Genomic DNA, 72,089 nt, shown 5'->3' on the forward strand with positions numbered 1-72,089 from the left:
GGGGATTGAAGATTGTGGACTGGGGATAGAGGATTGAATATTGAGGATTAAGGATAGAGTATTGGGGATTGAGGATCTAGGATAGGAGATTGATTATTGAGGATTGAAGATTGAGTATTGAGGATTGAGGACTGAGTATTGAGAACTGAGGATGAGGATTGAGGGTTGAGGATTGAGGTTTGAGGAATGAGGATTGAGGATTGAGGATTGAGGATTGAGGATTGAGTATTGAAGATTGAGGATTGATGACTGAGGATTGAGGATTGATGATTGAGGATTGAGTATTGAATACTGAGAATCCAGGATATTCTATTGAGTATTGGGAATTGAGGATTGATGGTTGAGTATTGAGGATTGAGTATTGAGGATTGAGGATTGAGTATTGAAGATTGAGGATTGATGATTGAGGATTGAGGATTGAGGATCGAGGATTGAGGATTGAGGATTGAAGATTGAGGATTGAGGGTTGATGATTGAGTGTTGAAGATTGAGGATTGATGATTGAGGATTGAGGATTGAGGATTGAGGATTGAGGATTGAGGATTGCAGATTGAGGATTGGGGATTGAGGATTGAGGATTGAGAATCGAAGATTCAGTATTGAGGATTGAAGATTGAGGATTGAGGACTGAGGATTGAGGTTTGAGGATTGAGGACTGAGGATTGAGGATCGAATGTCGAGTATTGAGGATTGAAGATTGAGGATTGAGGATTGAGGATTGAGGATTGAAGATTGAGTATTGGGGATTGAGGATTGAGGATTGACGATTGAGTATTGAAGATTGAGGATTGATGATTGAGGATTGAGGATTGAGGATTGAGGACTGGGGATTGGGTATTGAAGATTGTGGATTGATGATTGATGATTGACGATTGAGGACTGAGGATTGAGGATTGATTATTGAGCTTTGGGGATTGAAGATTGTGGACTGGGGATAGAGGATTGAATATTGAGGATTAAGGATAGAGTATTGGGGATTGAGGATCTAGGATAGGAGATTGATTATTGAGGATTGAAGATTGAGGATTGAGGATTGAGGATTGAGGATTGAGTATTGAGAATTGAGGATGAGGATTGAGGGTTGAGGATTGAGGTTTGAGGAATGAGGATTGAGGATTGAGGATTGAGGATTGAGGATTGAGTATTGAAGGTTGAGGATTGATGACTGAGGATTGAGGATTGATGATTGAGGATTGAGTATTGAATACTGAGAATCCAGGATATTCTATTGAGTATTGGGAATTGAGTATTGATGGTTGAGTATTGAGGATTGAGGATTGAGGATTGAGGATTGAGGATCGAAGATTGAGTATTGATGATTGAATATTGAGGATTGAGGATTGGTAGTTGAGGATTGAGGACGAGGACTGACGGTTGAGGATTGAAGTACGAGGATTGAGGATTGAGGATTGAGGACTGAGGATTGAGGATTGAGGATTGAGCATTGAGGATTGAAGATTGAGGACTGGGGATTGAGGATTGAAGATTGGTTATTGAGGATTGAAGATTGAGAATTGAGGATTGAGGATTGAGAATTGGGAATTGAGGATGAGGACTGAGGGTTGAGGTTTGAGGTTTAGGAATGAGGATTGAGGATTGAGGTTTGAGGATTGAGGATTGAGGTTTGAGGATTGAGGATTGAGGATAGTGTATTGAGTATTGAAGATGGAGTATTCCTGACTGAGGATTGAGGATTGGGGATTGAGGACCTAGGATTGGAGATTGACTATTGAGGATTGAGGATTGAGGATTGAGGATTGAGGATGAGGGCTGAGGGTTGAGGATTGAGGTTTGAGGACTGAGGACTGAGGATTGAGGATTGATGATTGATGATTGATGATTGAGGATTGAGGATTGAGGATTGAGGATTGAGGATTGATGATTGAAGACCGAGTATTGAGGATTGAAGATTGAGGATTGATGGTTGAGTATTGAGGATTGAGAATTGAGGATTGAGGATTGAGTTTTGAAGACTGAGGATTGAGGACTGAACATTGAGGACTGAGTGTTGAGGGTTGAGTGATGAGAATTGATGTTTGTGGATAGATGTTGGAAGATTGCAGATTGAGTATTGAGTATTGAAATCTGTGAATTGAGGATATTCTACTGAGGATTGAGGATTGACAACTGATTGTTGATGACTGAGAGCAGAAGATTGAGGATTCAGGATTGAGGATTCAGAATTGAGGTTTGAGGTCTGAGGATTGTGGATTGACGATTGAGTATTGAGGATTGAAGATTGAGGATTGAGGATTGAGTATTGAGGATTGAGTATTCAGGATTGAGGATGAGGGCTGAGGGTTGAGGATTGAGGTTTGAGGACTGAGGACTGAGGATTGAGGATTGAGAATTGAGGATTGAGGATTGAGGATTGAAGACTGAGTATTCAGGATTGAAGATTGAGGATTGAGGATTGAGGCTTGAGGATTTAGGATTGAGGATTGAAGATTGAGGATTGGGGATTGAGGATTGAGGATTGAGGATTGAGTATTGATGTTTGAGAATTGAGGATTGAGGATTGAAGATTGTGGATTAAGGATTGAGGATTGGGGATTGAGGATCTAGGATTGGAGATTGACTACTGAGGATTGAGGATTGAGGATTGAGGATTGAGGATTGAGGATTGAGGATTGAAGATTGAGTATTGATGATTGAATATTGAGGATTGAGGATTGATAGTTGAGGATTGAGGACGAGGACTGACGGTTGAGGATTGAGGTACGAGGATCGAGGATTGAGGATTGAGGACTGAGGATTGAGGATTGAGGATTGAGCATTGAGGATTGAAGATTGAGGACTGGGGATTGCGGATTGAAGATTGGTTATTGAGGATTGAAGATTGAGAATTGAGGATTGAGGATTGAGAATTGGGAATTGAGGATGAGGACTGAGGGTTGAGGTTTGAGGTTTGAGGAATGAGGATTGAGGATTGAGGTTTGAGGTTTGAGGATTGAGGATTGTGTATTGAGTATTGAAGATGGAGTATTCCTGACTGAGGATTGAGGATTGGGGATTGAGGACCTAGGATTGCAGATTGACTATTGAGGATTGAGGATTGAGGATTGAGGATTGAGGATGAGGGCTGCGGGTTGAGGATTGAGGTTTGAGGACTGAGGACTGAGGATTGAGGATTGATGATTGATGATTGATGATTGAGGATTGAGGATTGAGGATTGAGGATTGAGGATTGATGATTGAAGACCGAGTATTGAGGATTGAAGATTGAGGATTGATGGTTGAGTATTGAGGATTGAGAATTGAGGATTGAGGATTGAGTTTTGAAGACTGAGGATTGAGGACTGAACATTGAGGACTGAGTGTTGAGGGTTGAGTGATGAGAATTGATGTTTGTGGATAGATGTTGGAAGATTGCAGATTGAGTATTGAGTATTGAAATCTGTGAATTGAGGATATTCTACTGAGGATTGAGGATTGACAACTGATTGTTGATGACTGAGAGCAGAAGATTGAGGATTCAGGATTGAGGATTCAGAATTGAGGTTTGAGGTCTGAGGATTGTGGATTGACGATTGAGTATTGAGGATTGAAGATTGAGGATTGAGGATTGAGGATTGAGGATTGAGTATTCAGGATTGAGGATGAGGGCTGAGGGTTGAGGATTGAGGTTTGAGGACTGAGGACTGAGGATTGAGGATTGAGAATTGAGGATTGAGGATTGAGGATTGAAGACTGAGTATTCAGGATTGAAGATTGAGGATTGAGGATTGAGGCTTGAGGATTTAGGATTGAGGATTGAAGATTGAGGATTGGGGATTGAGGATTGAGGATTGAGGATTGAGTATTGATGTTTGAGAATTGAGGATTGAGGATTGAAGATTGTGGATTAAGGATTGAGGATTGGGGATTGAGGATCTAGGATTGGAGATTGACTACTGAGGATTGAGGATTGAGGATTGAGGATTGAGGATTGAGGATTGAGGGTTGAAGATTGAGTATTGATGATTGAATATTGAGGATTGAGGATTGATAGTTGAGGATTGAGGACGAGGACTGACGGTTGAGGATTGAGGTACGAGGATCGAGGATTGAGGATTGAGGACTGAGGATTGAGGATTGAGGATTGAGCATTGAGGATTGAAGATTGAGGACTGGGGATTGCGGATTGAAGATTGGTTATTGAGGATTGAAGATTGAGAATTGAGGATTGAGGATTGAGAATTGGGAATTGAGGATGAGGACTGAGGGTTGAGGTTTGAGGTTTGAGGAATGAGGATTGAGGATTGAGGTTTGAGGTTTGAGGATTGAGGATTGTGTATTGAGTATTGAAGATGGAGTATTCCTGACTGAGGATAGAGGTTTGAGGTTTGAGCACTGAGGATTGAGGATCGAACGTTGAGTATTGAGGACTGAGGATTGAGGGTTGAGGATTGAGGATTGAGGATTGACGCTTCAGGATAGAGGATTGAGGATGGAGGATTGAAGGGAGAGGACCGAGTGTTGTGGATTGAGTGTTGAGAATTGATGTTTGAGGATCGAGATTTGATTAATGAGTATTGTGGATTGAGTATTGAACCATGAGAATTTGGGATATTCTATTGAGTATTGAGAATTGAGGATTGATGGTTGAATATTGAGAATTGGTGGTTGATGGTTGTGTGTTGAATATTGAGGATTGAGTATTGAGGATTGAAGATTGAGTATTGAGGATTGAAGGTTGATGATTGAGGATTGAGGATTGATGATTGAGGATTGAGGATTGAGGATTGAGGATTGAGTATTGAGGATTGATGATTGAAGACTGAGTATTGAGGATTGAAGATTGAGGATTGAGGATTCAGGATTGAGGATCGAGGATCAGGGCTGAGGGTTGAGGATTGAGGATTGAGGATTGAGGATTGAAGATTGAGTATTGGGGATTGAGGATTGAGGATTGACGATTGAGTATTGAAGATTGAAAATTGATGATTGAGAATTGAGGATTGAGGATTGAGGACTGGGGATTGGGTATTGAAGATTGTGGATTGATGATTGATGATTGACGATTGAGGACTGAGGATTGAGGATTGATTATTGAGCTTTGGGGATTGAAGATTGTGGACTGGGGATAGAGGATTGAATATTGAGGATTAAGGATAGAGTATTGGGGATTGAGGATCTAGGATAGGAGATTGATTATTGAGGATTGAAGATTGAGGATTGAGGATTGAGGATTGAGTATTGAGAATTGAGGATGAGGACTGAGGGTTGAGGATTGAGGTTTGAGGAATGAGGATTGAGGATTGAGGATTGAGGATTGAGGATTGAGTATTGAAGATTGAGGATTGATGACCGAGGATTGAGGATTGATGATTGAGCATTGAGTATTGAATACTGAGAATCCAGGATATTCTATTGAGTATTGGGAATTGAGGATTGATGGTTGAGTATTGAGGATTGAGTATTGAGGATTGAGGATTGAGTATTGAAGATTGAGGATTGATGATTCAGGATTGAGGATTGAGGATTGAGGATTGAGTGTTGAAGATTGAGGATTGATGATTGAGGATTGAGGATTGAGGATCGAAGATTGAGGATTGAGGATTGAAGATTGAGGATTGTGGGTTGATGATTGAGTGTTGAAGATTGAGTATTGATGATTGAGGATTGAGGGTTGATGAATGAGTGTTGAAGATTGAGGATTGATGATTGAGGATTGAGGATTGAGGATCGAAGATTGAGGATTGAGGATTGAAGATTGAGGATTGTGGGTTGATGATTGAGTGTTGAAGATTGAGTATTGATGATTGAGGATTGAGGGTTGATGAATGAGTGTTGAAGATTGAGGATTGATGATTCAGGATTGAGGATTGAGGATTGAGGATTGAGTGTTGAAGATTGAGGATTGAGTATTGAGGATTGAAGATTGAGTATTGAGGATTGAAGGTTGAGGATTGAGGATTGAGGATTGAGGATTGAGGATTGACGATTGAGTATTGAAGATTGAGGATTGATGATTGAGGATTGAGGATTGAGGACTGAGGACTGGGGATTGAGTATTGAAGATTGTGGATTGATGATTGACGATTGAGGACTGAGGATTGAGGATTGATTATTGAGCTTTGGGGATTGAAGATTGTGGACTGGGGATAGAGGATTGTATATTGAGGATTAAGGATAGAGTATTGGGGATTGAGGATCTAGGATAGGAGATTGATTATTGAGGATTGGAGATTGAGGATTGAGGATTGAGGATTGAGAATTGAGAATTGAGGATGACGACTGAGGGCTGAGGATTGAGGCTTGAGGAATGAGGATTGCGGATTGAGGATTGAGGATTGAGGATTGAGTATTGGAGATTGAGGATTGATGACTGAGGACTGAGGATTGAGGTTTGAGGAACGAGGATTGAGGACTGAGTACTGAGGGTTGAGGATTGAGGTTTGAGGATAGACGCTTGGGGATAGAGGATTGAGGATGGAGGATTGAAGAGAGAGGACCGAGTGTTGAGGATTGAGTGTTGAGAATTGATGTTTGAGGATCGAGATTTGATTATTGAATATTGTGGATTGAGTATTGAATCATGAGAATTCGGGATATTCTATTGAGTATTGAGAATTGAGGATTGATGGTTGAGTATTGAGAATTGATGGTTGACGGTTGTGTGTTGAATATTGAGGATTGAGTATTGAGGATTGAAGATTGAGTATTGAGGATTGAAGGTTGATGATTGAGGATTGAGTACTGATGATTGAGGATTGAGGATTCAGGATTGAGGATTGAGGAAGAGGGCTGAGGGTTGAGGATTGAGGATTGAGGATTGAGGATTGAAGATTTAGTATTGGGGATTGAGGATTGAGGATTAACGATTGAGTATTGAAGATTGAGGATTGATGATTGAGAATTGAGGATTGAGGATTGAGGACTGAGGATTGAGTATTGAAGATTGTTGATTGATGATTGACGATTGTGGACTGAGGATTGAGGATTGATTATTGAGCTTTGGGAATTGAAGATTGTGGACTGGGTATAGAGGATTGAATATTGAGGATTATGTATAGAGTATTGGGGATTGAGGATCTAGGATAGGAGATTGATTATTGAGGATTGAAGATTGAGGATTGAGGATTGAGGATTGAGAATTGAGAATTGAGGATGACGACTGAGGGCTGAGGATTGAGGTTTGAGGAATGAGGATTGCGGATTGAGGATTGAGGATTGAGGATTGAGTATTGGAGATTGAGGATTGATGACTGAGGACTGAGGATTGAGGTTTGAGGAACGAGGATTGAGGATTGAGGATTGAGGATTGGGGATTGAGGACGAGGACTGACGGTTGAGGATTGAAGATTGAGGATTGAGGATTGAGGATTGAGGATTGAGGATTGAGGATAGAGGATTGAATATTGAGGATTAAGGATAGAGTATTGGGGATTGAGGATCTAGGATAGGAGATTGATTATTGAGGATTGAAGATTGAGGATTGAGGATTGAGGATTGAGAATTGAGAATTGAGGATGACGACTGAGGGTTGAGGATTGAGGTTTGAGGAATGATGATTGCGGATTGAGGATTAAGGATTGAGGATTGAGTATTGGAGATTGAGGATTGATGACTGAGGACTGAGGATTGAGGTTTGAGGAACGAGGATTGAGGATTGAGGATTGAGGATTGAGGATTGAGGACGAGGACTGACGGTTGAGGGTTGAAGATTGAGGATTGAGGATTGAGGATTGAGGATTGAGGATTGAGGATTGAGGATTGATGACTGAGGACTGAGGATTGAGGTTTGAGGAACGAGGATTGAGGACTGAGGACTGAGGGTTGAGGATTGAGGTTTGAGGATAGACGCTTGGGGATAGAGGATTGAGGATGGAGGATTGAAGAGAGAGGACCGAGTGTTGAGGATTGAGTGTTGAGAATTGATGTTTGAGGATCGAGATTTGATTATTGAATATTGTGGATTGAGTATTGAATCATGAGAATTCGGGATATTCTATTGAGTATTGAGAATTGAGGATTGATGGTTGAGTATTGAGAATTGATGGTTGACGGTTGTGTGTTGAATATTGAGGATTGAGTATTGAGGATTGAAGATTGAGTATTGAGGATTGAAGGTTGATGATTGAGGATTGAGTACTGATGATTGAGGATTGAGGATTCGGGATTGAGGATTGAGGAAGAGGGCTGAGGGTTGAGGATTGAGGATTGAGGATTGAGGATTGAAGATTTAGTATTGGGGATTGAGGATTGAGGATTAACGATTGAGTATTGAAGATTGAGGATTGATGATTGAGAATTGAGGATTGAGGATTGAGGACTGAGGATTGAGTATTGAAGATTGTTGATTGATGATTGACGATTGTGGACTGCGGATTGAGGATTGATTATTGAGCTTTGGGAATTGAAGATTGTGGACTGGGTATAGAGGATTGAATATTGAGGATTAAGTATAGAGTATTGGGGATTGAGGATCTAGGATAGGAGATTGATTATTGAGCATTGAAGATTGAGGATTGAGGATTGAGGATTGAGAATTGAGAATTGAGGATGACGACTGAGGGCTGAGGATTGAGGTTTGAGGAATGAGGATTGCGGATTGAGGATTGAGGATTGAGGATTGAGTATTGGAGATTGAGGATTGATGACTGAGGACTGAGGATTGAGGTTTGAGGAACGAGGATTGAGGATTGAGGATTGAGGATTGGGGATTGAGGACGAGGACTGACGGTTGAGGATTGAAGATTGAGGATTGAGGATTGAGGATTGAGGATTGAGGATTGAGGATAGAGAATTGAATATTGAGGATTAAGGATAGAGTATTGGGGATTGAGGATCTAGGATAGGAGATTGATTATTGAGGATTGAAGATTGAGGATTGAGGATTGAGGATTGAGAATTGAGAATTGAGGATGACGACTGAGGGTTGAGGATTGAGGTTTGAGGAATGATGATTGCGGATTGAGGATTAAGGATTGAGGATTGAGTATTGGAGATTGAGGATTGATGACTGAGGACTGAGGATTGAGGTTTGAGGAACGAGGATTGAGGATTGAGGATTGAGGATTGAGGATTGAGGACGAGGACTGACGGTTGAGGGTTGAAGATTGAGGATTGAGGATTGAGGATTGAGGATTGAGGATTGAGGATTGAGGATTGAAGATTGAGTATTGAGGATTGAAGATTGAGGATTGAGGATTGAGGGTTGAGGATTGAGGATTGAAGATTCAGGATTGGGGATTGAGGATTGACGATTAAGGATTGACGATTGAGGATTGAGTATTGAGGATTGAGAATTGAGGATTGAGGATTGAAGATTGAGTATTGAGGATTGAGGACTGGGGATTGAGGATTGAAGATTGAGGATTGAGGATTGAGAATTGAGAATTGAGGATGAGGACAGAGGGTTGAGGATTGAGGTTTGAGGAATGAGGATTGAGGATTGAGGATTGAGGATTGAGGATTGAGGATTGAGGATTGAGGATTGAGGATTGAGTATTGAAGACTGAGTATTCATGACTGAGGATTGAGGATTGATAACTGAGTGTTGAGGATTGAGGATCGAAGATTGAGTATTGAGGATTGAAGAATGAGGTTTGAGGATTGAGGATTGAGGATGGAGGATGAGGGCTGATGCTTGAGGATTGAGGTTTGAGTAGTGAATACTGAGAATCCAGGATACTCTATTGAGTATTGGGAATTGAGGATCGAAGGTTGAGTATTGAGGATTGAGGATTGAGGATTGAGTATTGAAGATTGAGGATTGATGATTCAGGATTGAGGATTGAGGATTGAGGATTGAGTGTTGAAGATTGAGGATTGATGATTGAGGGTTGAGGATTGAGGATCGAAGATTGAGGATTGAGGATTGAAAATTGAGGATTGTGGGTTGATGAATGAGTGTTGAAGATTGAGTATTGATGATTGAGGATTGAGGGTTGATGAATGAGTGTTGAAGATTGAGTATTGATGATTGAGGATTGAGGATTGAGGATTGAGGATTGAGTATTGAAGATTGAGGATTGGGGATTGAGGATTGAGGAGTGGGAATCGAAGATTGAGTATTGAGGTTTGAGGACTGAGGATTGAGGGTTGAGGATTGAGGATTGAGGATTGACGCTTCAGGACAGAGGATTGAGGATGGAGGATTGAAGGGAGAGGACCGAGTGTTGAGGATTGAGTGTTGAGAATTGATGTTTGAGGATCGAGATTTGATTAATGAATATTGTGGATTGAGTATTGAATCATGAGAATATGGGATATTCTCTTGAGTATTGAGAATTGAGGATTGATGGTTGAATATTGAGAATTGATGGTTGATGGTTGTGTGTTGAATATTGAGGATTGAGTATTGAGGATTGAAGATTGAGTATTGAGGATTGAAGGTTGATAATTGAGGATTGAGGATTGATGATTGAGGATTGAGGATTGAGTATTGAGGATTGATGATTGAAGACTGAGTATTGAGGATTGAAGATTGAGGATTGAGGATTCAGGATTGAGGATAGAGGATCAGGGCTGAGGGTTGAGGATTGAGGATTGAGGATTGAGGATTGAAGATTGAGTATTGGGGATTGAGGATCTAGGATAGGAGATTGATTATTGAGGATTGAAGATTGAGGATTGAGGATTGAGGATTGAGGATTGAGTATTGAGAATTGAGGATGAGGATTGAGGGTTGAGGATTGAGGTTTGAGGAATGAGGATTGAGGATTGAGGATTGAGGATTGAGGATTGAGTATTGAAGATTGAGGATTGATGACTGAGGATTGAGGATTGAGTATTGATGATTGAGGATTGAGGATTGAATATTGAGTATGGAGAATTGAAGATTGAGGATTGAGGATTGAGGATTGAAGATTGAGGACTGAGTGTTGAGGGTTGAGTGATGAGAATTGATGTCTGTGGATTGAGATTTGAAGATTGAAGATTGGGGATTGAATATTGAAAACTGTGAATTGAGGATATTCTATTGGAGATTGAGGATTGATGACTGAGGACTAAGGATTGAGGTTTGAGGAACGAGGATTGAGGATTGAGGATTGAGGATTGAGAATTGAGAATTGAGGATGAGGACTGAGGGTTGAGGATTGAGGTTTGAGGAATGAGGATTGAGGATTGAGGATTGAGGGTTGAAGATTGAGGATTGAGGATTGAGTATTGAAGATTGAGTATTCATGACTGAGGACTGAGGATTGAGGATTGAGTGTTGAGGATTGAGGATCGAAGATTGAGTATTGAGGATTGAAGGTTGAGGTTTGGGGATTGAGGATTGAGGATGGAGGATGAGGGCTGATGGTTGAGGATTGAGGATTGAGTATTGAATACTGAGAATCCAGGATATTCTATTGAGTATTGAGAATTGAGGATCGATGGTTGAGTATTGAGGATTGAGGATTGAGGATTGAGGATTGAGCATTGAAGATTGAGGATTGAGGATTGATGATTCAGGATTGAGGATTCAGGATTGAGTGTTGAAGATTGAGGATTGATGATTGAGGATTGAGGATTGAGGATTGAGGATCGAAGATTGAGGACTGAGGATTGAAGATTGAGGATTGAGGGTTGATGAATGAGTGTTGAAGATTGAGGATTGATGATTGAGGATTGAGGATTGAGGATTGAGGATTGAGGATTGAGGATTGAAGATTGAGGATTGGGGATTCAGGATTGAGGAGTGGGAATCGAAGATTGAGTATTGAGGTTTGAGGACTGAGGATTGAGGGTTGAGGATTGAGAATTGAGGATTGACGCTTCAGGATAGAGGATTGAGGATGGAGGATTGAAGGGAGAGGACCGAGTGTTGAGGATTGAGTGTTGAGAATTGATGTTTGAGGATCGAGATTTGATTATTGAATATTGTGGATTGAGTATTGAATCATGAGAATTCGGGATATTCTATTGAGTATTGAGAATTGAGGATTGATGGTTGAGTATTGAGAATTGATGGTTGATGGTTGTGTGTTGAATATTGAGGATTAAGTATTGAGGATTGAAGATTGAGTATTGAGGATTGAAGGTTGATGATTGAGGATTGAGTATTGATGATTGAGGATTGAGGATTCAGGATTGAGGATTGAGGATGAGGGCTGAGGGTTGAGGATTGAGGATTGAGGATTGAGGATTGAAGATTGAGTATTGGGGATTGAGGATTGAGGATTAACGATTGAGTATTGAAGATTGAGGATTGATGATTGAGAATTGAGGATTGAGGATTGAGGACTGAGGATTGAGTATTGAAGATTGTTGATTGATGATTGGCGATTGTGGACTGAGGATTGAGGATTGATTATTGAGCTTTGGGAATTGATGATTGTGGACTGGGGATAGAGGATTGAATATTGAGGATTAAGGATAGAGTATTGGGGATTGAGGATCTAGGATAGGAGATTGATTATTGAGGATTGAAGATTGAGGATTGAGGATTGAGGATTGAGAATTGAGAATTGAGGATGACGACTGAGGGCTGAGGATTGAGGTTTGAGGAATGAGGATTGCGGATTGAGGATTGAGGATTGAGGATTGAGTATTGGAGATTGAGGATTGATGACTGAGGACTGAGGATTGAGGTTTGAGGAACGAGGATTGAGGATTGAGGATTGAGGAGTGGGAATCGAAGATTGAGTATTGAGGTTTGAGGACTGAGGATTGAGGGTTGAGGATTGAGGATTGAGGATTGACGCTTCAGGACAGAGGATTGAGGATGGAGGATTGAAGGGAGAGGACCGAGTGTTGAGGATTGAGTGTTGAGAATTGATGTTTGAGGATCGAGATTTGATTAATGAATATTGTGGATTGAGTATTGAATCATGAGAATATGGGATATTCTATTGAGTATTGAGAATTGATGATTGATGGTTGAATATTGAGAATTGATGGTTGATGGTTGTGTGTTGAATATTGAGGATTGAGTATTGAGGATTGAAGATTGAGTATTGAGGATTGAAGGTTGATAATTGAGGATTGAGGATTGATGATTGAGGATTGAGGATTGAGGATTGAGTATTGAGGATTGATGATTGAAGACTGAGTATTGAGGATTGAAGATTGAGGATTGAGGATTCAGGATTGAGGATCGAGGATCAGGGCTGAGGGTTGAGGATTGAGGATTGAGGATTGAGGATTGAAGATTGAGTATTGGGGATTGAGGATGTAGGATAGGAGATTGATTGTTGAGGATTGAAGATTGAGGATTGAGGATTGAGGATTGAGTATTGAGAATTGAGGATGAGGATTGAGGGTCGAGGATTGAGGTTTGAGGAATGAGGATTGAGGATTGAGGATTGAGGATTGAGGATTGAGTATTGAAGATTGAGGATTGATGACTGAGGATTGAGGATTGAGTATTGATGATTGAGGATTGAGGATTGAAGATTGAGTATGGAGGATTGAAGATTGAGGATTGAGGATTGAGGATTGAAGATTGAGGACTGAGTGTTGAGGGTTGAGTGATGAGAATTGATGTCTGTGGATTGAGATTTGAAGATTGAAGATTGGGGATTGAGTATTGAAAACTGTGAATTGAGGATATTCTATTGGAGATTGAGGATTGATGACTGAGGACTAAGGATTGAGGTTTGAGGAACGAAGATTGAGGATTGAGGATTGAGGATTGAGAATTGAGAATTGAGGATGAGGACTGAGGGTTGAGGATTGAGGTTTGAGGAATGAGGATTGAGGATTGAGGATTGAGGATTGAAGATTGAGGATTGAGGATTGAGTATTGAAGATTGAGTATTCATGACCGAGGACTGAGGATTGAGGATTGAGGATTGAGTGTTGAGGATTGAGGATCGAAGATTGAGTATTGAGGATTGAAGGTTGAGGTTTGGGGATTGAGGATTGAGGATGGAGGATGAGGGCTGATGGTTGAGGATTGAGGATTGAGTATTGAATACTGAGAATCCAGGATATTCTATTGAGTATTGGGAATTGAGGATCGATGTTTGAGTATTGAGGATTGAGGATTGAGGATTGAGGATTGAGCATTGAAGATTGAGGATTGAGGATTGATGATTCAGGATTGAGGATTCAGGATTGAGTGTTGAAGATTGAGGATTGATGATTGAGGATTGAGGATTGAGGATCGAAGATTGAGGATTGAGGATTGAAGATTGAGGATTGAGGGTTGATGAATGAGTGTTGAAGATTGAGGATTGATGATTGAGAATTGAGGATTGAGGATTGAGGATTGAGGATTGAGGATTGAAGATTGAGGAATGGGGATTCAGGATTGAGGAGTGGGAATCGAAGATTGAGTATTGAGGTTTGAGGACTGAGGATTGAGGGTTGAGGATTGAGGATTGAGGATTGACGCTTCAGGATAGAGTATTGAGGATGGAGGATTGAAGGGAGAGGACCGAGTGTTGAGGATTGAGTGTTGAGAATTGATGTTTGAGGATCGAGATTTGATTAATGAGTTTTGTGGATTGAGTATTGAATCATGAGAATTTGGGATATTCTATTGTGTATTGAGAATTGAGTATTGATGGTTGAATATTGAGAATTGATGGTTGATGGTTGTGTGTTGAATATTGAGGATTGAGTATTGAGGATTGAAGATTGAGTATTGAGGATTGAAGGTTGATGATTGAGGATAGAGTATTGATGATTGACGATTGAGGATTCAGGATTGAGGATTGAGGATGAGGGCTGAGGGTTGAGGATTGAGGATTGAGGATTGAGGATTGAAGATTGAGTATTGGGGATTGAGGATTGAGGATTAACGATTGAGTATTGAAGATTGAGGATTGATGATTGCGAATTGAGGATTGAGGATTGAGGACTGAGGATTGAGTATTGAAGATTGTTGATTGATGATTGACGATTGTGGACTGAGGATTGAGGATTGATTATTGAGCTTTGGGAATTGAAGATTGTGGACTGGGGATAGAGGATTGAATATTGAGGATTAAGGATAGAGTATTGGGGATTGAGGATCTAGGATAGGAGATTGATTATTGAGGATTGAAGATTGAGGATTGAGGATTGAGGATTGTGGATTGAGAATTGAGGATGACGACTGAGGGCTGAGGATTGAGGTTTGAGGAATGAGGATTGCGGATTGAGGATTGAGGGTTGAGGATTGAGTATTGGAGATTGAGGATTGATGACTGAGGACTGAGGATTGAGGTTTGAGGAACGAGGATTGAGGATTGAGGATTGAGGATTGGGGATTGAGGACGAGGACTGACGGTTGAGGATTGAAGATTGAGGATTGAGGATTGAGGATTGAGGGTTGAGGATTGAGGATAGAGGATTGAATATTGAGGATTAAGGATAGAGTATTGGGGATTGAGGATCTAGGATAGGAGATTGATTATTGAGGATTGAAGATTGAGGATTGAGGATTGAGGATTGAGAATTGAGAATTGAGGATGACGACTGAGGGTTGAGGATTGAGGTTTGAGGAATGAGGATTGCGGATTGAGGAATAAGGATTGAGGATTGAGTATTGGAGATTGAGGATTGATGACTGAGGACTGAGGATTGAGGTTTGAGGAACGAGGATTGAGGATTGAGGATTGAGGATTGAGGATTGAGGACGAGGACTGACGGTTGAGGATTGAAGATTGAGGATTGAGGATTGAGGATTGAGGATTGAGGATTGAGGATTGAGGATTGAAGATTGAGTATTGAGGATTGAAGATTGAGGATTGAGGATTGAGGGTTGAGGATTGAGGATTGAAGATTCAGGATTGGGGATTGAGGATTGACGATTAAGGATTGACGATTGAGGATTGAGTATTGAGGATTGAGAATTGAGGATTGAGGATTGAAGATTGAGTATTGAGGATTGAGGACTGGGGATTGAGGATTGAAGATTGAGGATTGAGGATTGAGAATTGAGAATTGAGGATGAGGACAGAGGGTTGAGGATTGAGGTTTGAGGAATGAGGATTGAGGATTGAGGATTGAGGATTGAGGATTGAGGATTGAGGATTGAGGATTGAGGATTGAGTATTGAAGACTGAGTATTCATGACTGAGGATTGAGGATTGAGGACTGAGTGTTGAGGATTGAGGATCGAAGATTGAGTATTGAGGATTGAAGAATGAGGTTTGAGGATTGAGGATTGAGGATGGAGGATGAGGGCTGATGCTTGAGGATTGAGGTTTGAGTAGTGAATACTGAGAATCCAGGATATTCTATTGAGTATTGGGAATTGAGGATCGAAGGTTGAGTATTGAGGATTGAGGATTGAGGATTGAGTATTGAAGATTGAGGATTGATGATTCAGGATTGAGGATTGAGGATTGAGGATTGAGTGTTGAAGATTGAGGATTGAGGATTGATGATTGAGGGTTGAGGATTGAGGATCGAAGATTGAGGATTGAGGATTGAAGATTGAGGATTGTGGGCTGATGAATGAGTGTTGAAGATTGAGTATTGATGATTGAGGATTGAGGGTTGATGAATGAGTGTTGAAGATTGAGTATTGATGATTGAGGATTGAGGATTGAGGATTGAGGATTGAGGATTGAGTATTGAAGATTGAGGATTGGGGATTGAGTATTGAGGGGTGGGAATCGAAGATTGAGTATTGAGGTTTGAGGACTGAGGATTGAGGGTTGAGGATTGAGGATTGAGGATTGACGCTTCAGGACAGAGGATTGAGGATGGAGGATTGAAGGGAGAGGACCGAGTGTTGAGGATTGAGTGTTGAGACTTGATGTTTGAGGATCGAGATTTGATTAATGAATATTGTGGATTGAGTATTGAATCATGAGAATATGGGATATTCTATTGAGTATTGAGAATTGAGGATTGATGGTTGAATATTGAGAATTGATGGTTGATGGTTGTGTGTTGAATATTGAGGATTGAGTATTGAGGATTGAAGATTGAGTATTGAGGATTGAAGGTTGATAATTGAGGATTGAGGATTGATGATTGAGGATTGAGGATTGAGGATTGAGTATTGAGGATTGATGATTGAAGACTGAGTATTGAGGATTGAAGATTGAGGATTGAGGATTCAGGATTGAGGATCGAGGATCAGGGCTGAGGGTTGAGGATTGAGGATTGAGGATTGAGGATTGAAGATTGAGTATTGGGGATTGAGGATCTAGGATAGGAGATTGATTATTGAGTATTGAGAATTGAGGATGAGGATTGAGGGTCGAGGATTGAGGTTTGAGGAATGAGGATTGAGGATTGAGGATTGAGGATTGAGGATTGAGTATTGAAGATTGAGGATTGATGACTGAGGATTGAGGATTGAGTATTGATGATTGAGGATTGAGGATTGAAGATTGAGTATGGAGGATTGAAGATTGAGGATTGAGGATTGAGGATTGAAGATTGAGAACTGAGTGTTGAGGGTTGAGTGATGAGAATTGATGTCTGTGGATTGAGATTTGAAGATTGAAGATTGGGGATTGAGTATTGAAAACTGTGAATTGAGGATATTCTATTGGAGATTGAGGATTGATGACTGAGGACTAAGGATTGAGGTTTGAGGAACGAGGATTGAGGATTGAGGATTGAGGATTGAGAATTGAGAATTGAGGATGAGGACTGAGGGTTGAGGATTGAGGTATGAGGAATGAGGATTGAGGATTGAGGATTGAGGATTGAAGATTGAGGATTGAGGATTGAGTATTGAAGATTGAGTATTCATGACTGAGGACTGAGGATTGAGGATTGAGTGTTGAGGATTGAGGATCGAAGATTGAGTATTGAGGATTGGAGGTTGAGGTTTGGGGATTGAGGATTGAGGATGGAGGATGAGGGCTGATGGTTGAGGATTGAGGATTGAGTATTGAATACTGAGAATCCAGGATATTCTATTGAGTATTGGGAATTGAGGATCGATGGTTGAGTATTGAGGATTGAGGATTGAGGATTGAGGATTGAGCATTGAAGATTGAGGATTGAGGATTGATGATTCAGGATTGAGGATTCAGGATTGAGTGTTGAAGATTGAGGATTGATGATTGAGGATTGAGGATTGAGGATCGAAGATTGAGGATTGAGGATTGAAGATTGAGGATTGAGGGTTGATGAATGAGTGTTGAAGATTGAGGATTGATGATTGAGGATTGAGTGTTGAGAATTGATGTTTGAGGATCGAGATTTGATTAATGAGTTTTGTGGATTGAGTATTGAATCATGAGAATTTGGGATATTCTATTGTGTATTGAGAATTGAGGATTGATGGTTGAATATTGAGAATTGATGGTTGATGGTTGTGTGTTGAATATTGAGGATTGAGTATTGAGGATTGAAGATTGAGTATTGAGGATTGAAGGTTGATGATTGAGGGTTGAGGAATGAGGATTGCGGATTGAGGATTGAGGATTGAGGATTGAGTATTGGAGATTGAGGATTGATGACTGAGGACTGAGGATTGAGGTTTGAGGAACGAGGATTGAGGACTGAGGATTGAGGGTTGAGGATTGAGGTTTGAGGATTGACGCTTGAGGATAGAGGATTGAGGATGGAGGATTGAAGAGAGAGGACCGAGTGTTGAGGATTGAGTGTTGAGAATTGATGTTTGAGGATCGAGATTTGATTATTGAATATTGTGGATTGAGTATTGAATCATGAGAATTCGGGATATTCTATTGAGTATTGAGAATTGAGGATTGATGGTTGAGTATTGTGAATTGATGGTTGATGGTTGTGTGTTGAATATTGAGGATTGAGTATTGAGGATTGAAGATTGAGCATTGAGGATTGAAGGTTGATGATTGAGGATAGAGTATTGATGATTGACGATTGAGGATTCAGGATTGAGGATTGAGGATGAGGGCTGAGGGTTGAGGATTGAGGATTGAGGATTGAGGATTGAAGATTGAGTATTGGGGATTGAGGATTGAGGATTGAGGATTGAGGATTGAGAATTGAGGATTGAGGATTGAGGATTGAAGATTGAGTATTGAGGATTGAAGATTGAGGATTGAGGATTGAGGGTTGAGGATTGAGGATTGAAGATTCAGGATTGGGGATTGAGGATTGACGATTAAGGATTGACGATTGAGGATTGAGTATTGAGGATTGAGAATTGAGGATTGAGGATTGAAGATTGAGTATTGAGGATTGAGGACTGGGGATTGAGGATTGAAGATTGAGGATTAACGATTGAGGATTGGGGATTGAGGATCTAGGATTGGAGATTGATTATTGAGGATTGAAGATTGAGAATTGAGGATTGAGGATTGAGAATTGAGAATTGAGGATGAGGACAGAGGGTTGAGGATTGAGGTTTGAGGAATGAGGATTGAGGATTGAGGATTGAGGATTGAGGATTGCGGATTGAGTATTGAGGATTGAGGATTGAGTATTGAAGACTGAGTATTCATGACTGAGGATTGAGGATTGAGGACTGAGTGTTGAGGATTGAGGATCGAAGATTGAGTATTGAGGATTGAAGAATGAGGTTTGAGGATTGAGGATTGAGGATGGAGGATGAGGGCTGATGCTTGAGGATTGAGGTTTGAGTAGTGAATACTGAGAGTCCAGGATATTCTATTGAGTATTGGGAATTGAGGATCGAAGGTTGAGTATTGAGGATTGAGGATTGAGGATTGAGTATTGAAGATTGAGGATTGATGATTCAGGATTGAGGATTGAGGATTGAGGATTGAGTGTTGAAGATTGAGGATTGATGATTGAGGATTGAGGATTCAGGATCGAAGATTGAGGATTGAGGATTGAAGATTGAGGATTGTGGGTTGATGAATGAGTGTTGAAGATTGAGTATTGATGATTGAGGATTGAGGGTTGATGAATGAGTGTTGAAGATTGAGTATTGATGATTGAGGATTGAGGATTGAGGATTGAGGATTGAGGATTGAGTATTGAAGATTGAGGATTGGGGATTGAGGATTGAGGAGTGGGAATCGAAGATTGAGTATTGAGGTTTGAGGACTGAGGATTGAGGGTTGAGGATTGAGGATTGAGGATTGACGCTTCAGGACAGAGGATTGAGGATGGAGGATTGAAGGGAGAGGACCGTGTGTTGAGGATTGAGTGTTGAGAATTGATGTTTGAGGATCGAGATTTGATTAATGAGTATTGCGGATTGAGTATTGAATCATGAGAATTTGGGATATTCTATTGAGTATTGAGAATTGAGTATTGATGGTTGAATATTGAGAATTGATGGTTGATGGTTGTGTGTTGAATATTGTGGATTGAGTATTGAGGATTGAAGATTGAGTATTGAGGTTTGAAGGTTGATGATTGAGGATTGAGGATTGATGATTGAGGATTGAGGATTGAGGATTGAGGATTGAGTATTGAGGATTGATGATTGAAGACTGAGTATTGAGGATTGAAGATTGAGGATTGAGGATTCAGGATTGAGGATCGAGGATCAGGGCTGAGGGTTGAGGATTGAGGATTGAGGATTGAGGATTGAAGATTGAGTATTGGGGATTGAGGATTGAGGATTGACGATTGAGTATTGAAGATTGAGCATTGATGATTGAGGATTGAGGATTGAGGATTGAGGACTGGGGATTGGGTATTGAAGATTGTGGATTGATGATTGACGATTGAGGACTGAGGATTGAGGATTGATTATTGAGCTTTGGGGATTGAAGATTGTGGACTGGGGATAGAGGATTGAATATTGAGGATTAAGGATAGAGTATTGGGGATTGAGGATCTAGGATAGGAGATTGATTATTGAGGATTGAAGATTGAGGACTGAGGATTGACGATTGAGTATTGAGAATTGAGGATGAGGACTGAGGGTTGAGGATTGAGGTTTGAGGAATGAGGATTGAGGATTGAGGATTGAGGATTGAGGATTGGGTATTGAAGATTGAGGATTGATGACTGAGGATTGAAGATTGATGATTGAGGATTGAGTATTGAATACTGAGAATCCAGGATATTCTATTGAGTATTGGGAATTGAGGACTGATGGTTGAGTATTGAGGATTGAGTATTGAGGATTGAGGATTGAGTATTGAAGATTGAGGATTGATGATTCAGGATTGAGGATTGAGGATTGAGGATTGAGTGTTGAAGATTGGGGATTGATGATTGAGGATTGAGGACTGAGGATCGAGGATTGAGGATTGAGGATTGAAGATTGAGGTTTGAGGGTTGATGATTGAGTGTTGAAGATTGAGGATTGATGATTGAGGATTGAGGATTGAGGATTGAGGATTGAGGATTGAGGATTGCAGATTGAGGATTGGGGATTGAGGATTGAGGATTGAGAATCGAAGATTCAGTATTGAGGATTGAAGATTGAGGATTGAGGACTGAGGATTGAGGTTTGAGGATTGAGGACTGAGGATTGAGGATCGAATGTCGAGTATTGAGGATTGAAGATTGAGGATTGATGATTGAGGATTGAGGATTGAAGATTGAGTATTGGGGATTGAGGATTGAGGATTGACGATTGAGTATTGAAGATTGTGGATTGATGATTGACGATTGAGGACTGAGGATTGAGGATTGAGGATGAGGATTGAGGGTCGAGGATTGAGGTTTGATGAATGAGGATTTAGGATTGAGGATTGAGGATTGAGGATTGAGTATTGAAGATTGAGGATTGATGACTGAGGATTGAGGATTGAGGATTGATGATTGAGGATTGAGCATTGAGGATTGAAGATTGAGGATTGATGGTTGAGTATTGAGGATTGAGAATTGAGGATTGAGGATTGAGTTTTGAAGACTGAGGATTGAGGACTGAACATTGAGGACTGAGTGTTGAGGGTTGAGTGATGAGAATTGATGTTTGTGGATAGATGTTGGAAGATTGCAGATTGAGTATTGAGTATTGAAATCTGTGAATTGAGGATATTCTTTTGAGGATTAAGGATTGACAACTGATTGTTGATGACTGAGAGCAGAAGATTGAGGATTCAGGATTGAGGATTCAGAATTGAGGTTTGAGGTCTGAGGATTGTGGATTGACGATTGAGTATTGAGGATTGAAGATTGAGGATTGAGGATTGAGGATTGAGGATTGAGGATTCAGGATTGAGGATGAGGGCTGAGGGTTGAGGATTGAGGTTTGAGGACTGAGGACTGAGGATTGAGGATTGAGGATTGAGTATTGAAGATTGAGGATTGGGGATTGAGGATTGAGGAGTGGGAATCGAAGATTGAGTATTGAGGTATGAGGACTGAGGATTGAGGGTTGAGGATTGAGGATTGAGGATTGACGCTTCAGGACAGAGGATTGAGGATGGAGGATTGAAGGGAGAGGACCGAGTGTTGAGGATTGAGTGTTGAGAATTGATGTTTGAGGATCGAGATTTGATTAATGAATATTGTGGATTGAGTACTGAATCATGAGAATATGGGATATTCTATTGAGTATTGAGAATTGAGGATTGATGGTTGAATATTGAGAATTGATGGTTGATGGTTGTGTGTTGAATATTGAGGATTGAGTATTGAGGATTGAAGATTGAGTATTGAGGATTGAAGGTTGATAATTGAGGATTGAGGATTGATGATTGAGGATTGAGGATTGAGGATTGAGTATTGAGGATTGATGATTGAAGACTGAGTATTGAGGATTGAAGATTGAGGATTGAGGATTCAGGATTGAGGATCGAGGATCAGGGCTGAGGGTTGAGGATTGAGGATTGAGGATTGAGGATTGAAGATTGAGTATAGGGGATTGAGGATCTAGGATAGGAGATTGATTATTGAGGATTGAAGATTGAGGATTGAGGATTGAGGATTGAGTATTGAGAATTGAGGATGAGGATTGAGGGTCGAGGATTGAGGTTTGATGAATGAGGATTTAGGATTGAGGATTGAGGATTGAGGATTGAGTATTGAAGATTGAGGATTGATGACTGAGGATTGAGGATTGAGTATTGATGATTGAGGATTGAGGATTGAAGATTGAGTATGGAGGATTGAAGATTGAGGATTGAGGATTGAGGATTGAAGATTGAGGACTGAGTGTTGAGGGTTGAGTGATGAGAATTGATGTCTGTGGATTGAGATTTGAAGATTGAAGATTGGGGATTGAGTATTGAAAACTGTGAATTGAGGATATTCTATTGGAGATTGAGGATTGATGACTGAGGACTAAGGATTGAGGTTTGAGGAACGAGGATTGAGGATTGAGGATTGAGGATTGAGAATTGAGAATTGAGGGTGAGGACTGAGGGTTGAGGATTGAGGTTTGAGGAATGAGGATTGAGGATTGAGGATTGAGGATTGAGGATTGAGGATTGAGGATTGAGTATTGAAGATTGAGTATTCATGACTGAGGATTGAGGATTGAGGATTGAGTGTTGAGGATTGAGGATCGAAGATTGAGTATTGAGGATTGAAGGTTGAGGTTTGGGGATTGAGGATTGAGGATGGAGGATGAGGGCTGATGGTTGAGGATTGAGGATTGAGTATTGAATACTGAGAATCCAGGATATTCTATTGAGTATTGGGAATTGAGGATCGATGGTTGAGTATTGAGGATTGAAGATTGAGGATTGAGGATTGAGCATTGAAGATTGAGGATTGAGGATTGATGATTCAGGGTTGAGGATTCAGGATTGAGTGTTGAAGATTGAGGATTGATGATTGAGGATTGAGGATTGAGGATCGAAGATTGAGGATTGAGGATTGAAGATTGAGGATTGAGGGTTGATGAATGAGTGTTGAAGATTGAGGATTGATGATTGAGGATTGAGGATTGAGGATTGAGGATTGAGGATTGAGGATTGAAGATTGAGGATTGGGGATTCAGGATTGAGGAGTGGGAATCGAAGATTGAGTATTGAGGTTTGAGGACTGAGGATTGAGGGTTGAGGATTGAGGATTGAGGATTGACGCTTCAGGATAGAGGATTGAGGATGGAGGATTGAAGGGAGAGGACCGAGTGTTGAGGATTGAGTGTTGAGAATTGATGTTTGAGGATCGAGATTTGATTAATGAGTATTGTGGATTGAGTATTGAATCATGAGAATTTGGGATATTCTATTGAGTATTGAGAATTGAGGATTGATGTTTGAATATTGAGAATTGATGATTGATGGTTGTGTGTCGAATATTGAGGATTGAGTATTGAGGATTGAAGATTGAGTATTGAGGATTGAAGGTTGGTGATTGAGGTTTGAGGAATGAGGATTGCGGATTGAGGATTGTGGATTGAGGATTGAGTATTGGAGATTGAGGATTGATGACTGAGGACTGAGGATTGAGATTTGAGGAACGAGGATTGAGGACTGAGGATTGAGGGTTGAGGATTGAGGTTTGAGGATTGACGCTTGAGGATAGAGGATTGAGGATGGAGGATTGAAGAGAGAGGACCGAGTGTTGAGGATTGAGTTTTGAGAATTGATGTTTGAGGATCGAGATGTGATTATTGAATATTGTGGATTGAGTATTGAATCATGAGAATTCGGGATATTCTATTGAGTATTGAGAATTGAGGATTGATGGTTGAGTATTGAGAATTGATGGTTGATGGTTGTGTGTTGAATATTGAGGATTGAGTATTGAGGATTGAAGATTGAGTATTGAGGATTGAAGGTTGATGATTGAGGATTGAGTATTGATGATTGAGGATTGAGGATTCAGGTTTGAGGATTGAGGATGAGGGCTGAGGGTTGAGGATTGAGGATTGAGGATTGAGGATTGAAGATTGAGTATTGGGGATTGAGGATTGAGCATTAACGATTGAGTATTGAAGATTGAGGATTGATGATTGAGAATTGAGGATTGAGGATTGAGGACTGAGGATTGAGTATTGAAGATTGTTGATTGATGATTGGCGATTGTGGACTGAGGATTGAGGATTGATTATTGAGCTTTGGGAATTGAAGATTGTGGACTGGGGATAGAGGATTGAATATTGAGGATTAAGGATAGAGTATTGGGGATTGAGGATCTAGGATAGGAGATTGATTATTGAGGATTGAAGATTGAGGATTGAGGATTGAGGATTGAGAATTCAGAATTGAGGATGACGACTGAGGGCTGAGGATTGAGGTTTGAGGAATGAGGATTGCGGATTGAGGATTGAGGATTGAGGATTGAGTATTGGAGATTGAGGATTGATGACTGAGGACTGAGGATTGAGGTTTGAGGAACGAGGATTGAGGATTGAGGATTGAGGATTGGGGATTGAGGACGAGGACTGACGGTTGAGGATTGAAGATTGAGGATTGAGGATTGAGGATTGAGGATTGAGGATTGAGGATAGAGGATTGAATATTGAGGATTAAGGATAGAGTATTGGGGATTGAGGATCTAGGATAGGAGATTGATTATTGAGGATTGAAGATTGAGGATTGAGGATTGAGGATTGAGAATTGAGAATTGAGGATGACGACTGAGGGTTGAGGATTGAGGTTTGAGGAATGAGGATTGCGGATTGAGGATTAAGGATTGAGGATTGAGTATTGGAGATTGAGGATTGATGACTGAGGACTGAGGATTGAGGTTTGAGGAACGAGGATTGAGGATTGAGGATTGAGGATTGAGGATTGAGGACGAGGACTGACGGTTGAGGATTGAAGATTGAGGATTGAGGATTGAGAATTGAGGATTGAGGATTGAGGATTGAAGATTGAGTATTGAGGATTGAAGATTGAGGATTGAGGATTGAGGGTTGAGGATTGAGGATTGAAGATTCAGGATTGGGGATTGAGGATTGACGATTAAGGATTGACGATTGAGGATTGAGTATTGAGGATTGAGAATTGAGGATTGAGGATTGAAGATTGAGTATTGAGGATTGAGGACTGGGGATTGAGGATTGAAGATTGAGGATTAACGATTGAGGATTGGGGATTGAGGATCTAGGATTGGAGATTGATTATTGAGGATTGAAGATTGAGAATTGAGGATTGAGGATTGAGAATTGAGAATTGAGGATGAGGACAGAGGGTTGAGGATTGAGGTTTGAGGAATGAGGATTGAGGATTGAGGATTGAGGATTGAGGATTGCGGATTGAGGATTGAGGATTGAGGATTGAGTATTGAAGACTGAGTATTCATGACTGAGGATTGAGGATTGAGGACTGAGTGTTGAGGATTGAGGATCGAAGATTGAGTATTGAGGATTGAAGAATGAGGTTTGAGGATTGAGGATTGAGGATGGAGGATGAGGGCTGATGCTTGAGGATTGAGGTTTGAGTAGTGAATACTGAGAGTCCAGGATATTCTATTGAGTATTGGGAATTGAGGATCGAAGGTTGAGTATTGAGGATTGAGGATTGAGGATTGAGTATTGAAGATTGAGGATTGATGATTCAGGATTGAGGATTGAGGATTGAGGATTGAGTGTTGAAGATTGAGGATTGATGATTGAGGATTGAGGATTGAGGATCGAAGATTGAGGATTGAGGATTGAAGATTGAGGATTGTGGGTTGATGAATGAGTGTTGAAGATTGAGTATTGATGATTGAGGATTGAGGGTTGATGAATGAGTGTTGAAGATTGAGTATTGATGATTGAGGATTGAGGATTGAGGATTGAGGATTGAGGATTGAGTATTGAAGATTGAGGATTGGGGATTGAGGATTGAGGAGTGGGAATCGAAGATTGAGTATTGAGGTTTGAGGACTGAGGATTGAGGGTTGAGGATTGAGGATTGAGGATTGACGCTTCAGGACAGAGGATTGAGGATGGAGGATTGAAGGGAGAGGACCGAGTGTTGAGGATTGAGTGTTGAGAATTGATGTTTGAGGATCGAGATTTGATTAATGAGTATTGCGGATTGAGTATTGAATCATGAGAATTTGGGATATTCTATTGAGTATTGAGAATTGAGGATTGATGGTTGAATATTGAGAATTGATGGTTGATGGTTGTGTGTTGAATATTGAGGATTGAGTATTGAGGATTGAAGATTGAGTATTGAGGATTGAAGGTTGATGATTGAGGATTGAGGATTGATGATTGAGGATTGAGGATTGAGGATTGAGGATTGAGTATTGAGGATTGATGATTGAAGACTGAGTATTGAGGATTGAAGATTGAGGATTGAGGATTCAGGATTGAGGATCGAGGATCAGGGCTGAGGGTTGAGGATTGAGGATTGAGGATTGAGGATTGAAGATTGAGTATTGGGGATTGAGGATTGAGGATTGACGATTGAGTATTGAAGATTGAGCATTGATGATTGAGGATTGAGGATTGAGGATTGAGGACTGGGGATTGGGTATTGAAGATTGTGGATTGATGATTGACGATTGAGGACTGAGGATTGAGGATTGATTATTGAGCTTTGGGGATTGAAGATTGTGGACTGGGGATAGAGGATTGAATATTGAGGATTAAGGATAGAGTATTGGGGATTGAGGATCTAGGATAGGAGATTGATTATTGAGGATTGAAGATTGAGGATTGAGGATTGACGATTGAGTATTGAGAATTGAGGATGAGGACTGAGGGTTGAGGATTGAGGTTTGAGGAATGAGGATTGAGGATTGAGGATTGAGGATTGAGGATTGAGTATTGAAGATTGAGGATTGATGACTGAGGATTGAGGATTGATGATTGAGGATTGAGTATTGAATACTGAGAATCCAGGATATTCTATTGAGTATTGGGAATTGAGGATTGATGGTTGAGTATTGAGGATTGAGTATTGAGGATTGAGGATTGAGTATTGAAGATTGAGGATTGATGATTCAGGATTGAGGATTGAGGATTGAGGATTGAGTGTTGAAGATTGAGGATTGATGATTGAGGATTGAGGATTGAGGATCGAGGATTGAGGATTGAGGATTGAAGATTGAGGTTTGAGGGTTGATGATTGAGTGTTGAAGATTGAGGATTGATGATTGAGGATTGAGGATTGAGGATTGAGGATTGAGGATTGAGGATTGCAGATTGAGGATTGGGGATTGAGGATTGAGGATTGAGAATCGAAGATTCAGTATTGAGGATTGAAGATTGAGGATTGAGGACTGAGGATTGAGGTTTGAGGATTGAGGACTGAGGATTGAGGATCGAATGTCGAGTATTGAGGATTGAAGATTGAGGATTGAGGATTGAGGATTGAGGATTGAAGATTGAGTATTGGGGATTGAGGATTGAGGATTGACGATTGAGTATTGAAGATTGTGGATTGATGATTGACGATTGAGGACTGAGGATTGAGGATTGATTATTGAGCTTTGGGGATTGAAGATTGTGGACTGGGGATAGAGGATTGAATATTGAGGATTAAGGATAGAGTATTGGGGATTGAGGATCTAGGATAGGAGATTGATTATTGAGGATTGAACATTGAGGATTGAGGATTGAGGATTGAGTATTGAGAATTGAGGATGAGGACTGAGGGTTGAGGATTGAGGTTTGAGGAATGAGGATTGAGGATTGAGGATTGAGGATTGAGGATTGAGTATTGAAGATTGAGGATTGATGACTGAGGATTGAGGATTGAGGATTGATGATTGAGGATGGAGGATTGAAGGGAGGGGACCGAGTGTTGAGGATTGAGTGTTGAGAATTGATGTTTGAGGATCGAGATTTGATTAATGAATATTGTGGATTGAGTACTGAATCATGAGAATATGGGATATTCTATTGAGTATTGAGAATTGAGGATTGATGGTTGAATATTGAGAATTGATGGTTGATGGTTGTGTGTTGAATATTGAGGATTGAGTATTGAGGATTGAAGATTGAGTATTGAGGATTGAAGGTTGATAATTGAGGATTGAGGATTGATGATTGAGGATTGAGGATTGAGGATTGAGTATTGAGGATTGATGATTGAAGACTGAGTATTGAGGATTGAAGATTGAGGATTGAGGATTCAGGATTGAGGATCGAGGATCAGGGCTGAGGGTTGAGGATTGAGGATTGAGGATTGAGGATTGAAGATTGAGTATAGGGGATTGAGGATCTAGGATAGGAGATTGATTATTGAGGATTGAAGATTGAGGATTGAGGATTGAGGATTGAGTATTGAGAATTGAGGATGACGATTGAGGGTCGAGGATTGAGGTTTGAGGAATGAGGATTTAGGATTGAGGATTAAGGATTGAGGATTGAGTATTGAAGATTGAGGACTGATGACTGAGGATTGAGGATTGAGTATTGATGATTGAGGATTGAGGATTGAAGATTGAGTATGGAGGATTGAAGATTGAGGATTGAGGATTGAGGATTGAAGATTGAGGACTGAGTGTTGAGGGTTGAGTGATGAGAATTGATGTCTGTGGATTGAGATTTGAAGATTGAAGATTGGGGATTGAGTATTGAAAACTGTGAATTGAGGATATTCTATTGGAGATTGAGGATTGATGACTGAGGACTAAGGATTGAGGTTTGAGGAACGAGGATTGAGGATTGAGGATTGAGGATTGAGAATTGAGAATTGAGGGTGAGGACTGAGGGTTGAGGATTGAGGTTTGAGGAATGAGGATTGAGGATTGAGGATTGAGGATTGAGGATTGAGGATTGAGGATTGAGTATTGAAGATTGAGTATTCATGACTGAGGATTGAGGATTGAGGATTGAGTGTTGAGGATTGAGGATCGAAGATTGAGTATTGAGGATTGAAGGTTGAGGTTTGGGGATTGAGGATTGAGGATGGAGGATGAGTGCTGATGGTTGAGGATTGAGGATTGAGTATTGAATACTGAGAATCCAGGATATTCTATTGAGTATTGGGAATTGAGGATCGATGGTTGAGTATTGAGGATTGAGGATTGAGGATTGAGGATTGAGCATTGAAGATTGAGGATTGAGGATTGATGATTCAGGGTTGAGGATTCAGGATTGAGTGTTGAAGATTGAGGATTGATGATTGAGGATTGAGGATTGAGGATCGAAGATTGAGGATTGAGGATTGAAGATTGAGGATTGAGGGTTGATGAATGAGTGTTGAAGATTGAGGATTGATGATTGAGGATTGAGGATTGAGGATTGAGGATTGAGGATTGAGGATTGAAGATTGAGGATTGGGGATTCAGGATTGAGGAGTGGGAATCGAAGATTGAGTATTGAGGTTTGAGGACTGAGGATTGAGGGTTGAGGATTGAGGATTGAGGATTGACGCTTCAGGATAGAGGATTGAGGATGGAGGATTGAAGGGAGAGGACCGAGTGTTGAGGATTGAGTGTTGAGAATTGATGTTTGAGGATCGAGATTTGATTAATGAGTATTGTGGATTGAGTATTGAATCATGAGAATTTGGGATATTCTATTGAGTATTGAGAATTGAGGATTGATGTTTGAATATTGAGAATTGATGGTTGATGGTTGTGTGTCGAATATTGAGGATTGAGTATTGAGGATTGAAGATTGAGTATTGAGGATTGAAGGTTGTTGATTGAGGTTTGAGGAATGAGGATTGCGGATTGAGGATTGTGGATTGAGGATTGAGTATTGGAGATTGAGGATTGATGACTGAGGACTGAGGATTGAGATTTGAGGAACGAGGATTGAGGACTGAGGATTGAGGGTTGAGGATTGAGGTTTGAGGATTGACGCTTGAGGATAGAGGATTGAGGATGGAGGATTGAAGAGAGAGGACCGAGTGTTGAGGATTGAGTGTTGAGAATTGATGTTTGAGGATCGAGATTTGATTAATGAATATTGTGGATTGAGTACTGAATCATGAGAATATGGGATATTCTATTGAGTATTGAGAATTGAGGATTGATGGTTGAATATTGAGAATTGATGGTTGATGGTTGTGTGTTGAATATTGAGGATTGAGTATTGAGGATTGAAGATTGAGTATTGAGGATTGAAGGTTGATAATTGAGGATTGAGGATTGATGATTGAGGATTGAGGATTCAGGATTGAGGATTGAGGATGAGGGCTGAGGGTTGAGGATTGAGGATTGAGGATTGAGGATTGAAGATTGAGTATTGGGGATTGAGGATTGAGGATTAACGATTGAGTATTGAAGATTGAGGATTGATGATTGAGAATTGAGGATTGAGGATTGAGGATTGAGGACTGAGGATTGAGTATTGAAGATTGTTGATTGATGATTGGCGATTGTGGACTGAGGATAGAGGATTGATTATTGAGCTTTGGGAATTGAAGATTGTGGACTGGGGATAGAGGATTGAATATTGAGGATTAAGGATAGAGTATTGGGGATTGAGGATCTAGGATAGGAGATTGATTATTGAGGATTGAAGATTGAGGATTGAGGATTGAGGATTGAGAATTGAGAATTGAGGATGACGACTGAGGGCTGAGGATTGAGGTTTGAGGAATGAGGATTGCGGATTGAGGATTGAGGATTGAGGATTGAGTATTGGAGATTGAGGATTGATGACTGAGGACTGAGGATTGAGGTTTGAGGAACGAGGATTGAGGATTGAGGATTGAGGATTGGGGATTGAGGACGAGGACTGACGGTTGAGGATTGAAGATTGAGGATTGAGGATTGAGGATTGAGGATTGAGGATTGAGGATAGAGGATTGAATATTGAGGATTAAGGATAGAGTATTGGGGATTGAGGATCTAGGATAGGAGATTGATTATTGAGGATTGAAGATTGAGGATTGAGGATTGAGGATTGAGAATTGAGAATTGAGGATGACGACTGAGGGTTGAGGATTGAGGTTTGAGGAATGAGGATTGCGGATTGAGGATTAAGGATTGAGGATTGAGTATTGGAGATTGAGGATTGATGACTGAGGACTGAGGATTGAGGTTTGAGGAACGAGGATTGAGGATTGAGGATTGAGGATTGAGGATTGAGGATTGAGGACGAGGACTGACGGTTGAGGATTGAAGATTGAGGATTGAGGATTGAGGATTGAGGATTGAGGATTGAGGATTGAGGATTGAAGATTCAGGATTGGGGATTGAGGATTGACGATTAAGGATTGACGATTGAGGATTGAGTATTGAGGATTGAGAATTGAGGATTGAAGATTGAGTATTGAGGATTGAGGACTGGGGATTGAGGATTGAATATTGAGGATTAACGATTGAGGATTGGGGATTGAGGATCTAGGATTGGAGATTGATTATTGAGGATTGAAGATTGAGTATTGATGATTGAGGATTGAGGATTGAGGATTGAGGATTGAGGATTGAGTATTGAAGATTGAGGATTGGGGATTGAGGATTGAGGAGTGGGAATCGAAGATTGAGTATTGAGGATTGTGGATTGACGATTGGGTATTGAGGATTGAGGATTGAGGATTGAGGATTGAGGATTTAGTATTGAAGATTGAGGATTGATGACTGAGGATTGAGGATTGAGTATTGATGATTGAGGATTGAGGATTGAAGATTGAGTATGGAGGATTGAAGATTGAGGATTGAGGATTGAGGATTGAAGATTGAGAATTGAGAATTGAGGATGAGGACTGAGTACTGAGTGTTGAGGGTTGAGTGATGAGAATTGATGTCTGTGGATTGAGATTTGAAGATTGAAGATTGGGGATTGAGTATTGAAAACTGTGAATTGAGGATATTCTATTGGAGATTGAGGATTGATGACTGAGGACTGAGGATTGAGGTTTGAGGAACGAGGATTGAGGATTGAGGACTGAGGATTGAGGATTGAGGATTGAGCATTGAGGATTGAAGATTGAGTACTGGGGATTGAGGATTGAAGATTGGTTATTGAGGATTGAAGATTGAGAATTGAGGATTGAGGATTGAGAATTGGGAATTGAGGATGAGGACTGAGGGTTGAGGTTTGAGGTTTAGGAATGAGGATTGAGGATTGAGGTTTGAGGATTGAGGATTGAGGATTGTGTATTGAGTATTGAAGATGGAGTATTCCTGACTGAGGATTGAGGATTGGGGATTGAGGACCTAGGATTGGAGATTGACTATTGAGGATTGAGGATTGAGGATTGAGGATTGAGGATGAGGGCTGAGGGTTGAGGATTGAGGTTTGAGGACTGAGAACTGAGGATTGAGGATTGATGATTGATGATTGAGGATTGAGGATTGAGGATTGAGGATTGAGGATTGATGATTGAAGACCGAGTACTGAGGATTGAAGATTGAGGATTGATGGTTGAGTATTGAGGATTGAGAATTGAGGATTGAGGATTGAGTTTTGAAGACTGAGGATTGAGGACTGAACATTGAGGACTGAGTGTTGAGGGTTGAGTGATGAGAATTGATGTTTGTGGATAGATGTTGGAAGATTGCAGATTGAGTATTGAGTATTGAAATCTGTGAATTGAGGATATTCTATTGAGGATTGAGGATTGACAACTGATTGTTGATGACTGAGAGCAGAAGATTGAGGATTCAGGACTGAGGATTGAGGATTGAGGATTCAGGATTGAGGATGAGGGCTGAGGGTTGAGGATTGAGGTTTGAGGACTGAGGACTGAGGATTGAGGATTGAGAATTGAGGATTGAGGATTGAGGATTGAAGACTGAGTATTCAGGATTGAAGATTGAGGATTGAGGATTGAGGCTTGAGGATTTATGATTGAGGATTGAAGATTGAGGATTGGGGATTGAGGATTGAGGATTGAGGATTGAGTATTGATGTTTGAGAATTGAGGATTGAGGATTGAAGATTGTGGATTAAGGATTGAGGATTGGGGATTGAGGATCTAGGATTGGAGATTGACTATTGAGGATTGAGGATTGAGGATTGAGGATTGAGGATTGAGGATTGAGGATTGAAGATTGAGTATTGATGATTGAATATTGAGGATTGAGGATTGATAGTTGAGGATTGAGGACGAGGACTGACGGTTGAGGATTGAGGTACGAGGATCGAGGATTGAGGATTGAGGACTGAGGATTGAGGATTGAGGATTGAGCATTGAGGATTGAAGATTGAGGACTGGGGATTGCGGATTGAAGATTGGTTATTGAGGATTGAAGATTGAGAATTGAGGATTGAGGATTGAGAATTGGGAATTGAGGATGAGGACTGAGGGTTGAGGTTTGAGGTTTGAGGAATGAGGATTGAGGATTGAGGTTTGAGGATTGAGGATTGAGGATTGTGTATTGAGTATTGAAGATGGAGTATTCCTGACTGAGGATTGAGGTTTGAGGTTTGAGGACTGAGGATTGAGGATCGAACGTTTAGTATTGAGGATTGAAGATTGAGGATTGAGGATTGAGGATTGATGATGGAGGATGAGGACTGAGGGTTGAGGATTGGGGTTTGAGGAATGAGGATTGAGGATTGAGGATTGAGGATTGAAGATTGAGGATTGAGGATTGAGGATTGAGGATTGAGGATTGATGATTGAAGATTGAAGATTGAGTATTGTGGACTGACGTTTGAGGATTGAGGATTGAGGATTGAAGGTTGAGGACTGAGTGTTGAGGGTTGAGTGATGAGGATTGATGTTTGTGGATAGAGGTTGGAAGATTGCAGATTGAGTATTGAGTATTGAAAACTGTGAATTGAGGATATTCTATTGAGAATTGAGGATTGACAACTGATTGTTGATGACTGAGAGCTGAAGATTTGGGATTCAGGATTCAGGATTCAGAATTGAGGTTTGAGGACTGAGGATTGTGGATTGACGATTGGGTATTGAGGATTGAGGATTGAGGATTGAGGACTGAGGATTTAGTATTGAAGATTGAGGATTGATGACTGAGGATTGAGGATTGAGTATTGATGATTGAGGATTGAGGATTGAAGATTGAGTATGGAGGATTGAAGATTGAGGATTGAGGATTGAGGATTGAAGATTGAGAATTGAGAATTGAGGATGAGGACTGAGTACTGAGTGTTGAGGGTTGAGTGATGAGAATTGATGTCTGTGGATTGAGATTTGAAGATTGAAGATTGGGGATTGAGTATTGAAAACTGTGAATTGAGGATATTCTATTGGAGATTGAGGATTGATGACTGAGGACTGAGGATTGAGGTTTGAGGAACGAGGATTGAGGATTGAGGATTGAGGATTGAGAATTGAGAATTGAGAATTGAGGATGAGGACTGAGGGTTGAGGATTGAGGTTTGAGGAATGAGGATTGAGGATTGAGGATTGAGGATTGAGGATTGAGGATTGAGGATTGAGGATTGCGTATTGAAGATTGAGTATTCATGACTGAGGATTGAGGATTGAGGATTGAGTGTTGAGGATTGAGGATCGAAGATTGAGTATTGAGGATTGAAGGTTGAGGTTTGGGGATTGAGGATTGAGGATGGAGGATGAGGGCTGATGGTTGAGGATTGAGGATTGAGTATTGAATACTGAGAATCCAGGATATTCTATTGAGTATTGGGAATTGAGGATCGATGGTTGAGTATTGAGGATTGAGGATTGAGGATTGAGGATTGAGCATTGAAGATTGAGGATTGAGGATTGATGATTCAGGATTGAGGATTCAGGATTGAGTGTTGAAGATTGAGGATTGATGATTGAGGATTGAGGATTGAGGATCGAAGATTGAGGATTGAGGATTGAAGATTGAGGTTTGAGGGTTGATGAATGAGTGTTGAAGATTGAGGATTGATGATTGAGGATTGAGGATTGAGGATTGAGGATTGAGGATTGAGGATTTACGATTGAAGATTGAGGATTGGGGATTCAGGATTGAGGAGTGGGAATCGAAGATTGAGTATTGAGGTTTGAGGACTGAGGATTGAGGGTTGAGGATTGAGGATTGTGGATTGAAGATTGAGTATTGATGATTGAAGGTTGATGATTGAGGATTGAGGATTGATGATTGAGGATTGAGGATTGGGGATTGAGCATTGAGGATTGATGATTGAAGACTGAGTATTGAGGATTGAAGATTGAGGATTGAGGATTCAGGATCGAGGATCGAGGATCAGGGCTAAGGGTTGAGGATTGAGGATTGAGGATTGAGGATTGAAGATTGAGTATTGGGGATTGAGGATTGAGGATTGACGATTGAGTATTGAAGATTGAGGATTGATGATTGAGGATTGAGTATTGAGGATTGAGGGTTGAGGACTGGGGATTGAGTATTGAAGATTGGTAATTGATGATTGACAGTCGAGGACTGAGGATTGAGGATTGATTATTGAGCTTTGGGGATTGAAGATTGTGGACTGGCGATAGAGGATTGAATATTGAGGATTAAGGATAGAGTATTGGGGATTGAGTATCTAGGATAGGAGATTGATTATTGAGGATTGAAGATTGAGGATTGAGGATTGAGGATTGAGTATTGAGAATTGAGGATGAGGACTGAGGGTTGAGGATTGAGGTTTGAGGAATGAGGATTGAGGATTGAGGATTGAGGATTGAGGATTGAGTATTGAAGATTGAGGATTGATGACTGAGGACTAAGGATTGAGGTTTGAGGAACGAGGATTGAGGATTGAGGATTGAGGATTGAGGATTGAGGATTGAGGACGAGGACTGACGGTTGAGGATTGAAGATTGAGGATTGAGGATTGAGGATTGAGGATTGAGGATTGAGGATTGAGGATTGAAGATTCAGGATTGGGGATTGAGGATTGACGATTAAGGATTGACGATTGAGGATTGAGTATTGAGGATTGAGAATTGAGGATTGAAGATTGAGTATTGAGGATTGAGGACTGGGGATTGAGGATTGAATATTGAGGATTAACGATTGAGGATTGGGGATTGAGGATCTAGGATTGGAGATTGATTATTGAGGATTGAAGATTGAGAATTGAGGATTGAGGATTGAGAATTGAGAATTGAGGATGAGGACAGAGGGTTGAGGATTGAGGTTTGAGGATTGAGTATTGAGGATTGAGGATTGAGTATAGAAGATTGAGGATTGATGATTCAGGATTGAGGATTGAGGATTGAGGATTGAGTGTTGAAGATTGAGGATTGATGATTGAGGATTGAGGATTGAGGATCGAGGATTGAGGATTGAGGATTGAAGATTGAGGATTGAGGGTTGATGATTGAGTGTTGAAGATTGAGGATTGATGATTGAGGATTGAGGATTGAGGATTGAGGGTTGAGGATTGAGGATTGCAGATTGAGGATTGGGGATTGAGGATTGAGGATTGAGAATCGAAGATTCAGTATTGAGGATTGAAGATTGAGGATTGAGGACTGAGGATTGAGGTTTGAGGATTGAGGACTGAGGATTGAGGATCGAATGTCGAGTATTGAGGATTGAAGATTGAGGATTGAGGATTGAGGATTGAGGATTGAAGATTGACTATTGGGGATTGAGGATTGAGGATTGACGATTGAGTATTGAAGATTGAGGATTGATGATTGAGGATTGAGGATTGAGGACTGAGGACTGGGGATTGAGTATTGAAGATTGTGGATTGATGATTGACGATTGAGGACTGAGGACTGAGGATTGATTATTGAGCTTTGGGGATTGAAGATTGTGGACAGGGGATAGAGGATTGAATATTGAGGATTAAGGATAGAGTATTGGGGATTGAGGATCTAGGATAGGAGATTGATTATTGAGGATTGAAGATTGAGGATTGAGGATTGAGGATTTAGTATTGAGAATTGAGGATGAGGACTGAGGGTTGAGGATTGAGGTTTGAGGAATGAGGATTGAGGATTGAGGATTGAGGATTGAGGATTGAGTATTGAAGATTGAGGATTGATGACTGAGGATTGAGGATTGAGGATTGATGATTGAGGATTGAGTATTGAATACTGAGAATCCAGGATATTCTATTGAGTATCGGGAATTGAGTATTGATGGTTGAGTATTGAGGATTGAGGATTGAGGATTGAGGATCGAAGATTGAGTATTGATGATTGAATATTGAGGATTGAGGATTGATAGTTGAGGATTGAGGACGAGGACTGACGGTTGAGGATTGAAGTACGAGGATTGAGGATTGAGGATTGAGGACTGAGGATTGAGGATTGAGGATTGAGCATTGAGGATTGAAGATTGAGGACTGGGGATTGAGGATTGAAGATTGGTTATTGAGGATTGAAGATTGAGAATTGAGGATTGAGGATTGAGAATTGGGAATTGAGGATGAGGACTGAGGGTTGAGGTTTGAGGTTTAGGAATGAGGATTGAGGATTGAGGTTTGAGGATTGAGGATTGAGGATTGTGTATTGAGTATTGAAGATGGAGTATTCCTGACTGAGGATTGAGGATTGGGGATTGAGGACCTAGGATTGGAGATTGACTATTGAGGATTGAGGATTGAGGATTGAGGATTGAGGATGAGGGCTGAGGGTTGAGGATTGAGGTTTGAGGACTGAGAACTGAGGATTGAGGATTGATGATTGATGATTGAGGATTGAGGATTGAGGATTGAGGATTGAGGATTGATGATTGAAGACCGAGTATTGAGGATTGAAGATTGAGGATTGATGGTTGAGTATTGAGGATTGAGAATTGAGGATTGAGGATTGAGTTTTGAAGACTGAGGATTGAGGACTGAACATTGAGGACTGAGTGTTGAGGGTTGAGTGATGAGAATTGATGTTTGTGGATAGATGTTGGAAGATTGCAGATTGAGTATTGAGTATTGAAATCTGTGAATTGAGGATATTCTATTGAGGATTGAGGATTGACAACTGATTGTTGATGACTGAGAGCAGAAGATTGAGGATTCAGGACTGAGGATTGAGGATTGAGGATTCAGGATTGAGGATGAGGGCTGAGGGTTGAGGATTGAGGTTTGAGGACTGAGGACTGAGGACTGAGGATTGAGGATTGAGAATTGAGGATTGAGGATTGAGGATTGAAGACTGAGTATTCAGGATTGAAGATTGAGGATTGAGGATTGAGGCTTGAGGATTTATGATTGAGGATTGAAGATTGAGGATTGGGGATTGAGGATTGAGGATTGAGGATTGAGTATTGATGTTTGAGAATTGAGGATTGAGGATTGAAGATTGTGGATTAAGGATTGAGGATTGGGGATTGAGGATCTAGGATTGGAGATTGACTATTGAGGATTGAGGATTGAGGATTGAGGATTGAGGATTGAGGATTGAGGATTGAAGATTGAGTATTGATGATTGAATATTGAGGATTGAGTATTGATAGTTGAGGATTGAGGACGAGGACTGACGGTTGAGGATTGAGGTACGAGGATCGAGGATTGAGGATTGAGGACTGAGGATTGAGGATTGAGGATTGAGCATTGAGGATTGAAGATTGAGGACTGGGGATTGCGGATTGAAGATTGGTTATTGAGGATTGAAGATTGAGAATTGAGGATTGAGGATTGAGAATTGGGAATTGAGGATGAGGACTGAGGGTTGAGGTTTGAGGTTTGAGGAATGAGGATTGAGGATTGAGGTTTGAGGATTGAGGATTGAGGATTGTGTATTGAGTATTGAAGATGGAGTATTCCTGACTGAGGATTGAGGTTTGAGGTTTGAGGACTGAGGATTGAGGATCGAACGTTTAGTATTGAGGATTGAAGATTGAGGATTGAGGATTGAGGATTGATGATGGAGGATGAGGACTGAGGGTTGAGGATTGGGGTTTGAGGAATGAGGATTGAGGATTGAGGATTGAGGATTGAAGATTGGGGATTGAGGATTGAGGATTGAGGATTGAGGATTGATGATTGAAGATTGAAGATTGAGTATTGTGGACTGACGTTTGAGGATTGAGGATTGAGGATTGAAGGTTGAGGACTGAGCGTTGAGGGTTGAGTGATGAGGATTGATGTTTGTGGATAGAGGTTGGAAGATTGCAGATTGAGTATTGAGTATTGAAAACTGTGAATTGAGGATATTCTATTGAGAATTGAGGATTGACAACTGATTGTTGATGACTGAGAGCTGAAGATTTGGGATTCAGGATTCAGGATTCAGAATTGAGGTTTGAGGACTGAGGATTGTGGATTGACGATTGGGTATTGAGGATTGAGGATTGAGGATTGAGGATTGAGGATTTAGTATTGAAGATTGAGGATTGATGACTGAGGATGGAGGATTGAGTATTGATGATTGAGGATTGAGGATTGAAGATTGAGTATGGAGGATTGAAGATTGAGGATTGAGGATTGAGGATTGAAGATTGAGAATTGAGAATTGAGGATGAGGACTGAGTACTGAGTGTTGAGGGTTGAGTGATGAGAATTGATGTCTGTGGATTGAGATTTGAAGATTGAAGATTGGGGATTGAGTATTGAAAACTGTGAATTGAGGATATTCTATTGGAGATTGAGGATTGATGACTGAGGACTGAGGATTGAGGTTTGAGGAACGAGGATTGAGGATTGAGGATTGAGGATTGAGAATTGAGAATTGAGGATGAGGACTGAGGGTTGAGGATTGAGGTTTGAGGAATGAGGATTGAGGATTGAGGATTGAGGATTGAGGATTGAGGATTGAGGATTGCGTATTGAAGATTGAGTATTCATGACTGAGGATTGAGGATTGAGGATTGAGTGTTGAGGATTGAAGATCGAAGATTGAGTATTGAGGATTGAAGGTTGAGGTTTGGGGATTGAGGATTGAGGATGGAGGATGAGGGCTGATGGTTGAGGATTGAGGATTGAGTATTGAATACTGAGAATCCAGGATATTCTATTGAGTATTGGGAATTGAGGATCGATGGTTGAGTATTGAGGATTGAGGATTGAGGATTGAGGATTGAGCATTGAAGATTGAGGATTGAGGATTGATGATTCAGGATTGAGGATTCAGGATTGAGTGTTGAAGATTGAGGATTGATGATTGAGGATTGAGGATTGAGGATCGAAGATTGAGGATTGAGGATTGAAGATTGAGGTTTGAGGGTTGATGAATGAGTGTTGAAGATTGAGGATTGATGATTGAGGATTGAGGATTGAGGATTGAGGATTGAGGATTGAGGATTTACGATTGAAGATTGAGGATTGGGGATTCAGGATTGAGGAGTGGGAATCGAAGATTGAGTATTGAGGTTTGAGGACTGAGGATTGAGGGTTGAGGATTGAGGATTGAGGATTGACGCTTCAGGATAGAGGATTGAGGATGGAGGATTGAAGGGAGAGGACCGAGTGTTGAGGATTGAGTGTTGAGAATTGATGTTTGAGGATCGAGATTTGATCAATAAATATTGTGGATTGAGTATTGAATCATGAGAATTTGGGATATTCTATTGAGTATTGAGAATTGAGGATTGATGGTTGAATATTGAGAATTGATGGTTGATGGTTGTGTATTGAATATTGAGGATTGAGTATTGTGGATTGAAGATTGAGTATTGATGATTGAAGGTTGATGATTGAGGATTGAGGATTGATGATTGAGGATTGAGGATTGGGGATTGAGCATTGAGGATTTATGATTGAAGACTGAGTATTGAGGATTGAAGATTGAGGATTGAGGATTCAGGATCGAGGATCGAGGATCAGGGCTAAGGGTTGAGGATTGAGGATTGAGGATTGAGGATTGAAGATTGAGTATTGGGGATTGAGGATTGAGGATTGACGATTGAGTATTGAAGATTGAGGATTGATGATTGAGGATTGAGTATTGAGGATTGAGGGTTGAGGACTGGGGATTGAGTATTGAAGATTGGTAATTGATGATTGACAGTCGAGGACTGAGGATTGAGGATTGATTATTGAGCTTTGGGGATTGAAGATTGTGGACTGGCGATAGAGGATTGAATATTGAGGATTAAGGATAGAGTATTGGGGATTGAGTATCTAGGATAGGAGATTGATTATTGAGGATTGAAGATTGAGGATTGAGGATTGAGGATTGAGTATTGAGAATTGAGGATGAGGACTGAGGGTTGAGGATTGAGGTTTGAGGAATGAGGATTGAGGATTGAGGATTGAGGATTGAGGATTGAGTATTGAAGATTGAGGATTGATGACTGAGGATTGAGGATTGAGGATTGATGATTGAGGATTGAGTATTGAAAACTGAGAATCCAGGATATTCTATTGAGTATTGGGAATTGAGTATTGATGGTTGAGTATTGAGGATTGAGGATTGAGGATTGAGGATTGAGGATCGAAGAGTGAGTATTGATGATTGAATATTGAGGATTGAGGATTGATAGTTGAGGATTGAGGACGAGGATTGACGGTTGAGGATTGAAGTACAAGGATTGAGGATTGAGGATTGAGGACTGAGGATTGAGGATTGAGGATTGAGCATTGAGGATTGAAGATTGAGGACTGGGGATTGGGGATTGAAGATTGGTTATTGAGGATTGAAGATTGAGAATTGAGGATTGAGGATTGAGTATTGAAGATTGAGGATTGATGATTCAGGATTGAGGATTGAGGATTGAGGATTGAGTGTTGAAGATTGAGGATTGATGATTGAGGATTGAGGATTGAGGATCGAAGATTGAGGATTGAGGATTGAAGATTGAGGATTGAGGGTTGATGAATGAGTGTTGAAGATTGAGGATTGATGATTGAGGATTGAGGATTGAGGATTGAGGATTGAGGATTGAGGATTGAAGATTGAGGATTGGGGATTGAGGATTGAGGAGTGGGAAGCGAAGATTGAGTATTGAGGTTTGAGGACTGAGGTTTGAGGGTTGAGGATTGAGGATTGAGGATTGACGCTTCAGGATAAAGGATTGAGGATGGAGGATTGAAGGGTGAGGACCGAGTGTTGAGGATTGAGTGTTGAGAATTGATGTTTGAGGATCGAGATTTGATTAATGAACATTGTGGGTTGAGTATTGAATCATGAGAATTTGGTATATTATATTGAGTATTGAGAATTGAGGATTGATGGTTGAATATTGAGAAGTGATGGTTGATGGTTGCGTGTTGAATATTGAGGATTGAGTATTGAGGATTGAAGATTGAGTATTGAGGATTGAAGGTTGATGATTGAGGATTGAGGATTGATGATTGAGGATTGAGGATTGAGGATTGAGTATTGAGGATTGATGATTGAAGACTGAGTATTGAGGATTGAAGATTGAGGATTGAGGATTCAGGATTGAGGATCGAGGATCAGGGCTGAGGGTGGAGGATTGAGGATTGAGGATTGAGGATTGAGTATTGGAGATTGAGGATTGATGACTGAGGACTGAGGATTGAGGTTTGAGGAACGAGGATTGAGGATTGAGGATTGAGGATTGGGGATTGAGGACGAGGACTGACGGTTGAGGATTGAAGATTGAGGATTGAGGATTGAGGATTGAGGATTGAGGATTGAGGATAGAGGATTGAATATTGAGGATTAAGGATAGAGTATTGGGGATTGAGGATCTAGGATAGGAGATTGATTATTGAGGATTGAAGATTGAGGATTGAGGATTGAGGATTGAGAATTGAGAATTGAGGATGACGACTGAGGGTTGAGGATTGAGGTTTGAGGAATGAGGATTGCGGATTGAGGATTAAGGATTGAGGATTGAGTATTGGAGATTGAGGATTGATGACTGAGGACTGAGGATTGAGGTTTGAGGAACGAGGATTGAGGATTGAGGATTGAGGATTGAGGATTGAGGACGAGGACTGACGGTTGAGGATTGAAGATTGAGGATTGAGGATTGAGAATTGAGGATTGAGGATTGAGGATTGAAGATTGAGTATTGAGGATTGAAGATTGAGGATTGAGGATTGAGGGTTGAGGATTGAGGATTGAAGATTCAGGATTGGGGATTGAGGATTGACGATTAAGGATTGACGATTGAGGATTGAGTATTGAGGATTGAGAATTGAGGATTGAGGATTGAAGATTGAGTATTGAGGATTGAGGACTGGGGATTGAGGATTGAAGATTGAGGATTAACGATTGAGGATTGGGGATTGAGGATCTAGGATTGGAGATTGATTATTGAGGATTGAAGATTGAGAATTGAGGATTGAGTATTGAGAATTGAGAATTGAGGATGAGGACAGAGGGTTGAGGATTGAGGTTTGAGGAATGAGGATTGAGGATTGAGGATTGAGGATTGACGATTGAGTATTGAGAATTGAGGATGAGGACTGAGGGTTGAGGATTGAGGTTTGAGGAATGAGGATTGAGGATTGAGGATTGAGGATTGAGGATTGAGTATTGAAGATTGAGGATTGATGACTGAGGATTGAGGATTGATGATTGAGGATTGAGTATTGAATACTGAGAATCCAGGATATTCTATTGAGTATTGGGAATTGAGGACTGATGGTTGAGTATTGAGGATTGAGTATTGAGGATTGAGGATTGAGTATTGAAGATTGAGGATTGATGATTCAGGATTGAGGATTGAGGATTGAGGATTGAGTGTTGAAGATTGAGGATTGATGATTGAGGATTGAGGATTGAGGATCGAGGATTGAGGATTGAGGATTGAAGATTGAGGTTTGAGGGTTGATGATTGAGTGTTGAAGATTGAGGATTGATGATTGAGGATTGAGGATTGAGGATTGAGGATTGAGGATTGAGGATTGCAGATTGAGGATTGGGGATTGAGGATTGAGGATTGAGAATCGAAGATTCAGTATTGAGGATTGAAGATTGAGGATTGAGGACTGAGGATTGAGGTTTGAGGATTGAGGACTGAGGATTGAGGATCGAATGTCGAGTATTGAGGATTGAAGGTTGAGGATTGAGGATTGAGGATTGAGGATTGAAGATTGAGTATTGGGGATTGAGGATTGAGGATTGACGATTGAGTATTGAAGATTGTGGATTGATGATTGACGATTGAGGACTGAGGATTGAGGATTGATTATTGAGCTTTGGGGATTGAAGATTGTGGACTGGGGATAGAGGATTGAATATTGAGGATTAAGGATAGAGTATTGGGGATTGAGGATCTAGGATAGGAGATTGATTATTGAGGATTGAACATTGAGGATTGAGGATTGAGGATTGAGTATTGAGAATTGAGGATGAGGACTGAGGGTTGAGGATTGAGGTTTGAGGAATGAGGATTGAGGATTGAGGATTGAGGATTGAGGATTGAGTATTGAAGATTGAGGATTGATGACTGAGGATTGAGGATTGAGGATTGATGATTGAGGATTGAGTATTGAATACTGAGAATCCAGGATATTCTATTGAGTATTGGGAATTGAGTATTGATGCTTGAGTATTGAGGATTGAGGATTGAGGATTGAGGATTGAGGATCGAAGATTGAGTATTGATGATTGAATATTGAGGATTGAGGATTGATAGTTGAGGATTGAGGACGAGGACTGACGGTTGAGGATTGAAGTACGAGGATTGAGGATTGAGGATTGAGGACTGAGGATTGAGGATTGAGGATTGAGCATTGAGGATTGAAGATTGACGATTGATGGTTGAGTATTGAGGATTGAGAATTGAGGATTGAGGATTGAGTTTTGAAGACTGAGGATTGAGGACTGAACATTGAGGACTGAGTGTTGAGGGTTGAGTGATGAGAATTGATGTTTGTGGATAGATGTTGGAAGATTGCAGATTGAGTATTGAGTATTGAAATCTGTGAATTGAGGATATTCTTTTGAGGATTAAGGATTGACAACTGATTGTTGATGACTGAGAGCAGAAGATTGAGGATTCAGGATTGAGGCTTCAGAATTGAGGTTTGAGGTCTGAGGATTGTGGATTGACGATTGAGTATTGAGGATTGAAGATTGAGGATTGAGGATTGAGGATTGAGGATTGAGGATTCAGGATTGAGGATGAGGGCTGAGGGTTGAGGATTGAGGTTTGAGGACTGAGGACTGAGGATTGAGGATTGAGGATTGAGTATTGAAGATTGAGGATTGGGGATTGAGGATTGAGGAGTGGGAATCGAAGATTGAGTATTGAGGTATGTGGACTGAGGATTGAGGGTTGAGGATTGAGGATTGAGGATTGACGCTTCAGGACAGAGGATTGAGGATGGAGGATTGAAGGGAGAGGACCGAGTGTTGAGGATTGAGTGTTGAGAATTGATGTTTGAGGATCGAGATTTGATTAATGAATATTGTGGATTGAGTACTGAATCATGAGAATATGGGATATTCTATTGAGTATTGAGAATTGAGGATTGATGGTTGAATATTGAGAATTGATGGTTGATGGTTGTGTGTTGAATATTGAGGATTGAGTATTGAGGATTGAAGATTGAGTATTGAGGATTGAAGGTTGATAATTGAGGATTGAGGATTGATGATTGAGGATTGAGGATTGAGGATTGAGTATTGAGGATTGATGATTGAAGACTGAGTATTGAGGATTGAAGATTGAGGATTGAGGATTCAGGATTGAGGATCGAGGATCAGGGCTGAGGGTTGAGGATTGAGGATTGAGGATTGAGGATTGAAGATTGAGTATAGGGGATTGAGGATCTAGGATAGGAGATTGATTATTGAGGATTGAAGATTGAGGATTGAGGATTGAGGATTGAGTATTGAGAATTGAGGATGAGGATTGAGGGTCGAGGATTGAGGTTTGAGGAATGAGGATTTAGGATTGAGGATTGAGGATTGAGGATTGAGTATTGAAGATTGAGGATTGATGACTGAGGATTGAGGATTGAGTATTGATGATTGAGGATTGAGGATTGAAGATTGAGTATGGAGGATTGAAGATTGAGGATTGAGGATTGAGGATTGTAGATTGAGGACTGAGTGTTGAGGGTTGAGTGATGAGAATTGATGTCTGTGGATTGAGATTTGAAGATTGAAGATTGGGGATTGAGTATTGAAAACTGTGAATTGAGGATATTCTATTGGAGATTGAGGATTGATGACTGAGGACTAAGGATTGAGGTTTGAGGAACGAGGATTGAGGATTGAGGATTGAGGATTGAGAATTGAGAATTGAGGGTGAGGACTGAGGGTTGAGGATTGAGGTTTGAGGAATGAGGATTGAGGATTGAGGATTGAGGATTGAGGATTGAGGATTGAGGATTGAGTATTGAAGATTGAGTATTCATGACTGAGGATTGAGGATTGAGGATTGAGTGTTGAGGATTGAGGATCGAAGATTGAGTATTGAGGATTGAAGGTTGAGGTTTGGGGATTGAGGATTGAGGATGGAGGATGAGGGCTGATGGTTGAGGATTGAGGATTGAGTGTTGAGGATTGAGGATTGAGTGTTGAGGATTGAGGATCGAAGATTGAGTATTGAGGATTGAAGGTTGAGGTTTGGGGATTGAGGATTGAGGATGGAGGATGAGGGCTGATGGTTGAGGATTGAGGATTGAGTATTGAATACTGAGAATCCAGGATATTCTATTGAGTATTGGGAATTGCGGATCGATGGTTGAGTATTGAGGATTGAGGATTGAGGATTGAGGATTTAGCATTGAAGATTGAGGATTGAGGATTGATGATTCAGGGTTGAGGATTCAGGATTGAGTGTTGAAGATTGAGGATTGATGATTGAGGATTGAGGATTGAGGATCGAAGATTGAGGATTGAGGATTGAAGATTCAGGATTGAGGGTTGATGAATGAGTGTTGAAGATTGAGGATTGATGATTGAGGATTGAGGATTGAGGATTGAGGATTGAGGATTGAGGATTGAAGATTGAGGATTGGGGATTCAGGATTGAGGAGTGGGAATCGAAGATTGAGTATTGAGGTTTGAGGACTGAGGATTGAGGGTTGAGGATTGAGGATTGAGGATTGACGCTTCAGGATAGAGGATTGAGGATGGAGGATTGAAGGGAGAGGACCGAGTGTTGAGGATTGAGTGTTGAGAATTGATGTTTGAGGATCGAGATTTGATTAATGAGTATTGTGGATTGAGTATTGAATCATGAGAATTTGGGATATTCTATTGAGTATTGAGAATTGAGGATTGATGTTTGAATATTGAGAATTGATGGTTGATGGTTGTGTGTCGAATATTGAGGATTGAGTATTGAGGATTGAAGATTGAGTATTGAGGATTGAAGGTTGGTGATTGAGGTTTGAGGAATGAGGATTGCGGATTGAGGATTGTGGATTGAGGATTGAGGATTGGGGATTGAGGATTGAGGAGTGGGAATCGAAGATTGAGTATTGAGGTTTGAGGACTGAGGATTGAGGGTTGAGGATTGAGGATTGAGGATTGACGCTTCAGGACAGAGGATTGAGGATAAAGGATTGAAGGGAGAGGACCGAGTGTTGAGGATTGAGTGTTGAGAATTGATGTTTGAGGATCGAGATTTGATTAATGAGTATTGCGGATTGAGTATTGAATCATGAGAATTTGGGATATTCTATTGAGTATTGAGAATTGAGGATTGATGGTTGAATATTGAGAATTGATGGTTGATGGTTGTGTGTTGAATATTGAGGATTGAGTATTGAGGATTGAAGATTGAGTATTGAGGATTGAAGGTTGATGATTGAGGATTGAGGATTGATGATTGAGGATTGAGGATTGAGGATTGAGGATTGAGTATTGAGGATTGATGATTGAAGACTGAGTATTGAGGATTGAAGATTGAGGATTGAGGATTCAGGATTGAGGATCGAGGATCAGGGCTGAGGGTTGAGGATTGAGGATTGAGGATTGAGGATTGAAGATTGAGTATTGGGGATTGAGGATTGAGGATTGACGATTGAGTATTGAAGATTGAGGATTGATGACTGAGGATTGAGGATTGATGATTGAGGATTGAGTATTGAATACTGAGAATCCAGGATATTCTATTGAGTATTGGGAATTGAGGATTGATGGTTGAGTATTGAGGATTGAGTATTGAGGATTGAGGATTGAGTATTGAAGATTGAGGATTGATGATTCAGGATTGAGGATTGAGGATTGAGGATTGAGTGTTGAAGATTGAGGATTGATGATTGAGGATTGAGGATTGAGGATCGAGGATTGAGGATTGAGGATTGAAGATTGAGGTTTGAGGGTTGATGATTGAGTGTTGAAGATTGAGGATTGATGATTGAGGATTGAGGATTGAGGATTGAGGATTGAGGATTGAGGATTGCAGATTGAGGATTGGGGATTGAGGATTGAGGATTGAGAATCGAAGATTCAGTATTGAGGATTGAAGATTGAGGATTGAGGACTGAGGATTGAGGTTTGAGGATTGAGGACTGAGGATTGAGGATCGAATGTCGAGTATTGAGGATTGAAGATTGAGGATTGAGGATTGAGGATTGAGGATTGAAGATTGAGTATTGGGGATTGAGGATTGAGGATTGACGATTGAGTATTGAAGATTGTGGATTGATGATTGACGATTGAGGACTGAGGATTGAGGATTGATTATTGAGCTTTGGCGATTGAAGATTGTGGACTGGGGATAGAGGATTGAATATTGAGGATTAAGGATAGAGTATTGGGGATTGAGGATCTAGGATAGGAGATTGATTATTGAGGATTGAACATTGAGGATTGAGGATTGAGGATTGAGTATTGAGAATTGAGGATGAGGACTGAGGGTTGAGGATTGAGGTTTGAGGAATGAGGACTGAGGATTGAGGATTGAGGATTGAGGATTGAGTATTGAAGATTGAGGATTGATGACTGAGGATTGAGGATTGAGGATTGATGATTGAGGATTGAGTATTGAATACTGAGAATCCAGGATATTCTATTGAGTATTGGGAATTGAGTATTGATGGTTGAGTATTGAGGACTGAGGATTGAGGATTGAGGATTGAGGATCGAAGATTGAGTATTGATGATTGAATATTGAGGATTGAGGATTGATAGTTGAGGATTGAGGACGAGGACTGACGGTTGAGGATTGAAGTACGAGGATTGAGGATTGAGGATTGAGGACTGAGGATTGAGGATTGAGGATTGAGCATTGAGGATTGAAGATTGAGGATTGATGGTTGAGTATTGAGGATTGAGAATTGAGGATTGAGGATTGAGTTTTGAAGACTGAGGATTGAGGACTGAACATTGAGGACTGAGTGTTGAGGGTTGAGTGATGAGAATTGATGTTTGTGGATAGATGTTGGAAGATTGCAGATTGAGTATTGAGTATTGAAATCTGTGAATTGAGGATATTCTATTGAGGATTAAGGATTGACAACTGATTGTTGATGACTGAGAGCAGAAGATTGAGGATTCAGGATTGAGGATTCAGAATTGAGGTTTGAGGTCTGAGGATTGTGGATTGACGATTGAGTATTGAGGATTGAAGATTGAGGATTGAGGATTGAGGATTGAGGATTGAGGATTCAGGATTGACGATGAGGGCTGAGGGTTGAGGATTGAGGTTTGAGGACTGAGGACTGAGGATTGAGGATTGAGGATTGAGTATTGAAGATTGAGGATTGGGGATTGAGGATTGAGGAGTGGGAATCGAAGATTGAGTATTGAGGTATGACGACTGAGGATTGAGGGTTGAGGATTGAGGATTGAGGATTGACGCTTCAGGACAGAGGATTGAGGATGGAGGATTGAAGGGAGAGGACCGAGTGTTGAGGATTGAGTGTTGAGAATTGATGTTTGAGGATCGAGATTTGATTAATGAATATTGTGGATTGAGTACTGAATCATGAGAATATGGGATATTCTATTGAGTATTGAGAATTGAGGATTGATGGTTGAATATTGAGAATTGATGGTTGATGGTTGTGTGTTGAATATTGAGGATTGAGTATTGAGGATTGAAGATTGAGTATTGAGGATTGAAGGTTGATAATTGAGGATTGAGGATTGAGGATTGATGATTGAGGATTGAGGATTGAGGATTGAGTATTGAGGATTGATGATTGAAGACTGAGTATTGAGGATTGAAGATTGAGGATTGAGGATTCAGGATTGAGGATCGAGGATCAGGGCTGAGGGTTGAGGATTGAGGATTGAGGATTGAGGATTGAAGATTGAGTATAGGGGATTGAGGATCTAGGATAGGAGATTGATTATTGAGGATTGAAGATTGAGGATTGAGGATTGAGGATTGAGTATTGAGAATTGAGGATGAGGATTGAGGGTCGAGGATTGAGGTTTGAGGAATGAGGATTTAGGATTGAGGATTAAGGATTGAGGATTGAGTATTGAAGATTGAGGATTGATGACTGAGGATTGAGGATTGAGTATTGATGATTGAGGATTGAGGATTGAAGATTGAGTATGGAGGATTGAAGATTGAGGATTGAGGATTGAGGATTGAAGATTGAGGACTGAGTGTTGAGGGTTGAGTGATGAGAATTGATGTCTGTGGATTGAGATTTGAAGATTGAAGATTGGGGATTGAGTATTGAAAACTGTGAATTGAGGATATTCTATTGGAGATTGAGGATTGATGACTGAGGACTAAGGATTGAGGTTTGAGGAACGAGGATTGAGGATTGAGGATTGAGGATTGAGAATTGAGAATTGAGGGTGAGGACTGAGGGTTGAGGATTGAGGTTTGAGGAATGAGGATTGAGGATTGAGGATTGAGGATTGAGGATTGAGGATTGAGTATTGAAGATTGAGTATTCATGACTGAGGATTGAGGATTGAGGATTGAGTGTTGAGGATTGAGGATCGAAGATTGAGTATTGAGGATTGAAGGTTGAGGTTTGGGGATTGAGGATTGAGGATGGAGGATGAGGGCTGATGGTTGAGGATTGAGGATTGAGTATTGAATACTGAGAATCCAGGATATTCTATTGAGTATTGGGAATTGAGGATCGATGGTTGAGTATTGAGGATTGAGGATTGAGGATTGAGGATTGAGCATTGAAGATTGAGGATTGAGGATTGATGATTCAGGGTTGAGGATTCAGGATTGAGTGTTGAAGATTGAGGATTGATGATTGAGGATTGAGGATTGAGGATCGAAGATTGAGGATTGAGGATTGAAGATTGAGGATTGAGGGTTGATGAATGAGTGTTGAAGATTGAGGATTGATGATTGAGGATTGAGGATTGAGGATTGAGGATTGAGGATTGAGGATTGAAGATTGAGGATTGGGGATTCAGGATTGAGGAGTGGGAATCGAAGATTGAGTATTGAGGTTTGAGGACTGAGGATTGAGGGTTGAGGATTGAGGATTGAGGATTGACGCTTCAGGATAGAGGATTGAGGATGGAGGATTGAAGGGAGAGGACCGAGTGTTGAGGATTGAGTGTTGAGAATTGATGTTTGAGGATCGAGATTTGATTAATGAGTATTGTGGATTGAGTATTGAATCATGAGAATTTGGGATATTCTATTGAGTATTGAGAATTGAGGATTGATGTTTGAATATTGAGAATTGATGGTTGATGGTTGTGTGTTGAATATTGAGGATTGAGTATTGAGGATTGAAGATTGAGTATTGAGGATTGAAGGTTGATAATTGAGGATTGAGGATTGATGATTGAGGATTGAGGATTGAGGATTGAGTATTGAGGATTGATGATTGAAGACTGAGTATTGAGGACTGAAGATTGAGGATTGAGGATTCAGGATTGAGGATCGAGGATCAGGGCTGAGGGTTGAGGATTGAGGATTGAGGATTGAGGATTGAAGATTGAGTATAGGGGATTGAGGATCTAGGATAGGAGATTGATTATTGAGGATTGAATATTGAGGATTGAGGATTGAGGATTGAGTATTGAGAATTGAGGATGAGGATTGAGGGTCGAGGATTGAGGTTTGAGGAATGAGGATTTAGGATTGAGGATTGAGGATTGAGGATTGAGTATTGAAGATTGAGGATTGATGACTGAGGATTGAGGATTGAGTATTGATGATTGAGGATTGAGGATTGAAGATTGAGTATGGAGGATTGAAGATTGAGGATTGAGGATTGAGGATTGAAGATTGAGGACTGAGTGTTGAGGGTTGAGTGATGAGAATTGATGTCTGTGTATTGAGATTTGAAGATTGAAGATTGGGGATTGAGTATTGAAAACTGAGAATTGAGGATATTCTATTGGAGATTGAGGATTGATGACTGAGGACTAAGGATTGAGGTTTGAGGAACGAGGATTGAGGATTGAGGATTGAGGATTGAGAATTGAGAATTGAGGGTGAGGACTGAGGGTTGAGGATTGAGGTTTGAGGAATGAGGATTGAGGATTGAGGATTGAGGATTGAGGATTGAGGATTGAGGATTGAGTATTGAAGATTGAGTATTCATGACTGAGGATTGAGGATTGAGGATTGAGTGTTGAGGATTGAGGATCGAAGATTGAGTATTGAGGATTGAAGCTTGAGGTTTGGGGATTGAGGATTGAGGATGGAGGATGAGGGCTGATGGTTGAGGATTGAGGATTGAGTATTGAATACTGAGAATCCAGGATATTCTATTGAGTATTGGGAATTGAGGATCGATGGTTGAGTATTGAGGATTGAGGATTGAGGATTGAGGATTGAGCATTGAAGATTGAGGATTGAGGATTGATGACTCAGGGTTGAGGATTCAGGATTGAGTGTTGAAGATTGAGGATTGATGATTGAGGATTGAGGATTGAGGATCGAAGATTGAGGATTGAGGATTGAAGATTGAGGATTGAGGGTTGATGAATGAGTGTTGAAGATTGAGGATTGATGATTGAGGATTGAGGATTGAGGATTGAGGATTGAGGATTGAGGATTGAAGATTGAGGATTGGGGATTCAGGATTGAGGAGTGGGAATCGAAGATTGAGTATTGAGGTTTGAGGACTGAGGATTGACGGTTGAGGATTGAGGATTGAGGATTGACGCTTCAGGATAGAGGATTGAGGATGGAGGATTGAAGGGAGAGGACCGAGTGTTGAGGATTGAGTGTTGAGAATTGATGTTTGAGGATCGAGATTTGATTAATGAGTATTGTGGATTGAGTATTGAATCATGAGAATTTGGGATATTCTATTGAGTATTGAGAATTGAGGATTGATGTTTGAATATTGAGAATTGATGGTTGATGGTTGTGTGTCGAATATTGAGGATTGAGTATTGAGGATTGAAGATTGAGTATTGAGGATTGAAGGTTGTTGATTGAGGTTTGAGGAATGAGGATTGCGGATTGAGGATTGTGGATTGAGGATTGAGTATTGGAGATTGAGGATTGATGACTGAGGACTGAGGATTGAGATTTGAGGAACGAGGATTGAGGACTGAGGATTGAGGGTTGAGGATTGAGGTTTGAGGATTGACGCTTGAGGATAGAGGATTGAGGATGGAGGATTGAAGAGAGAGGACCGAGTGTTGAGGATTGAGTGTTGAGAATTGATGTTTGAGGATCGAGATTTGATTATTGAATATTGTGGATTGAGTATTGAATCATGAGAATTCGGGATATTCTATTGAGTATTGAGAATTGAGGATTGATGGTTGAGTATTGAGAATTGATGGTTGATGGTTGTGTGTTGAATATTGAGGATTGAGTATTGAGGATTGAAGATTGAGTATTGAGGATTGAAGGTTGATGATTGAGGATTGAGTATTGATGATTGAGGATTGAGGATTCAGGATTGAGGATTGAGGATGAGGGCTGAGGGTTGAGGATTGAGGATTGAGGATTGAGGATTGAAGATTGAGTATTGGGGATTGAGGATTGAGGATTAACGATTGAGTATTGAAGATTGAGGATTGATGATTGAGAATTGAGGATTGAGGATTGAGGACTGAGGATTGAGTATTGAAGATTGTTGATTGATGATTGGCGATTGTGGACTGAGGATTGAGGATTGATTATTGAGCTTTGGGAATTGAAGATTGTGGACTGGGGATAGAGGATTGAATATTGAGGATTAAGGATAGAGTATTGGGGATTGAGGATCTAGGATAGGAGATTGATTATTGAGGATTGAAGATTGAGGATTGAGGATTGAGGATTGAGAATTGAGAATTGAGGATGACGACTGAGGGCTGAGGATTGAGGTTTGAGGAATGAGGATTGCGGATTGAGGATTGAGGATTGAGGATTGAGTATTGGAGATTGAGGATTGATGACTGAGGACTGAGGATTGAGGTTTGAGGAACGAGGATTGAGGATTGAGGATTGAGGAATGGGGATTGAGGACGAGGACTGACGGTTGAGGATTGATGATTGAGGATTGAGGATTGAGGATTGAGGATTGAGGATTGAGGATAGAGGATTGAATATTGAGGATTAAGGATAGAGTATTGGGGATTGAGGATCTAGGATAGGAGATTGATTATTGAGGATTGAAGATTGAGGATTGAGGATTGAGGATTGAGAATTGAGAATTGAGGATGACGACTGAGGGTTGAGGATTGAGGTTTGAGGAATGAGGATTGCGGATTGAGGATTAAGGATTGAGGATTGAGTATTGGAGATTGAGGATTGATGACTGAGGACTGAGGATTGAGGTTTGAGGAACGAGGATTGAGGATTGAGGATTGAGGATTGAGGATTGAGGATTGAGGACGAGGACTGACGGTTGAGGATTGAACATTGAGGATTGAGGATTGCGGATTGAGGATTGAGGATTGAGGATTGAGGATTGAAGATTCAGGATTGGGGATTGAGGATTGACGATTAAGGATTGACGATTGAGGATTGAGTATTGAGGATTGAGAATTGAGGATTGAAGATTGAGTATTGAGGATTGAGGACTGGGGATTGAGTATTGAAGATTGAGGATTGATGATTCAGGATTGAGGATTGAGGATTGAGGATTGAGTGTTGAAGATTGAGGATTGATGATTGAGGATTGAGGATTGAGGATCGAAGATTGAGGATTGAGGATTGAAGATTGAGGTTTGTGGGTTGATGAATGAGTGTTGAAGATTGAGTATTGATGATTGAGGATTGAGGGTTGATGAATGAGTGTTGAAGATTGAGTATTGATGATTGAGGATTGAGGATTGAGGATTGAGGATTGAGGACTGAGTATTGAAGATTGGGGTTTGACGACTGAGGATTGAGGGTTGAGGATTGAGGATTGAGGATTGACGCTTCAGGACAGAGGATTGAGGATGGAGGATTGAAGGGAGAGGACCGAGTGTTGAGGATTGAGTGTTGAGAATTGATGTTTGAGGAACGAGATTTGATTAATGAGTATTGTGGATTGAGTATTGAATCATGAGAAATTGGGATATTCTATTGAGTATTGAGAATTGAGGATTGATGGTTGAATATTGAGAATTGATGGTTGATGGTTGTGTGTTGAATATTGAGGATTGAGTATTGAGGATTGAAGATTGAGTATTGAGGATTGAATGTTGATAATTGAGGATTGAGGATTGATGATTGAGGATTGAGGATTGAGGATTGAGGATTGAGTATTGAGGATTGATGATTGAAGACTGAGTATTGAGGATTGAAGATTGAGGATTGAGGATTCAGGATTGAGGATCGAGGATCAGGGCTGAGGGTTGAGGATTGAGGATTGAGGATTGAGGATTGAAGATTGAGTATTGGGGATTGAGGATTGAGGATTGACGATTGAGTATTGAAGATTGAGGATTGATGATTGAGGATTGAGGATTGAGGATTGAGGACTGGGGATTGGGTATTGAAGATTGTGGATTGATGATTGACGATTGAGGACTGAGGATTGAGGATTGATTATTGAGCTTTGGGGATTGAAGATTGTGGACTGGGGATAGAGGATTGAATATTGAGGATTAAGGATAGAGTATTGGGGATTGAGGATCTAGGATAGGAGATTGATTATTGAGGATTGAAGATTGAGGATTGAGGATTGAGGATTGAGTATTGAGAATTGAGGATGAGGACTGAGGGTTGAGGATTGAGGTTTGAGGAATGAGGATTGAGGTTTGAGGATTGAGGATTGAGGATTGAGTATTGAAGATTGAGGATTGATGACTGAGGATTGAGGATTGATGATTGAGGATTGAGTATTGAATACTGAGAATCCAGGATATTCTATTGAGTATTGGGAATTGAGGATTGATGGTTGAGTATTGAGGATTGAGTATTGAGGATTGAGGATTGAGTATAGAAGATTGAGGATTGATGATTCAGGATTGAGGATTGAGGATTGAGGATTGAGTGTTGAAGATTGAGGATTGATGATTGAGGATTGAGGATTGAGGATCGAGGATTGAGGATTGAGGATTGAAGATTGAGGATTGAGGGTTGATGATTGAGTGTTGAAGATTGAGGATTGATGATTGAGGATTGAGGATTGAGGATTGAGGATTGAGGATTGAGGATTGCAGATTGAGGATTGGGGATTGAGGATTGAGGATTGAGAATCGAAGATTCAGTATTGAGGATTGAAGATTGAGGATTGAGGACTGAGGATTGAGGTTTGAGGATTGAGGACTGAGGATTGAGGATCGAATGTCGAGTATTGAGGATTGAAGACTGAGGATTGAGGATTGAGGATTGCAGATTAAGTATTGGGGATTGAGGATTGAGGATTGACGATTGAGTATTGAAGATTGAGGATTGATGATTGAGGATTGAGGATTGAGGACTGAGGACTGGGGATTGAGTATTGAAGATTGTGGATTGATGATTGACGATTGAGGACTGAGGATTGAGGATTGATTATTGAGCTTTGGGGATTGAAGATTGTGGACAGGGGATAGAGGATTGAATATTGAGGATTAAGGATAGAGTATTGGCGATTGAGGATCTAGGATAGGAGATTGATTATTGAGGATTGAAGATTGAGGATTGAGGATTGAGGATTGAGTATTGAGAATTGAGGATGAGGACTGAGGGTTGAGGATTGAGGTTTGAGGAATGAGGATTGAGGATTGAGGATTGAGGATTGAGGATTGAGTATTGAAGATTGAGGATTGATGACTGAGGATTGAGGATTGAGGATTGATGATTGAGGATTGAGTATTGAATACTGAGAATCCAGGATATTCTATTGAGTATTGGGAATTGAGTATTGATGGTTGAGTATTGAGGATTGAGGATTGAGGATTGAGGATCGAAGATTGAGTATTGATGATTGAATATTGAGGATTGAGGATTGATAGTTGAGGATTGAGGACGAGGACTGACGGTTGAGGATTGAAGTACGAGGATTGAGGATTGAGGATTGAGGACTGAGGATTGAGGATTGAGGATTGAGCATTGAGGATTGAAGATTGAGGACTGGGGATTGAGGATCGAAGATTGAGTATTGAGGATTGAAGCTTGAGGTTTGGGGATTGAGGATTGAGGATGCAGGATGAGGGCTGATGGTTGAGGATTGAGGATTGAGTATTGAATACTGAGAATCCAGGATATTCTATTGAGTATTGGGAATTGAGGATCGATGGTTGAGTATTGAGGATTGAGGATTGAGGATTGAGGATTGAGCATTGAAGATTGAGGATTGAGGATTGATGACTCAGGGTTGAGGATTCAGGATTGAGTGTTGAAGATTGAGGATTGATGATTGAGGATTGAGGATTGAGGATCGAAGATTGAGGATTGAGGATTGAAGATTGAGGATTGAGGGTTGATGAATGAGTGTTGAAGATTGAGGATTGATGATTGAGGATTGAGGATTGAGGATTGAGGATTGAGGATTGAGGATTGAAGATTGAGGATTGGGGATTCAGGATTGAGGAGTGGGAATCGAAGATTGAGTATTGAGGTTTGAGGACTGAGGATTGAGGGTTGAGGATTGAGGATTGAGGATTGACGCTTCAGGATAGAGGATTGAGGATGGAGGATTGAAGGGAGAGGACCGAGTGTTGAGGATTGAGTGTTGAGAATTGATGTTTGAGGATCGAGATTTGATTAATGAGTATTGTGGATTGAGTATTGAATCATGAGAATTTGGGATATTCTATTGAGTATTGAGAATTGAGGATTGATGTTTGAATATTGAGAATTGATGGTTGATGGTTGTGTGTCGAATATTGAGGATTGAGTATTGAGGATTGAAGATTGAGTATTGAGGATTGAAGGTTGTTGATTGAGGTTTGAGGAATGAGGATTGCGGATTGAGGATTGTGGATTGAGGATTGAGTATTGGAGATTGAGGATTGATGACTGAGGACTGAGGATTGAGATTTGAGGAACGAGGATTGAGGACTGAGGATTGAGGGTTGAGGATTGAGGTTTGAGGATTGACGCTTGAGGATAGAGGATTGAGGATGGAGGATTGAAGAGAGAGGACCGAGTGTTGAGGATTGAGTGTTGAGAATTGATGTTTGAGGATCGAGATTTGATTATTGAATATTGTGGATTGAGTATTGAATCATGAGAATTCGGGATATTCTATTGAGTATTGAGAATTGAGGATTGATGGTTGAGTATTGAGAATTGATGGTTGATGGTTGTGTGTTGAATATTGAGGATTGAGTATTGAGGATTGAAGATTGAGTATTGAGGATTGAAGGTTGATGATTGAGGATTGAGTATTGATGATTGAGGATTGAGGATTCAGGATTGAGGATTGAGGATGAGGGCTGAGGGTTGAGGATTGAGGATTGAGGATTGAGGATTGAAGATTGAGTATTGGGGATTGAGGATTGAGGATTAACGATTGAGTATTGAAGATTGAGGATTGATGATTGAGAATTGAGGATTGAGGATTGAGGACTGAGGATTGAGTATTGAAGATTGTTGATTGATGATTGGCGATTGTGGACTGAGGATTGAGGATTGATTATTGAGCTTTGGGAATTGAAGATTGTGGACTGGGGATAGAGGATTGAATATTGAGGATTAAGGATAGAGTATTGGGGATTGAGGATCTAGGATAGGAGATTGATTATTGAGGATTGAAGATTGAGGATTGAGGATTGAGGATTGAGAATTGAGAATTGAGGATGACGACTGAGGGCTGAGGATTGAGGTTTGAGGAATGAGGATTGCGGATTGAGGATTGAGGATTGAGGATTGAGTATTGGAGATTGAGGATTGATGACTGAGGACTGAGGATTGAGGTTTGAGGAACGAGGATTGAGGATTGAGGATTGAGGAATGGGGATTGAGGACGAGGACTGACGGTTGAGGATTGATGATTGAGGATTGAGGATTGAGGATTGAGGATTGAGGATTGAGGATAGAGGATTGAATATTGAGGATTAAGGATAGAGTATTGGGGATTGAGGATCTAGGATAGGAGATTGATTATTGAGGATTGAAGATTGAGGATTGAGGATTGAGGATTGAGAATTGAGAATTGAGGATGACGACTGAGGGTTGAGGATTGAGGTTTGAGGAATGAGGATTGCGGATTGAGGATTAAGGATTGAGGATTGAGTATTGGAGATTGAGGATTGATGACTGAGGACTGAGGATTGAGGTTTGAGGAACGAGGATTGAGGATTGAGGATTGAGGATTGAGGATTGAGGATTGAGGACGAGGACTGACGGTTGAGGATTGAACATTGAGGATTGAGGATTGCGGATTGAGGATTGAGGATTGAGGATTGAGGATTGAAGATTCAGGATTGGGGATTGAGGATTGACGATTAAGGATTGACGATTGAGGATTGAGTATTGAGGATTGAGAATTGAGGATTGAAGATTGAGTATTGAGGATTGAGGACTGGGGATTGAGTATTGAAGATTGAGGATTGATGATTCAGGATTGAGGATTGAGGATTGAGGATTGAGTGTTGAAGATTGAGGATTGATGATTGAGGATTGAGGATTGAGGATCGAAGATTGAGGATTGAGGATTGAAGATTGAGGTTTGTGGGTTGATGAATGAGTGTTGAAGATTGAGTATTGATGATTGAGGATTGAGGGTTGATGAATGAGTGTTGAAGATTGAGTATTGATGATTGAGGATTGAGGATTGAGGATTGAGGATTGAGGACTGAGTATTGAAGATTGGGGTTTGACGACTGAGGATTGAGGGTTGAGGATTGAGGATTGAGGATTGACGCTTCAGGACAGAGGATTGAGGATGGAGGATTGAAGGGAGAGGACCGAGTGTTGAGGATTGAGTGTTGAGAATTGATGTTTGAGGAACGAGATTTGATTAATGAGTATTGTGGATTGAGTATTGAATCATGAGAAATTGGGATATTCTATTGAGTATTGAGAATTGAGGATTGATGGTTGAATATTGAGAATTGATGGTTGATGGTTGTGTGTTGAATATTGAGGATTGAGTATTGAGGATTGAAGATTGAGTATTGAGGATTGAATGTTGATAATTGAGGATTGAGGATTGATGATTGAGGATTGAGGATTGAGGATTGAGGATTGAGTATTGAGGATTGATGATTGAAGACTGAGTATTGAGGATTGAAGATTGAGGATTGAGGATTCAGGATTGAGGATCGAGGATCAGGGCTGAGGGTTGAGGATTGAGGATTGAGGATTGAGGATTGAAGATTGAGTATTGGGGATTGAGGATTGAGGATTGACGATTGAGTATTGAAGATTGAGGATTGATGATTGAGGATTGAGGATTGAGGATTGAGGACTGGGGATTGGGTATTGAAGATTGTGGATTGATGATTGACGATTGAGGACTGAGGATTGAGGATTGATTATTGAGCTTTGGGGATTGAAGATTGTGGACTGGGGATAGAGGATTGAATATTGAGGATTAAGGATAGAGTATTGGGGATTGAGGATCTAGGATAGGAGATTGATTATTGAGGATTGAAGATTGAGGATTGAGGATTGAGGATTGAGTATTGAGAATTGAGGATGAGGACTGAGGGTTGAGGATTGAGGTTTGAGGAATGAGGATTGAGGTTTGAGGATTGAGGATTGAGGATTGAGTATTGAAGATTGAGGATTGATGACTGAGGATTGAGGATTGATGATTGAGGATTGAGTATTGAATACTGAGAATCCAGGATATTCTATTGAGTATTGGGAATTGAGGATTGATGGTTGAGTATTGAGGATTGAGTATTGAGGATTGAGGATTGAGTATAGAAGATTGAGGATTGATGATTCAGGATTGAGGATTGAGGATTGAGGATTGAGTGTTGAAGATTGAGGATTGATGATTGAGGATTGAGGATTGAGGATCGAGGATTGAGGATTGAGGATTGAAGATTGAGGATTGAGGGTTGATGATTGAGTGTTGAAGATTGAGGATTGATGATTGAGGATTGAGGATTGAGGATTGAGGATTGAGGATTGAGGATTGCAGATTGAGGATTGGGGATTGAGGATTGAGGATTGAGAATCGAAGATTCAGTATTGAGGATTGAAGATTGAGGATTGAGGACTGAGGATTGAGGTTTGAGGATTGAGGACTGAGGATTGAGGATCGAATGTCGAGTATTGAGGATTGAAGATTGAGGATTGAGGATTGAGGATTGCAGATTAAGTATTGGGGATTGAGGATTGAGGATTGACGATTGAGTATTGAAGATTGAGGATTGATGATTGAGGATTGAGGATTGAGGACTGAGGACTGGGGATTGAGTATTGAAGATTGTGGATTGATGATTGACGATTGAGGACTGAGGATTGAGGATTGATTATTGAGCTTTGGGGATTGAAGATTGTGGACAGGGGATAGAGGATTGAATATTGAGGATTAAGGATAGAGTATTGGCGATTGAGGATCTAGGATAGGAGATTGATTATTGAGGATTGAAGATTGAGGATTGAGGATTGAGGATTGAGTATTGAGAATTGAGGATGAGGACTGAGGGTTGAGGATTGAGGTTTGAGGAATGAGGATTGAGGATTGAGGATTGAGGATTGAGGATTGAGTATTGAAGATTGAGGATTGATGACTGAGGATTGAGGATTGAGGATTGATGATTGAGGATTGAGTATTGAATACTGAGAATCCAGGATATTCTATTGAGTATTGGGAATTGAGTATTGATGGTTGAGTATTGAGGATTGAGGATTGAGGATTGAGGATCGAAGATTGAGTATTGATGATTGAATATTGAGGATTGAGGATTGATAGTTGAGGATTGAGGACGAGGACTGACGGTTGAGGATTGAAGTACGAGGATTGAGGATTGAGGATTGAGGACTGAGGATTGAGGATTGAGGATTGAGCATTGAGGATTGAAGATTGAGGACTGGGGATTGAGGATTGAAGATTGGTTATTGAGGATTGAAGATTGAGAATTGAGGATTGAGGATTGAGAATTGGGAATTGAGGATGAGGACTGAGGGTTGAGGTTTGAGGTTTAGGAATGAGGATTGAGGATTGAGGTTTGAGGACTGAGGATTGAGGATTGTGTATTGAGTATTGAAGATGGAGTATTCCTGACTGAGGATTGAGGATTGGGGATTGAGGACCTAGGATTGGAGATTGACTATTGAGGATTGAGGATTGAGGATTGAGGATTGAGGATGAGGGCTGAGGGTTGAGGATTGAGGTTTGAGGACTGAGAACTGAGGATTGAGGATTGATGATTGATGATTGAGGATTGAGGATTGAGGATTGAGGATTGAGGATTGATGATTGAAGACCGAGTATTGAGGATTGAAGATTGAGGATTGATGGTTGAGTATTGAGGATTGAGAATTGAGGATTGAGGATTGAGTTTTGAAGACTGAGGATTGAGGACTGAACATTGAGGACTGAGTGTTGAGGGTTGAGTGATGAGAATTGATGTTTGTGGATAGATGTTGGAAGATTGCAGATTGAGTATTGAGTATTGAAATCTGTGAATTGAGGATATTCTATTGAGGATTGAGGATTGACAACTGATTGTTGATGACTGAGAGCAGAAGATTGAGGATTCAGGACTGAGGATTGAGGATTGAGGATTCAGGATTGAGGATGAGGGCTGAGGGTTGAGGATTGAGGTTTGAGGACTGAGGACTGAGGATTGAGGATTGAGAATTGAGGATTGAGGATTGAGGATTGAAGACTGAGTATTCAGGATTGAAGATTGAGGATTGAGGATTGAGGCTTGAGGATTTATGATTGAGGATTGAAGATTGAGGATTGGGGATTGAGGATTGAGGATTGAGGATTGAGTATTGATGTTTGAGAATTGAGGATTGAGGATTGAAGATTGTGGATTAAGGATTGAGGATTGGGGATTGAGGATCTAGGATTGGAGATTGACTATTGAGGATTGAGGATTGAAGATTGAGTATTGGGGATTGAGGATTGACGATTGACGATTGAGCATTGAAGATTGAGGATTGAGGATTGAGGATTCAGAATTGAGGTTTGAGGACTGAGGATTGTGGATTGACGATTGAGTATTGAGGATTGAGGATTGAGGATTGAGGATTGAGGATTTAGTATTGAAGATTGAGGATTGATGACTGAGGATTGAGGATTGAGTATTGATGATTGAGGATTGAGGATTGAAGATTGAGTATGGAGGATTGAAGATTGAGGATTGAGGATTGAGGATTGAAGATTGAGAATTGAGAATTGAGGATGAGGACTGAGTACTGAGTGTTGAGGGTTGAGTGATGAGAATTGATGTCTGTGGATTGAGATTTGAAGATTGAAGATTGGGGATTGAGTATTGAAAACTGTGAATTGAGGATATTCTATTGGAGATTGAGGATTGATGACTGAGGACTGAGGATTGAGGTTTGAGGAACGAGGATTGAGGATTGAGGATTGAGGATTGAGAATTGAGAATTGAGGATGAGGACTGAGGGTTGAGGATTGAGGTTTGAGGAATGAGTATTGAGGATTGAAGATTGAGTATTGAGGATTGAATGTTGATAATTGAGGATTGAGGATTGATGATTGAGGATTGAGGATTGAGGATTGAGGATTGAGTATTGAGGATTGACGATTGAAGACTGAGTATTGAGGATTGAAGATTGAGGATTGAGGATTCAGGATTGAGGATCGAGGATCAGGGCTGAGGGTTGAGAATTGAGGATTGAGGATTGAGGATTGAAGATTGAGTATTGGGGATTGAGGATTGAGGATTGACGATTGAGTATTGAAGATTGAGGATTGATGATTGAGGATTGAGGATTGAGGATTGAGGACTGGGGATTGGGTATTGAAGATTGTGGATTGATGATTGACGATTGAGGACTGAGGATTGAGGATTGATTATTGAGCTTTGGGGATTGAAGATTGTGGACTGGGGATAGAGGATTGAATATTGAGGATTAAGGATAGAGTATTGGGGATTGAGGATCTAGGATAGGAGATTGATTATTGAGGATTGAAGATTGAGGATTGAGGATTGAGGATTGAGTATTGAGAATTGAGGATGAGGACTGAGGGTTGAGGATTGAGGTTTGAGGAATGAGGATTGAGGTTTGAGGATTGAGGATTGAGGATTGAGTATTGAAGATTGAGGATTGATGACTGAGGATTGAGGATTGATGATTGAGGATCGAATACTGAGAATCCAGGATATTCTATTGAGTATTGGGAATTGAGGATTGATGGTTGAGTATTGAGGATTGAGTATTGAGGATTGAGGATTGAGTATAGAAGATTGAGGATTGATGATTCAGGATTGAGGATTGAGGATTGAGGATTGAGTGTTGAAGACTGAGGATTGATGATTGAGGATTGAGGATTGAGGATCGAGGATTGAGGATTGAGGATTGAAGATTGAGGATTGAGGGTTGATGATTGAGTGTTGAAGATTGAGGATTGATGATTGAGGATTGAGGATTGAGGATTGAGGATTGAGGATTGAGGATTGCAGATTGAGGATTGGGGATTGAGGATTGAGGATTGAGAATCGAAGATTCAGTATTGAGGATTGAAGATTGAGGATTGAGGACTGAGGATTGAGGTTTGAGGATTGAGGACTGAGGATTGAGGATCGAATGTCGAGTATTGAGGATTGAAGATTGAGGATTGAGGATTGAGGATTGAGGATTGCAGATTAAGTATTGGGGATTGAGGATTGAGGATTGACGATTGAGTATTGAAGATTGAGGATTGATGATTGAGGATTGAGGATTGAAGACTGAGGATTGAGGACTGAACATTGAGGACTGAGTGTTGAGGGTTGAGTGATGAGAATTGATGTTTGTGGATAGATGTTGGAAGATTGCAGATTGAGTATTGAGTATTGAAATCTGTGAATTGAGGATATTCTATTGAGGATTGAGGATTGACAACTGATTGTTGATGACTGAGAGCAGAAGATTGAGGATTCAGGACTGAGGATTGAGGATTGAGGATTCAGGATTGAGGATGAGGGCTGAGGGTTGAGGATTGAGGTTTGAGGACTGAGGACTGAGGATTGAGGATTGAGAATTGAGGATTGAGGATTGAGGATTGAAGACTGAGTATTCAGGATTGAAGATTGAGGATTGAGGATTGAGGCTTGAGGATTTATGATTGAGGATTGAAGATTGAGGATTGGGGATTGAGGATTGAGGATTGAGGATTGAGTATTGATGTTTGAGAATTGAGGATTGAGGATTGAAGATTGTGGATTAAGGATTGAGGATTGGGGATTGAGGATCTAGGATTGGAGATTGACTATTGAGGATTGAGGATTGAAGATTGAGTATTGGGGATTGAGGATTGACGATTGACGATTGAGCATTGAAGATTGAGGATTGAGGATTGAGGATTCAGAATTGAGGTTTGAGGACTGAGGATTGTGGATTGACGATTGAGTATTGAGGATTGAGGATTGAGGATTGAGGATTGAGGATTTAGTATTGAAGATTGAGGATTGATGACTGAGGATTGAGGATTGAGTATTGATGATTGAGGATTGAGGATTGAAGATTGAGTATGGAGGATTGAAGATTGAGGATTGAGGATTGAGGATTGAAGATTGAGAATTGAGAATTGAGGATGAGGACTGAGTACTGAGTGTTGAGGGTTGAGTGATGAGAATTGATGTCTGTGGATTGAGATTTGAAGATTGACGATTGGGGATTGAGTATTGAAAACTGTGAATTGAGGATATTCTATTGGAGATTGAGGATTGGTGACTGAGGACTGAGGATTGAGGTTTGAGGAACGAGGATTGAGGATTGAGGATTGAGGATTGAGAATTGAGAATTGAGGATGAGGACTGAGGGTTGAGGATTGAGGTTTGAGGAATGAGTATTGAGGATTGAAGATTGAGTATTGAGGATTGAATGTTGATAATTGAGGATTGAGGATTGATGATTGAGGATTGAGGATTGAGGATTGAGGATTGAGTATTGAGGATTGACGATTGAAGACTGAGTATTGAGGATTGAAGATTGAGGATTGAGGATTCAGGATTGAGGATCGAGGATCAGGGCTGAGGGTTGAGGATTGAGGATTGAGGATTGAGGATTGAAGATTGAGTATTGGGAATTGAGGATTGAGGATTGACGATTGAGTATTGAAGATTGAGGATTGATGATTGAGGATTGAGGATTGAGGATTGAGGACTGGGGATTGGGTATTGAAGATTGTGGATTGATGATTGACGATTGAGGACTGAGGATTGAGGATTGATTATTGAGCTTTGGGGATTGAAGATTGTGGACTGGGGATAGAGGATTGAATATTGAGGATTAAGGATAGAGTATTGGGGATTGAGGATCTAGGATAGGAGATTGATTATTGAGGATTGAAGATTGAGGATTGAGGATTGAGGATTGAGTATTGAGAATTGAGGATGAGGACTGAGGGTTGAGGATTGAGGTTTGAGGAATGAGGATTGAGGTTTGAGGATTGAGGATTGAGGATTGAGTATTGAAGATTGAGGATTGATGACTGAGGATTGAGGATTGATGATTGAGGATTGAATACTGAGAATCCAGGATATTCTATTGAGTATTGGGAATTGAGGATTGATGGTTGAGTATTGAGGATTGAGTATTGAGGATTGAGGATTGAGTATAGAAGATTGAGGATTGATGATTCAGGATTGAGGATTGAGGATTGAGGATTGAGTGTTGAAGATTGAGGATTGATGATTGAGGATTGAGGATTGAGGATCGAGGATTGAGGATTGAGGGTTGATGATTGAGTGTTGAAGATTGAGGATTGATGATTGAGGATTGAGGATTGAGGATTGAGGATTGAGGATTGAGGATTGAGGATTGAGGATTGAGGATTGAAGATTGAGGATTGGGGATTCAGGATTGAGGAGTGGGAATCGAAGATTGAGTATTGAGGTTTGAGGACTGAGGATTGAGGGTTGAGGATTGAGGATTGAGGATTGACGCTTCAGGATAGAGGATTGAGGATGGAGGATTGAAGGGAGAGGACCGAGTGTTGAGGATTGAGTGTTGAGAATTGATGTTTGAGGATCGAGATTTGATTAATGAGTATTGTAGATTGAGTATTGAATCATGAGAATTTGGGATATTCTATTGAGTATTGAGAATTGAGGATTGATGTTTGAATATTGAGAATTGATGGTTGATGGTTGTGTGTTGAATATTGAGGATTGAGTATTGAGGATTGAAGATTGAGTATTGAGGATTGAAGGTTGATAATTGAGGATTGAGGATTGATGATTGAGGATTGAGGATTGAGGATTGAGTATTGAGGATTGATGATTGAAGACTGAGTATTGAGCATTGAAGATTGAGGATTGAGGATTCAGGATTGAGGATCGAGGATCAGGGCTGAGGGTTGAGGATTGAGGATTGAGGATTGAGGATTGAAGATTGAGTATAGGGGATTGAGGATCTAGGATAGGAGATTGATTATTGAGGATTGAAGATTGAGGATTGAGGATTGAGGATTGAGTATTGAGAATTGAGGATGAGGATTGAGGGTCGAGGATTGAGGTTTGAGGAATGAGGATTTAGGATTGAGGATTGAGGATTGAGGATTGAGTATTGAAGATTGAGGATTGATGACTGAGGATTGAGGATTGAGTATTGATGATTGAGGATTGAGGATTGAAGATTGAGTATGGAGGATTGAAGATTGAGGATTGAGGATTGAGGATTGAAGATTGAGGACTGAGTGTTGAGGGTTGAGTGATGAGAATTGATGTCTGTGTATTGAGATTTGAAGATTGAAGATTGGGGATTGAGTATTGAAAACTGAGAATTGAGGATATTCTATTGGAGATTGAGGATTGATGACTGAGGACTAAGGATTGAGGTTTGAGGAACGAGGATTGAGGATTGAGGATTGAGGATTGAGAATTGAGAATTGAGGGTGAGGACTGAGGGTTGAGGATTGAGGTTTGAGGAATGAGGATTGAGGATTGAGGATTGAGGATTGAGGATTGAGGATTGAGGATTGAGTATTGAAGATTGAGTATTCATGACTGAGGATTGAGGATTGAGGATTGAGTGTTGAGGATTGAGGATCGAAGATTGAGTATTGAGGATTGAAGCTTGAGGTTTGGGGATTGAGGATTGAGGATGGAGGATGAGGGCTGATGGTTGAGGATTGAGGATTGAGTATTGAATACTGAGAATCCAGGATATTCTATTGAGTATTGGGAATTGAGGATCGATGGTTGAGTATTGAGGATTGAGGATTGAGGATTGAGGATTGAGCATTGAAGATTGAGGATTGAGGATTGATGACTCAGGGTTGAGGATTCAGGATTGAGTGTTGAAGATTGAGGATTGATGATTGAGGATTGAGGATTGAGGATCGAAGATTGAGGATTGAGGATTGAAGATTGAGGATTGAGGGTTGATGAATGAGTGTTGAAGATTGAGGATTGATGATTGAGGATTGAGGATTGAGGATTGAGGATTGAGGATTGAGGATTGAAGATTGAGGATTGGGGATTCAGGATTGAGGAGTGGGAATCGAAGATTGAGTATTGAGGTTTGAGGACTGAGGATTGAGGGTTGAGGATTGAGGATTGAGGATTGACGCTTCAGGATAGAGGATTGAGGATGGAGGATTGAAGGGAGAGGACCGAGTGTTGAGGATTGAGTGTTGAGAATTGATGTTTGAGGATCGAGATTTGATTAATGAGTATTGTGGATTGAGTATTGAATCATGAGAATTTGGGATATTCTATTGAGTATTGAGAATTGAGGATTGATGTTTGAATATTGAGAATTGATGGTTGATGGTTGTGTGTCGAATATTGAGGATTGAGTATTGAGGATTGAAGATTGAGTATTGAGGATTGAAGGTTGTTGATTGAGGTTTGAGGAATGAGGATTGCGGATTGAGGATTGTGGATTGAGGATTGAGTATTGGAGATTGAGGATTGATGACTGAGGACTGAGGATTGAGATTTGAGGAACGAGGATTGAGGACTGAGGATTGAGGGTTGAGGATTGAGGTTTGAGGATTGACGCTTGAGGATAGAGGATTGAGGATGGAGGATTGAAGAGAGAGGACCGAGTGTTGAGGATTGAGTGTTGAGAATTGATGTTTGAGGATCGAGATTTGATTATTGAATATTGTGGATTGAGTATTGAATCATGAGAATTCGGGATATTCTATTGAGTATTGAGAATTGAGGATTGATGGTTGAGTATTGAGAATTGATGGTTGATGGTTGTGTGTTGAATATTGAGGATTGAGTATTGAGGATTGAAGATTGAGTATTGAGGATTGAAGGTTGATGATTGAGGATTGAGTATTGATGATTGAGGATTGAGGATTCAGGATTGAGGATTGAGGATGAGGGCTGAGGGTTGAGGATTGAGGATTGAGGATTGAGGATTGAAGATTGAGTATTGGGGATTGAGGATTGAGGATTAACGATTGAGTATTGAAGATTGAGGATTGATGATTGAGAATTGAGGATTGAGGATTGAGGACTGAGGATTGAGTATTGAAGATTGTTGATTGATGATTGGCGATTGTGGACTGAGGATTGAGGATTGATTATTGAGCTTTGGGAATTGAAGATTGTGGACTGGGGATAGAGGATTGAATATTGAGGATTAAGGATAGAGTATTGGGGATTGAGGATCTAGGATAGGAGATTGATTATTGAGGATTGAAGATTGAGGATTGAGGATTGAGGATTGAGAATTGAGAATTGAGGATGACGACTGAGGGCTGAGGATTGAGGTTTGAGGAATGAGGATTGCGGATTGAGGATTGAGGATTGAGGATTGAGTATTGGAGATTGAGGATTGATGACTGAGGACTGAGGATTGAGGTTTGAGGAACGAGGATTGAGGATTGAGGATTGAGGAATGGGGATTGAGGACGAGGACTGACGGTTGAGGATTGATGATTGAGGATTGAGGATTGAGGATTGAGGATTGAGGATTGAGGATAGAGGATTGAATATTGAGGATTAAGGATAGAGTATTGGGGATTGAGGATCTAGGATAGGAGATTGATTATTGAGGATTGAAGATTGAGGATTGAGGATTGAGGATTGAGAATTGAGAATTGAGGATGACGACTGAGGGTTGAGGATTGAGGTTTGAGGAATGAGGATTGCGGATTGAGGATTAAGGATTGAGGATTGAGTATTGGAGATTGAGGATTGATGACTGAGGACTGAGGATTGAGGTTTGAGGAACGAGGATTGAGGATTGAGGATTGAGGATTGAGGATTGAGGATTGAGGACGAGGACTGACGGTTGAGGATTGAACATTGAGGATTGAGGATTGCGGATTGAGGATTGAGGATTGAGGATTGAGGATTGAAGATTCAGGATTGGGGATTGAGGATTGACGATTAAGGATTGACGATTGAGGATTGAGTATTGAGGATTGAGAATTGAGGATTGAAGATTGAGTATTGAGGATTGAGGACTGGGGATTGAGTATTGAAGATTGAGGATTGATGATTCAGGATTGAGGATTGAGGATTGAGGATTGAGTGTTGAAGATTGAGGATTGATGATTGAGGATTGAGGATTGAGGATCGAAGATTGAGGATTGAGGATTGAAGATTGAGGTTTGTGGGTTGATGAATGAGTGTTGAAGATTGAGTATTGATGATTGAGGATTGAGGGTTGATGAATGAGTGTTGAAGATTGAGTATTGATGATTGAGGATTGAGGATTGAGGATTGAGGATTGAGGACTGAGTATTGAAGATTGGGGTTTGACGACTGAGGATTGAGGGTTGAGGATTGAGGATTGAGGATTGACGCTTCAGGACAGAGGATTGAGGATGGAGGATTGAAGGGAGAGGACCGAGTGTTGAGGATTGAGTGTTGAGAATTGATGTTTGAGGAACGAGATTTGATTAATGAGTATTGTGGATTGAGTATTGAATCATGAGAAATTGGGATATTCTATTGAGTATTGAGAATTGAGGATTGATGGTTGAATATTGAGAATTGATGGTTGATGGTTGTGTGTTGAATATTGAGGATTGAGTATTGAGGATTGAAGATTGAGTATTGAGGATTGAATGTTGATAATTGAGGATTGAGGATTGATGATTGAGGATTGAGGATTGAGGATTGAGGATTGAGTATTGAGGATTGATGATTGAAGACTGAGTATTGAGGATTGAAGATTGAGGATTGAGGATTCAGGATTGAGGATCGAGGATCAGGGCTGAGGGTTGAGGATTGAGGATTGAGGATTGAGGATTGAAGATTGAGTATTGGGGATTGAGGATTGAGGATTGACGATTGAGTATTGAAGATTGAGGATTGATGATTGAGGATTGAGGATTGAGGATTGAGGACTGGGGATTGGGTATTGAAGATTGTGGATTGATGATTGACGATTGAGGACTGAGGATTGAGGATTGATTATTGAGCTTTGGGGATTGAAGATTGTGGACTGGGGATAGAGGATTGAATATTGAGGATTAAGGATAGAGTATTGGGGATTGAGGATCTAGGATAGGAGATTGATTATTGAGGATTGAAGATTGAGGATTGAGGATTGAGGATTGAGTATTGAGAATTGAGGATGAGGACTGAGGGTTGAGGATTGAGGTTTGAGGAATGAGGATTGAGGTTTGAGGATTGAGGATTGAGGATTGAGTATTGAAGATTGAGGAT

The sequence above is a fragment of the Calliopsis andreniformis genome, unplaced genomic scaffold (genome assembly GCF_051401765.1).
Source record: "Calliopsis andreniformis isolate RMS-2024a unplaced genomic scaffold, iyCalAndr_principal scaffold0106, whole genome shotgun sequence".
NCBI classification, from domain to species: domain Eukaryota; kingdom Metazoa; phylum Arthropoda; class Insecta; order Hymenoptera; family Andrenidae; genus Calliopsis; species Calliopsis andreniformis.